Raw genomic sequence first — 53,797 nt, forward strand, 5'->3', positions numbered from 1 at the left:
CCTATGTCCCCCCAACTGACCCCAGTGTGTAGTGCTCCCCTCCCTTTGTCCATGTGCTCTCATCGTTCAACACCCGCCTATGAGTGAACCCTGGTTTTCTGAATGACTGAAATGCAGGGCAGGTGAGCCCCAAATTGGGGCTTAGACGGGGAACGTTCTTGGCTTTGCTCAGGAAAGAATTGGAAAGCAAGCAGTGGTAGAAGAAAACAGCTTTCTTGAGGCAGCTCCATGGCTGCATCTGCAGAGCAGGGCTACCGCCTAAGCAGTGTGTGGAGAGTAGCTCAGGGGTAGTTCTGCAGTCATGTTTATACCCACTTTTGATCATATGCAAATTAAAGGATGGAATATGTAGAAATTTCTAGAAAAAGTGTATTTCTGGGACATTGGGCCATTGCCATGGAAAAGGGCAATGACTTCTGGGTGTTGCCATAGAAATGGTAAACTGTCATGGCACTAGGGGGCAAGTCTTATGGAGAGGTGCTTTTGCCTCTTGCCTGTTTTTGCTAGTCCTCAATCTGGTCTGAGTCAGAGCTCTGCATCCAGAGTCTGCCTCCTCCTTCAACTGTAGGCAGCAGGCCCTTCCTCCCTCCCCTGCCTCCTCCGTTCCCACTCATGTCAACTGATTTGGAACTACTGTGAATTGTTATGTGAGCGAGAAACAGTCTTCTGTGTGTTTACCCACTGTGCATTTGGTTTAATTTCCTACTGCAGCCCAATATAGCCTAATGCAATGTATTATGAATTTTGGAAGGGGATAATACTGGTTAGAAATCACAAACCGCTGCACAAGTTTGGCCACAGTGTGTTGATTTTCTTTTGATTCAATTGATTGCCAATTGATTTTATTTCATATCCAGATTTCCAGCTTCCCTTAAAAAGTTAGAACTTGGCAAATCTTTGGCAAAATTAGAATTGGCAATATTGAGATTTTATTCCTTATGAAGGCAATTTTCTGGAGCTTGGTAGCAGTTCTGTGGATGGGGCCCATGTTTTCAAGTTGTCCACAGTTTCCATAATTGCCTTTAACACTCCTGGATGTTTCTGGCTTCACTCACTTACTTTTCTGACCTCTGTAGGTGTTCTAGTTTACATCCCTCGTCTAAAGGGCAAACCACCAAGTGTTCAGAGGCAGCCGCTGGAACAGCAGCCACCATGAGTACAAAAGTTCAGGAACTTACCTAGCTCAGGAATAAATTTGACTGCAGTATTTTAAAAGTTGTATATGTAAAATATGGTGCTAAGAAAACTTTTAGTGCTTAGAAGAAATGACATTTAAAAATTTGGCCTGAGTCCTTTTCTAGAACTTACTATGTCAGAAAATGGGATGTGCATGTGATTGTTTAAAAGTTTAACAAGCTAAATCTGAGTTTGCCTCACACGGCAGGCATGACAAAAGTCTGGGTGTGTGTGAGGTCTTTACTGAGAGGGAATTTCCATCAGTGTGATTACTCAGGAAGGACAAGTGCCAAGCAGCATCCGCTAACTTCTGTGTTTTCCTGTGTGAAGGAAAATCATACTCTTTCCTGCTGATCTTGGCATACTGAGCTTCAGTTCTTCTTAATTTAAATTCCCTTACATGTTTGGAGAAAACACTGGAAAACAATGATTTGCCATCAAGGACATGAAGATGATAGGGAAGCCTAGAAGGAGAATGATCCCTTGGGTGCACCACCTTCCTACCCAATTACCTGCAAGAAGCATTGACTTTTTCTTAAGCTGGGGAATCATCTAAATAGTAGTGGTCATGAGGTGTTATTCAGAAGAGGCAGACAGAAGAAAATAGCCCTGTGTGTGTTCTATCATGTTTTAGATAGAGCATCCTGGGCAGAAAGCTTTTCTAAAGCCGGAGAGCACTCAGAATTCCACCTGCGCCCAGCTTCTCTCTCACCTGTCTTCTTGTATGGACCTCTCCTCAGTACAACTTTGAATCCTGGTCTTTCTGGTTTGGCCGTGGGGCTGTTCGCTTGTGCTGTACAGCCAAGTCTCTTGCCAAACCTGCGGTGTTGGCATTCCTATTGCAGGTCGTGCTTACGTGTGCTTCTCACTTATTACATCTCTTAAATTCAATTAGTGCCTTCATGCTGTGGGAGGCCAGAGCACTCTCAGAGAGCAGGGAAACAACAACAACAAAAACCAGAGCTTTTCTGTGGTCCTTTTTAGGTGTTTTCATGAAGCCCTTACCTCATCACAAGTTAAATTCAGTCCACAGCAAGGATCACAAATCAGCAGTTGTTGGAATGTATTATGAAGAAATAAACATTTATCAAATTGTTTTTCAAGGAGGTGAGTAATTTAGCAAAAGAAAAAAACTACCACCACTGTTACCATAAAATTGTGCTTCTGACTGACAATTTATTTTATTCCCCTGAGAGGTGAGGAGCTGGTACATGCTGAGTGCATATTGATTAGCTGGATGTGGAGAAATGGAATTTTTACATTCTTGGGTTACTAACTTGTTGCCAATTAGGAACCAAAGACATTTAAATGCCCCCATAGTATTAGTAAAGACCCCAGGGTTTGCTGCTGACTAAGGCTGCCGGTTTGTTATTGCCAAGTTATTGCTTAATTATGAGTTATTGCAGCAGTACTGGAGAGAAGCCTTATTTCTTGGTCTACCTGTGTAAAGCTGGATTTCTTTCTAGAGAATATTTTTCTGAACATCTATTGATTTCATCTTTACTAGTATGTACTAAGTACTTAAATTGTATTAGGTATTATACGATGTTTTTTATATAACTGATCTAATTTATTCCTAACAACCTGTCTGATAGGTCCTATTATTTTAATTTTACCCACAGGGATATGAATGCTCAGAGAGGTATATTCACTTTCTCCAAGGTCACACAGCTTGTGAGTTTCAAAGCAATGTGTCCAGTTCAGTCTAATTCTAAAGGCTTTGCTCATAAACACAACTGTATCGTATATTATTTCAGACATGAGCCCCTTATGACTGACTTCAAGTCATCCTTCATCAGGGTTCATCATTTTGGGAGTCCATGATGGTATCTTTTTATTTTCAAACAAATGGGGTAATAGAAATTTTTCTAAGCTGAAAATTGACACACTCTGGAAACTCACATAGGGAGTCCTTAACCTGTGAACAGAACCAGGGATGCTTGTTTGGCATTTCATCCAGCTCACTGGTCACACATAAGCACCTACTGTGTATTCATGGGTGAGGAGGAAGACAAAACAGAGCAGTGAGAGAGTATTTGTGGGCACTGGATTGGATTGGATGGCAGTGAGAGATTATGGGCAACAGAATCCACTGTACCATGTTGAAGTTGAAATGCAGGATTGGTCCTGTAGTAGTCTGTTATTACATTGCTATAAGGAAATACCTAAGACTGGGTAATTTATAAAGAAAAGAGATTTAATTGGCCTATAGCTCTGCACCCTGTACAGGAAGCATGATGCTGGCATCTGCTTGGCTTCTGGGGAGGCCTCAGGAGACTTAACAATCATGGTGGAAAATGAAGGAGGAGCAGGAATGTCACTTGGCCAGAACAAAAGCAAGAGAGAGAGGTGCCACACTTTAAACAGCCAGATCTCCTGTGAGGTCACTCACTATTGCAAGGGTAGCACCAAGGAGATAGTGCTAAACCATTCATGAGAAATGTATTCCCCTGATCCAATCACCTTCCACCAGTTCCCAATTCCTATACTGGGGAGTACAATTCAATGCAAGATTTGGGTGGGGATGCACATCCAAACTATATCAGGTTCGGGGGTGGGTAAAAAATAAAAACAACTATATCAGGTTCTTTATTAGAGATTTCACTTTTGGTAAGTATGTCAAGTTTCAGCCTAAGTTCCCTAAACTGATAAAGTTGATGGTACTTCATGTGTAGGATATTTGTCCCTTTGCTCTCAGAGTCACTCTTAACCCTTCCTCAACTCTGAATCACAGTGGAGTCTGATACCTGCAATCTCCCTTCTTAGTTGGAGTATCCTAGGTTTGGCCCACAGAAGGCACTGGCGGGAGAGAGTAAAAGTGAAGAAAGGGAGAAGTGAGAGTATTTCTTTCTCTTTGGGCTCTGTGCAGCCCCTCTGGCAGTAGCTGCCTTTCCTGCACTGTACCAGCTCCCACAGGACAAGCTGACTACTGCTTCAGCTTACTTCACAGATGGCCCTGGTGACATGCCTTCTCCATGGTTTCTCCAGCTCTGAGCTAAGAGTTTATATTCTGAATAGCTTTGCCATTCCTGTTAGGCTTCTCAACTCCCACACCTGTGTATTGGATTTCATACATTCAGTTTGTTTTGTTTGAAATATCTAGAGTGGTTTCTGTTTTTCTAACTGGAGTTCGACTGATAAATGTTCTTTTCAGGTGTGCTAGGATTAAGTGGAGAAATGCATTTACAGCACCTAGCATAGAAGAGGTGCCCAGTAAGCCTCAAAATGCTTCAGGATACAGGGATAGTGAGGAAGATAAAAATCTAAAGAATAATGATAAAGTAGATTGTAACTGAGGTAGTAGAAAGTGCTTCAGGTGGGAGTCTGAAACCTCGTGTTTAATTTCTGGCTCTGAGTTTAGCCATCTATGAGAAATTAAGTGAATACCTTAAGTGCAAATGGACTCAGTTTACTTACCTATTAAATAAGACATTTGGAAAATGAAGTCTTCCTCAGCTACAAAGAGACACATATTAATTTGGTTTAGGATAAATGGTGGTGCTCAGGAAGAACTTCATTAAGAAAAAAATTTGGCTGAGTCTTGAGAAATGATTTAACCCAGAGGCTATAAATGTCACAGCCAGCCTGGACAGCTGGTCAGGGTATGAACACTCTGGTTAAGGGCATGTGAAAAGATTATGTCAGGAAGCCAGACAGCTCTATACAAAGCCCAAGGAGAACCACGTTTGTTGAGGATGCTTAGGAGTCTTCAATCAGGAGAAAAGGAATACGATTTGATGACATTCCCAAATTCCTCCCACTCCTTATTTTATCTTCCTCTTGCCACAAACTCTAATCTTAGAAATCCTGCTGAGAAATAACAATGGAGACTTCTAGGAAGTTGTGATATTCTATTTCTTTGTGAGGAATTTTGCCCTGTGCTTCTGCCTCTTACTGGATAATTTGGGATCCAAATGACTTCTCAAGAGAGATCATCCTTTGTATCCTGAAACAAATAGGGGTATTGGTGGAGTATCTGCTACTCAGACTTTTACATAGTTTTTGAAACCTGACGGTAACCTATGATACAACCTCTGCAGAAATTCCAGAACCTTTTGTTTCCTAGGTAAGTAAAGAACTGTAAGCAGATAAGTCAGGATTCCTGGGACAAGAACCTTGCTACCGTGTTGTGATTTATTTTAACGTCCTGAGATATATTTCAGTAAAGCCCTCCAAACAACTCATTAGTTGGAGATTGGTCTAGGAAAGTTTGGAAAACTCTCCCTTTTAGAATTTTGGATGCATTAAACATTTTGGCATTTTCAGTGGCTGGAGGCTAAGAAAATATTTATTGGACGCAGAACATCTTTTCATCTGGGAGTGAAACCTGTCCGTTTTTTGTAGTTAGTGTTTTTCCCTGCCGGCTTTCTCACATGATGCTAATGAGGAAGTAGTTAAGTTGGAGTGAGTGGGACTGAAGGAACGGGAATATACGTTTACAAAGATCTGTTTCACTTTTCTATCCGAGTTGCTACTGCCAGATAACTTGGCAGGCACCAGAAACAGCTACTGCAGAACTAGAAATTTACATGAATACCAGAGGGAAAAGACTGATTTGCTCACTAGGAGGCTCTATTAAGTGAACATCTGTTAACTGTAAAAATCCCATGCACCAAATGGGAAAATATAATGAAATTCAGAGCTTTCGAGCAAATTAAAATCATAAAATACCAGTGGGCAGGAATCGCTGTGTGTTTCACCATTCTGAAATTTACATGGAAACTTAGAGCGAGGCAAAACAAAGCAAAAACACTTAACGCTTATTTACTGTAGTTGTGGAATAGATCTATCCTGTGCTTTGGAAGAAAGCTAGGAGTTGGGGGGAAATGTGCTCTGTTAGGAAGTTCATGTGTAAAACTCCCCAGCTGATAAATATTGACACAATGAAAGATTGTGACTCTGCAGTAGGAGGGCTGTAGTCAGAATAAGGAATGTCTGGGACTTGGCTCTATCCTTTGAAGAGTTGGGGACTGTTACAGATTTGTGCTGTCCAGATGCTACTGAATTCCTAAAGGAGGGAAGGCAGAAGCAGGGAATATGTGGTTTTTCCATATGGTGTGTGCCTGAGAAAAATGCCTTAGCAATGTGGCGTGTGGAGGGAATTGTATTTAAAATGCTCATCCCATTTGGTGCGTTGAATACAAAGGACAATGCCAGATTGGGATTTGTGCATGCTCACAGTTGTGGAAATTCCATTAGCTGTTTCTTGGTTGTTTTGAATTGTAACCATTCTAGACTGGGCAGCAAGAGGAAAACACAGGTTAACTAGGAAGAACAGATCTATGTCGAAGATAAGGTGAGGTCAGTTTAATTTCAATACTACATAAATCCCTGTGGCTCTGTGGGCATTTGTTATATTAATGGCTTTGAACATTTTAGCAGTGGCATTAGAGTTATTTAATCTTGTGATTATCTGCACTGATTTCCTATGGGAGCAAAGGAGGGGTGGGGAGTTAACAAGGGAATGTGAAGCATAACAAAGGGGTCAAAGGTACCTAGCACATGAGAAAAATTTTGATTATTGTCAGGTGCATATAAATGGAAGTGGCTTTTGGAAAGATGTGCTCTGCCCCATGTTTTGCTGAGCTTTAATTGGAGACCTAGCTTCCCTAATTGTGTGGTGAGGTCCAGCTGCCGCAGTTAAGAGGGAAGCTGTATATCGGGGGCAGAGGGTAAAGCTTTTAAATAAGGCTTCTTTCCCAAATGCCTAAGCAAGAAATTGGAACAGAAATATACTGTAGAGCTAAAAAGTCTTAAAGTGCCTCTTAAATCTTTACTACAATTACCATAATGTAGAATAATAGAGCCGATACTATTTTTAAAAGCTTTTGAAGGTTGCAAGTAGCAGCCATAAATTGTGGGTTGCAGAAAATCTGTAACTGTAGTTTTTCAGAGGCTTTTTATTTTAATGAAAGAGAAAAGGTTTTAATAAAACCAGAGAGAACTAATAGGGGACATTATGAGGTAATGGGAATGTCTCCTTAGCTCTAGAAGTGCAGAGGAGTCTAAATGATTGGTCAGTGTGTACTTATTAAAAAAAGAATCAGACTCTCCTTCCTGGCCACATTTGGGGACATTCAGGTAAGTTTGATTTATTAAGTCAACACATGAAGATAGCCAAGCATGACAGTGAGAGCAAAAAATAATCTGACACTGGCCAAGATGTAAATTGTTTGGAGAAAATGAAATAGATATTCTGGCTTCCTTGGTGAAAAACAACAACAAAAACAAAATGCCATTAGGATGCCCTTGATGTAAAGAGAAACTCAGTATCAATGACTTGATTGTCCTGGTGAAAATTGTTCCCATGTCTATTGAGATTTGTTGTGGGTGGAGTTCTGAAAGGGAAATGTGCTAGTTCGGAAGGGATGCTTACAGATGCCTTCCCTTCGCCACCCCTCCATCCTCCTCTCCTGCACATTCTTTCAAACAGAAGAAAAGTAAATATCTTTTCAGTGTCTACAATTAGATACTAATCAAGGACACCTTTCCCATTCCCAGTTGAGACCAGTGATTAATACATCATGCATCCGCAAAAAGTCAATAATAATTTGATAATTGAGCGGAACATTGTTATTAACAGCAAGTGGGTCTGGTAGGAAAGTTTGGCAGATGGAGTCCCAAGTGGTTTCAACTACAAAACACTTCTCAGCTCTACTGGCTGTGGTGACGACCAGGTGAATAATGGAGAGACAGAATCACACATTGTGTTGAGAAGGGTTTTTTTCTTTATGTCCTTCTTGCCTTCTTTTACTCCCTTCTTCCCCACATGTTGAGCAAAAACTCTTTGAAGGCGAGGACTGTCACTGTGTCAGGGAGGAAACGCATACAGGCAGTTAGAGTGTAACGCGAAACAGCAATACAACGGGGATGGGGCACAATGGTGGGTGCACACCCCCCCCCACAGCACTGGGGAGAGAGGAAGAAGGTAATTTGCCTGAAAATGTGACTTCTAAAAGGAACTTTGATGGATGAGTTGGATGGGGATAAAAGGGAGGTGGGAGAGAGGAGTGAGGAAGGAACAAAGAAGACTAAGCCATTGCATGTGTGCTCGGGGAAACAACTGTTTACTGGTGAACAGGTGAACACAGGGTCGTAATGGTGATGGACATGGTGCCTCATGCTCATGATGTTTTCATAAACATTTACTGGAAAAAATTTATGAATATCTGGCCAGTTGTTGGATTTTCCTTAGTAGACATCGTAGTTAAAAGGCTAGTCAGTTTTCTGCCTTTTTTGTTTTTAGTGACAATGCCAAAGTATGTGTATGTCTATATATTTTCACTCATGTGATTTTTTGTCCATGTGTTTTTTACCAGGCATTTTCCAAGACAGTACCAACACTGTCTTCTCAGAATTTTTCCTCTATGATCTGTGGGATGTAAATATTCTTTACTCTTCCATGACAGACTTTTGTATCACTTATGCCTCCATTTCTCCTATGATGTTACTGCAATTATTTATGAATCTCTCTTTTTCCTTATGTGCTATAGAATTGAAAATGGGAGCAAGAAGAATAAGGATATAAAAGTGCATGTTGTGTGATCCCAGTAAGTTTTTTAATGTATTGTACTATTTTCATATACATATAAATGAGAGGAAGAGAAGGTAGAGGCAGAAACAAGCAAGCATGTAAAAATGTTAGCTGGAATTATTTCTAAGAATTGAATTATGAGTAATTTTAACTTCATGAAAAATTTTTCTCTAAGTTTTCCACATGATTTATGACTATAATTAAAAAAACTATAAATTGTTTAAAATACAGACCAAAACAAATGTGTCCAAAATCAAACTTATAAAGTAGAATTTTAAGTTTGTCCTTTACTTTGGAGCTCATGAATAAAGTGATAATTTAAAAATAGTCACAATACCCATACATCTGCTATGATATCTTCCTGAGGCACATTTAGTACTTTCCTTCTTTGCTTTCTGAAAGCACATGGTATATATCTCTTTTTCTAGTGCTTATCTATTCTATTATACTATCATTTTTAAGTGCCTCTCACTCTTCTCTTGCCTAAATGTAAAATCTTAGAGATATCTTACTCTCCTTTGTAACTCAGCACTGACAGCAGCAGTATCAATGACAAGATGATCGGAGGACTTACTAATGTGCTGTCAAAAAAATAATAGCATAAAATTAAAAGAAGCTGGAGAAAACAGGATTAAAACAGAGATTCTCTTTACACAAGGAAAAGGAGAGATTCATAAATAACTGCAATAACATCATAGGAGAAATGGAGGCATACGTGGTACAAAAGTCTGTCATGGAAGAGTAAGGAATATTTACATCCCACAGATCATAGAGGAAAAACTCTGAGAAGACAGCATTGGGTTTTTTTTCTTAACTGATTTTTCTCCTAGTTTTGGGTAACATCATTGCTGGGGCAGAATAAGCTGCTCCTTTTATTTTATTTTCAATAGGGATATAAACTCCATGAAGATAGGGCCTTGTCTGTCTTATTCCCTGCTAAATCCCCAGCTCCTGGAATAGGGATTAACTAAGTTTATCTGCTCTGTCAGTGACAGAGCTGGAGCTGAAAATCCAGGTAGAGTTCTGTGGATGGGTAAAACCTGAGAAGTGCATATACTAAACAAGGACTAACAGTACTCATTCTGGTCTGAGAAAATCTCTCTTATTTCATAGCCCTTTAATTTTGCTCTCTCCCTACCTTTCCATGCCCACCATTATCTCTTGTATGGTCTAACATTTATAGAAAAAACTCTAGATATGCCTCTTTTGGTTTTTGTCCTAGAAAATAAGTTGAAGAAACAAACAGCAGTTTGGCCATTAGCTTGTTACTTGGGGAGGGTGAGGAAATATAGAAAGAACAAAGCAAGTGAACATTTGTAGAAATTTATCTGACCTATACACACATACAAATGTCTGGTTCTATAGTATAGAGTCCTAGAAATACCAAATTGCTAGCTAGTATATAGAGAATATTTGGGTTGAACATTAGCCAGATTTTCCAGATAAGAAGTAAAATGGAGAGCTCTATGGCACAGTGACGGTTCATTTTAGTTCCTTCCTTAAGTCTATAATCATTCAACAGCAAGTGCTCTGTCAGCATCTAAAAACCCTAGGTGTTGCCGCATTATCTAATCCAAAGTTGTACTTGCTTGTTGAGTTCCAGTAGCATCCAGTCTTCACCTATCCTCTGATCAGTCCATGGTTGGAGGAGTAGTTCAGAAGACATGACATGAAAAGCAGAAAAAGGGAATCTGTTGTACATTTACTAGACGAATCCATTTCATCCCTCTTGATAATGTCTGGTTTCTCTTCTAAAGCAATATCTTAATGAGTGTATTAGATTTAGGTGCAGAGGCACTTTACCATTTATAGACACAGAACAAACACATCATAAACAGGAGAAAAATGAACCCAAGACAAAAATAATAAAAAAAAGTTAGCACTGTGTTTTCTTTCCATGACACTAAAATTATATTTACTATGGGTTTCAGTGTAGAATAATATTTTATCACTGGTCAAGCATATGTTTTCTTTCTTTTACATCTTTCCCAATTTTAATAATTTAATATTTAATTACAAAAATGTACTATGACATCACTTAAAGTTTCACTGAAGTGGTGAACCTTTAAAATTATAACTGATTAATATGTATTAAGCATATTAATATGGACTAAATGTGTCCCCCAATATTTATATGCTGAAATCTTGACCCCTTTTATATGAGGTCATGTATTTGTACATTTTCATGCTGCTGATAAAGACATACCTGAGACTGGAAAGAAAAAGAGGTTTAATTGGACTTACAGTTCCACATAGCTGAGGAGACCTCAGAATCATGGCAGGAAGTGAACAGCACCTCTTACATGGTGGTGGCAAGAGAAAATGAGGAAGAAGCAAAAGCAGAAACCCCAGATAAACCCATCAGATCTCATGAGACTTATTCACTATCATGAGAACCATATGGGTGAAACTGCCCCAATCATTCAAATTATCATCCATTGGATCCTTCCCACAACACATGGGAATTATGGGAGTGCAATTCAGGATGAGGTTTGAGTGGGAACATAGAACCAAACCATAACATCCTGTCCCTGGCCCCTCCAAATCTCATGTCCTCACATTTCAAAACAAATCATGCATTTCCAACAGTCCTCCAAAATCTTAACTCATTTCAGCATTAACCCAAAAGTCCCCAGTCCAAGGTCTCATCTGAAACAAGGCAAGTCCCTTTTGCCTATGAGCCTGTAAAATCAAAAGCATGCTAGTTACTTCCTAGACATAATGAGGGTACAGGTATTGGATAAATACACCCATTCCAAACGGGAGAAATTGGCCAAAGCAAAGGGATTACAGGCCCCATGCAAGTCCAAAATCCAGTGGGGCAGTCAAATTTTAAAGCTCCAAAATAATCTTCTTTGACTCCATGTCTCACATCTAGGTCATGCTGATGCAAGAGGTAGGTTCCCATAGTCTTGGCTTTGCAGGATATAGCCCCCATTCCTGGCTGCTTTCATAGGCTGGCATTGAGTGCCTGCAGCTTTTCCAGGGAAGTGGTGCAAGCTGTCAGTGGATCTGTATTCCGGGGCCTAGAGGACAGTGCTCCTCTTCTCACAGCTCTACTAGGCAGTGCCCCAATAGGGTCTCTGTATGGGTACTCCAGTGCCACATTTCCTTCTGCACTGCCCCAGCAGAGGTTCTCCATGAGGGCCTCACACCTGCAGTAAACTTTTGCCTGGGCATCCAGGCCTTTCCATACATCATCCGAAATCTAGGTGGAGGTTCCCAAACCTCAGTTCTTGACTTCTGTGCACCTGCAGGCTCAACACTACATGGAAGCTGCCAAGGCTTGGGGCTTCCACCCTCTGAAGCCACAGCCTAAGCTGTTTATTGGCCCCTTTCAACCATGGCTGGAGCAGCTGGGACACAGGTCACCAAGTCCCTAGGCTGCACACAGCTTGGGGACCCTAGGCCCAGCCCATAAAACCAATTTTTCCTTCTGGGCCTCCAGGTCTGTGATGGGAGGGGCTGCTGTGAAGGTCTCTGAAATGGCCTGGAGACATTTTCCCCATGGTCTTAGGGATTAACATTAGGCTTCTTGCTACTTAGGCAAATTTTTGTAGCTGGCTTGAATTTCTCCTCAAAAAATGGGTTTTTCTTTTCCACTGCATTGTCAGACTGAAAATTTTCTGAACTTTTATGTTCTGTTTCCCTTTTAAAATGAAATGCTTTTAACAGCACCCAAGTCACCTTTTGAATATTTGGCTGCTTAGAAATTTCTTCCGCCAGATACCCTAAATCACTTCTGTTGAGTTCAATGTTCCACAAACCTTTAGGGCAGTGGCAAAATGCTACCAGTCTCTTTGCTAAAACATAGCAAGAGTCACCTTTGATCCAGTTCCTGAAAAGTTCCTCATCTCCAGCTGAGACCTTCTCAGCCTGGACCTTATTGTTCATATTACTATTAGCATTTTTGTCAAAGTCATTCAACAAATCTCTAGGAAGTTCCAAACCTTCCCACATTTTCCTTTTTCTCAGCCCTCCAAACTGTTTCAACCTCTGCCTGTTACCCAGTTCCAAAGTTGCTTCCACATTTTGGGGTGTCTTTTCAGCAATGCCACACTCTACTGATAAGAAATTACTGTGTTAGTCCATTTTCACACTGCTGATAAAGACGTACTGAGACTGGGGAGAGAAAGAGGTTTAATTGGACTTACAGTTCCACATTCCTGGGGAGGCCTCAGAATCATGGCAGGAGGGGACATGCACTCTTACATGTTGGCAGCAAGAGAAAATGAGGAAGAAACAAAAGTGGAAACCCCAGATAAACCCATCAGATCTTGTGAGACTTATTTACTATCACAAGAACAGTATGGAGGAAACTGCCCCCATGATTCAAATTATGTCCCTCCGAGTCCCTCCCACGACACATGAGAACTATGGGAGTACAATTCAAGATGAGGTTTGGGCGGGAACGTAGAGCCAAACCATATCAGGTAATGAGGGTGCTGTCCTCATAATGGGATTAGTGTCTTTAGAAAAAGAGAAAGATACTAAAGCTTCCTCTCTCTCTGTCTTGGGAAGATAGAATGAGATGATAGCATCTACATAACGGAAAGAACACCCTCATTCTAGACACCAGATCTGTTACCACCTTGATTTTGGACTTCTCAGCTTCCAAAACTATGAGAAATAAACATTGGTTGCTCAAGTCATCCAGTCTGTAGTCTTTTGTTAGAGTAGCCCAATCTAAGACATGTAGACATGTATAACATATAGCTAGATGGTTTTACAGTATTACTTTTAGCATAGTGCCTATGTCTGTTTTTTCTCCTTTCTTCTCTGATTCTATAATTGTTAAATCCAATCTTTAATCTCCTAAGCTTTAAAACTCCAAGTCATATTCAATTTTTCACTCTTCCCCCTAACTGCCATGCATTGCATTTCTTCCATAATGTCTGCATTAATTTTCTTTTGCTACGGTAACAAATTACTGTAAACCTGGTGGCTCGATACAGTGCAAACTTAGTGTCCTATAGTTATGTAATCAAGGTATTGCCAGGGCTGCGTTTCTTCTTGAGGCTGTGAAAGAATTCATTTCCTTGCCTGTTTTCTCTCCTAGAAGTTACCTGCATTCCTTGGCTCATGGCCCCCTTCCATCTTCAAAGCCAGTAATGCAAGATTGATTCTTTTTCACTTTGCATCACTCTACCACAGACCCTTCTGCCCTCCTCTTCCACATTTAAGGAGCCCTGTCATTACACTGGGCCCAACAAGATAATCCAGGATAATTTTTTAATTTTAATGTCATCTTATAATAGCAACCTTAATTTCATCTGCAACACTGTTTCTTCACAGATTCCAGGATTTAGGACATGGATCTCTTTTGGGGACCATTATTCTGCCTACCACAATACCTGTCATATGTATTTCCTCTTTTATTATAACCATGTGACTCCTTTATTTCAGACCCACTTAGTAAGATCATCACAGTAGCTTTTGACTTTCTTCTCTGTCTTTAGTTTATTATCTCTCTAAACATTCTAATCTCTGGTGGCTGAGTCTATAAAGACAAGTATAGATTGTTAAATCTCTTCTCAAAAAACTTCATTAGCAGCTTCTTCAGAATGGCAGTGCTCACCAAGCTCTTTTAATGGTGTGACCCATCAGTATAAATTTGTATGTGCACTAATATGTTTTTATTTAGTTATTTATGTTCATATACCATTGTACTAATATATTTTAAACTTAAAAACCTACATAAAACAAATTCAAACAGATGTGCAAAAGATGAAACAAGATATTAAGAGATTAAAAACATGTATTTATAATTCAATTAATATTTTCCATGATAGTATGATGAGGTTACGCATAATTATAAAAATCCTAGCTTAATATTTTGATTTAATAAATTGAATATTTTGGAGTTAAGTCCAAATTATTTTGATACTTGCTATGTTATAATTTTAGAAATTCCCTCAGAAAATACATATGAGAGTATATATTGTTATTGCAAAAAATCACGACACTCAGTTTTGAATGTTTTGCCAGTTATGTGAAAGTTTTTTCTTTTTCGGCTGAAATTTGACACCCAAATTTCTTCCTTCTTTAACATTAATTAGGTTTTCTTGCAAATTAATTGTTCAAGTGTTAAATATTGGTAAACAACTTCAAACTCTCTGAAACTCTTCATTTAGAAGAATTCTATAGACTGGAAAAATTCATTTCTAAATTTAAGTGTGGTGACATATTTTTTGAATATATGATATACTTAAGTCATTTTTAGTAACAATTTTTTAAAAAATGGTAGAAGCTTTCCAAACATTGGTATTCTAGATTTTCTCTCCATAGCATTTTTCTATCCCAAAAGCTCACTTTTCCTTCCCTCCCACCCACCCTCCCTCCCTCCTTCCTTCCTTCCTTCCTTCCTTCCTTCCTTCTCTTTCTTTTTTTCTTTCTTAGGTATAAAAATGTTTACATTTACCAGGAAGGGGCAGATAAGGCATATGTGAGAATAATCTATTGTTGTTATAGAAAATATCCACAAATTTGAAATATTTTTTCTATAAAAGAAAAACACGTAACTCATTTTTAATTTGACAGCTGTATAACTCCTTTAAGTATGCTCCCTTAAGATAAAACAAACATCTGGGTAATGCATAAGATGTTCTTGATAAATCTTCATCTTATTAAAAGTATACGATAACTCTACTAATTAACATTACCTACGTCAATAACATCTCAAGGTGGCTAGCTATATATGTGCTGAAAGTAAAAGCCAGGTTGAGAGAAACGGCCCTCTCTCTCAAGATTCCTTGTATCTATCCCTTGGTGATTCGTGTCCATCTGACATATATATCAAATAAGAAAGCCATTTCAATGTTTATATTTAAAAAACTTAGGTAATGAAGTACTGTCATTTTCAGCAACATGGATGAAACCAGATGTTATTAGGTTAAGAGAAATAATCCAGGCACAGAAGGACAAATATTGTATTTTCTCACTCATATGTAGGAGCTGAAAGGATTGATCTCATGAGGTAGGGAGTAGAATGATAATTACCAGAGTCTGGGAAGTGCTGGCGGTGAGGGGGTTGAAGAGAGGGTGGTTAATGGGTACGAACATTCAGTTAGATAAAAGGAATTAGCTCTAGTGTTCGATAGCACAGTAAGATGACTAGAATTAACAAAATATTACATATTTCAAAATAGAAGATGTGAAACATTTAAATCACAAAGAAATGGCAAATGTTCAAGATGATACATGTCTTAAATACCCTGATTTGACCCTTACACATGTATGCATGTATCAAAATATCACAGGTACCTCCAAAATATGTACTAATATTTTGTATCAATGAAAAAAATGTAACTAGATGGTTTTTAATGTGTTCTTCTTATGTCAATAGATTGATTATTTTTTAACCCCCAAGTTTTGGAACTGTGTGCTAGCATATAAAACCCGGGCTATTGTGTAGAATTCAAATCTCATTTCAATTTGATGGCTCACCTATGATTTTTATATCCTGTAGATTTTCTTGTGTTATTCACTTTACATAGACTGCCATTGTCTTCTTTATTTAATTTTACTTTATCTGGTTCTCAAAATTCCATGCATCTTTCAAGCCACAGGACCTGACTTACTGCAGTTGCACAGCAAATGCTGGCTGAATGAAAGCACTTCTGTTCATCTTTTAGTGTACTTTTCCTAACTTGTAATTACATAGCCATTTGTTTGCTGACCTGCTTGTCTCTCTGACAAAAATTCACAAAGATACACAGGGACTGTGGCAGCTTTACTTACCATCAAATAAATATTTGCACCTTAGTCAGTTACTTGTACAAAGTAGGTGCTTTATAACTATGTATCAGTGAACAAAGGTTATATAATTATGAAGCCTTCACTGACATTTCATACCAACTACCCATAATTAATATTTTCTTTTTCTGTTTTTTTTAGGATTTGTACTTTGTGTAAACTAGTTACTCGGTAACTATTGAGTTAGAAAAAGATGCAATAGGTGACTCAGGCTTTTTTATTGTTTGGTTTTTGTTTTGTGGTTAGATCCAACTCAGCAGTAAAGGTACAAGTGGAATGTTGATTGCTAGAGTGTTGTATAGTTGAGATGGAAATTTATTTGGAACTGTGCCTGATGCTGGGTATCAAATCTTTAGTTGTTCACTTACCGAAGTCATGTCTGTATATGCTATTTCACAGCATTGTGAAAATTGCTCATGACTGTACCCAGTAGAATGATATTCAACCTGAGCTCAATTAAAAACAAGCTCCAGAGCCCAATATCACAATTGTTTTCTTCCTTTTTGATCTTACCTCATTAGGGGGGCAGGGTAAGAATGGTATAATGTGCTGAAATCTGTCAATACTTTGTGTTTCTCACTCATTAAAACCTTCAGATCTGTTTTCCTAGTGGCTCCATTTACCAGGGAGGGCGAAGAGGAAAACAATAAACAGGTGTTCTTGACTTGAAAAACAGCAATTTCAAACAACTCACAAAGGGAGAAATCGGAAATTTTCAGATTTGGAAGTTGTCACGGGGAGATAAATTTGGGTTACATATTCATCTCTTGTAAACACACTTTCTTTAATGTAAATTTGTGCAGTGCATGAGACACCTGATTTCTCTGGGGGCAGACATGCTTCATGGAACAATTGTGCTGCATATAGATAGTGAATATTTTCCCAGTCTTCTTCCAAATGCACAAGTATGAGCTGAAGGAGCAGTTCAGCATACTGCTCCTTCAGCTCATACTTGCGCATAGGAAGAAAAATATCTACAGGAAAAGAATATGGTAAATAAAAAGAATAATTGATGGGAAGTGCCTGAATTTAGAGTAGTCTAAATCAACTTTAAATGTTTTTATAATACCATACGATTATTTGTCAGATAAACAATCATGTGCATTAAGTATCTTATGCAAAAGGACTGGGCAGTACTGTGTTCTTCTCCAAAGCAGCATCTATCTGAGGTAAGGAGAAAGTTCAAAGAGCGATTTTTTATAAAAATTCTTCTCAAAATGTGGTCCACAGGGCAGTAACATTAGCATCACTTAATAGCTTGTTAGAAATGCATATCCTAGGGATGAAGCTGACTTGATCGTGATGAATAAGCTTTTTAATGTGCTGTTGGATTTGGTTTGCCAGAATTTTGTTGAAGATTTTTGCATCAATGTTCATCATGGATATTGCCCTGAAATTTTTTTTTAGTTGCATCTCTGCCAGGTTTTGGTATCAGGGTGATGCTGGTCTCATAAAATGAGTTAGGAAGGATTCCCTCTTTTAGTATTGTTTGGAATAGTTTCAGAAGGAATGGTACCAGCTCCTCTTTGTACGTCGGGTAGAATTCGGCTGTGAACCCGTCTGGTCCTGGACTTTTTTTGGTTGGTACTCTATTAATTGCTGTCTCAACTTCAGCCCTTATTATTGATTTATTCAGGGATTCAACTTCTTCTTGGTTTAGTCTTGGGATGGTGTAAGTGTCCAGTAATTTATCCATTTCTTCCAGATTTACTGAATGTGAAAAAAATTTTGCAATCTACCCATCTGACAAAGGGCTAATATCCAGAATCTACGAAGAACTTAAACAAATTTACAAAAAAAAAACCAAACAAACCCCAAAATCAAAAAGCCCCACCAAAAAGCGGGCAAAGTATATGAACAGACACTTTTCAAAAGAAGACATTTATGCAGCCAACAAAGAGGAAAAAATGCTCATCATCACTGGTCATTAGAGAAATGCAAATCAAAACCACATTGAGATACCATCTCACGCCAGTTAGAATGGTGATCATTAAAAAAGTCTGGAGACAACAGATGCTGGAATGGATGTGGAGAAATAGGAACACTTTTACACTGTTGGTTGGAGTATAACTTAGTTCAACCATTGTGGAAGACAGATTATAAATATACCCATGCACATGTATGTTCATTGCAGTACTGTTTACAATAGCAAAGACTTGGAACCAGCCCAAATGCCCATCAAGTATAGACTGGATAAAGAAAATGTGGCACATATATACCATGGAATACTATGCAGCCATGAAAAGGAGTTCATGTCCTTTGCAGGGGTATGGATGAAGCTGGAAACCATCATTCTCAGCAAATTGACACAAGAACAGAAAATCAAACACCGCATGTTCTCACTCATAAGTGGGTGTTGAACAATGAGAACACATGGACATGGGGAGAGGAACATCACACACCGGGGCCTGTTGGGAGGTGGGGGAGCTAGGGGAGGGATAGCGGGGGGGGGGGATTGGGGAAGGATAACATTAGGAGAAATACCAATGTAGATGATGGGGGGTTGGATGCAGAAAATCACCATGGCATGTGTATACCTATTTAACAATCCTGCACGATCTGCACATGTACCCCAGAACTTAAAGTATAATAATAAAAAAGAAAAAAAATGCATATCCTTGGGCTCCACCCCAGAAATACTGAATCAGAATCTCTGAGAGTGGGGTCCAGCAATCGATGGTTTTACAGGTGTTCCAGGTGATTCTGATATACGCTAAAGTGGGAAAATCATTGTTCTACAGAAATTCATTTCATTACTTCATTCAATAAATATTTACTGAGTATTTAATAAGTTATAGGCATTGATAATACAGCAATATAAACACTCAAACTGTCGCTCTCTTACAGCTTACATTCTCGTGGACAATGTGGAAAAGTCAAAGGAAACAAGAAATTAATTAGTTGGAATGTACCATTTTTGGCCCTGCAAGATGCTGTTTGTAGTTACCACAATATTAGAGGCAGGCCCTTGTCAAAGATTCAAGGTAAGCCTTTGGAACTGAACCCGATTTATTTCATTTGAAAATACAAATTATGTTCCCTGTCATGGTCATCTCTCCTGGGACTATTTTCAACATTTCTACTTTATACTCAGGATCCATGATTTACACAAATGGATAGTTGATCTACATATATATGTTTTCCAAAACAATTTATTGATCATCTTTCTGTGATTGACACTGTAGAAGAGGCATTGGAAATGCACTAATCGACATGATCTTTGGTATCTGGGCTGTTATTCTGGGAAGGAATAGCATTGAACCACATGATATAAAGGACATACAACTAACAGTCACCAATAGATGGCTTATATTGTTAATTAAGTATAAATAAACATTCTTATCATAAAGTATTGGAGGAAGAGTGGGTCCTGAGCATTGGGTATTAGGTAGGCTGGAATCAATAGGAAATAACCATCTTTCTTGTAGCTAGTCATTCATTCAAATGCTATTTTTTCAACTTTGAAAATATTTATAATAAAACATGCAAATAAGTCAGAAGACAAGTACAGTAAACACCATATAATTTTTTTTTTTGTAGAAAGTGATTTATTTAGAGAGAGAGAGAGAAACAGGAGAAGGAGAGAGAAAGAAACAGCTAACTCTCACACTGAGTGAGAGAATCCAGAAAGATGGAATGCAGGAGAGGAAAGCAGCTTCCACACTGAGTGGAAGGGAATAGAGAGAGTTGGAGTTTAGGAGGGGAAGACAGGCTTCCACGAAGGGAGTGTTCATGGAAGGGGAAATTTTTCTTTTACACACACACACACACACACACACACACACACACACACACACACACATTATTTTCCAGTCCACTTGAAAGCCTAGGTTGCAGATGTTAATAATTCAGCATAGATCTCTTAAGATTAAGGACATTTGTCTAAATTATCACAATACCATTATGATTTCTAACAAAATAACAGTAATTCCAGAAACCATGAAATATCCAAATCCTGCTTCAATATCTGCATTTTTCTTAAAAATGTGTTTTTCCCTCCCTATGATTATCCAGTCAAGGATTCATACCAATCATTTTACGTTTCTGTTTCCCTGGTTTCTTTTGATTTAGAATAATTTTTCTATTTTATTTTCTCCATGATGTTGACTTTTTAAATATTTCAGGTCAATGATCATGTAGGATCACTCACATTCTTCATTTGTCTGATTATTTCCTTTTGGTGTCATTTAATGTGTACCTCTATGCCTTCAATTTACTGTACACTGGAATGTAGGTATAGAGGGTTGATTGGATTTCATTCAATAAATGTTTGACTACCTATAATGTGACAGATACAGTGTGGTAAGCAAAATGGATGAAGCTTTACTCTTATGAAGTTCAAATAGTATTGGGAAAAACTTTAAATAAACATATAAACCTATAGAAAGAAAATTCTCCTATGGTAAGTGCTATAATTAAAATTAAACAATATGATGTGACAGTGAGTTAGTGACAGTTAATGGTATAGGAGGTGACCAAGCAAGACCTTATTGTGGAAGTGATATTTGAGCTTTGACCTAAATGAAAATGGCAGGAATTGGGTGTTGGGGATGAAGAAAATCAATTTGCTAAACCCATTGACTAATGCAAACACTTCTTAGAAATTGTTGAATTTCTCACGAGTTTTTGAATGAAAGAAGGGAGAGCTTGGAAAGTACTAACTTAGGAATTTTAGAGAATCATCATGTCAGCCAATAGACAGGGGTTGGTGGGAACAGTTTTGACCAATCAGGTAAGAATTCCAGTGAGTTGTGAAGCCCTTCCCTTTGGTTACTAGCTGCATACATATCCATCTACATACAAAATACACATCTAACAGAAGGGATCTGGTCCATGAGTAATTTCTCAGCCAGTGTTTGACGTATCCCACAGGAGAGGTTTTTGACCTGTCAGAAAGATCTGGGTGGGTGCAGTGACATTAACACAATGGCCAAAAAGGATAAATTAAAAAAAAAAGTAATCAAGAGGTATAGTTAAAAATTTACCCAGTTTAATTGATCAGTTTTATCCACATAAGTTGTTAAAATATCATACAAACTTTTTTGGGAGTTGCCTGCCAAAATATCCAGTTTCACACTGTGGGAAGTTGGGGAAGTAGAATTAATCTCAATTCTTCTGCCATATTTATCATCTTTGTTATCTCTTCAAAATGCATGGCCTCCTATTATTCAGGTCTATTTTTATGAGTTGCAGAAATTCACTTTGGATGCGTGCATGGATGTGACGTTCTTAAGCACATGCAAATAAAAGTCAGTAGGGACATGTGTTGTGAACAGAGAGGGGAACTGAAGAAGATTCCTTTTAAGAGAATTTTCATTTGGTTCCTTGGCAGAAAAACAGTAAAAAACTAGATATTCGAGGGCACCTGTATGCTATAATAGTGTGGTAGATAATGGTGACACATGAAATACCCACCTACACACATGGTACACATCTAATAGAAGGTATCTGGTCCATGGGTAATTACTCAGCCTGCATTTAACATAGCCCTTGGGAGAGGTTTTAAACACCTGTCAGAAAGATCAAAGGAAATGCTGTTTCTGTAAGTAGATGGTGAGGAAGCCGACTGAATTCTGGCTATTGAGAAGAGCATCTTCAGGAAGAGAAATACACTGGAGCACCTGACGTTCCTCATAACTGTTTTCAATAACTGCTCTTCACATTAGGCCTCAGTCTGCCCATCTGTGAAACCCATCTGTGAAATGCATTTAGTGAAAATGCTTGTCATATTGGTATGTCAAGAAAAACAACTAAAAAAAAGACATTTATCAGTTATGTAGTATTTCTAGGGATTGGTAATCAATTCTTATGGTTCTGTGCAGGTTGGGTTCTGTTTTTCATTTATGTGTTTCATGGGAAAATGGCGTGTGTGTGTGCGTGTGCGTGTGCGCGTGTATGTATGTGTGTGTATGCATGCATGTTGCTTGCGCAAGAGAAGTAAAAGGATAAATAAATTTTTCCATTATAGTACAAAGAATTTTCAGGAAAATTAGTAGTTAACTTGCATACTTTCAAAAGACTATGGTTTAGAGCAATGCTGTCTATCAGAACTTTCTGAGATCAGAGAAATGCTAACACTGCGTTATTCAACATGATAGCCACTGGCCATGTGTGGCTGTGAAGCTCATGGAATGTAGCTGGCATGAATGAAGAAGTGAATTTAATTTAATTTAAAATTAGTCACATGTGGTTGGTGGCTACCATTTTGGGTAGAGCAGGTTTAAAGAGATGTTGAAAAATGCTTTATTTATTTCTTTCTTCTTCTTTTTTTTTTTTTTTTNGAAAACTACAAAAATTAGCTGGGCACAGTGGTGCCCACCTGTACCCCAGCTACTCAGAATGCTGAGGCAGAAGAATCGCTTGAACCCAGGTGGCAGAGGTTGCAATTAGCCAAGATAGCGCCACTGCACTCCAGCCTGGGTGACAGAGTGAGACTTTGTCTCAAAGAAAAAAAAAGAAAACATTGATTAAGCATTAAAACAAAAATACAATTTTATAATAAGGTTTATTTATTTATTTTGTGAGAAGGGCAGCTGACTCTTTATTGCTTTGGGAGCAGGGGGCTCAGGAGCTCTTGGTGGGGCAGGTCCACTTCCTCTTCACCATCACAGGCTTCTGGCTGCTCAAGATGGCACTGGCCCTGCGGACAGCTGCCATGCGCAGGTCGGGCCGATACTTGTTCTTGCGTACCACGTGTCTGATGCTGCTGAGCGTGGCGCGAGCATTCTTGCTGATGGTGGTCTGCACATAGGAGATGGCAGGCTTCAGCTGGCCGGATCTCCGCTTCATGACCACCGTGACAGCTTTGCCGTCAGCTGCCAGCTCCATGCCCACAGTCTTGCGGTGAATCAGCCCGCTGCAGTGGAAGGAGTTGCGGGCCTTCAAGTTATTGGGCTCGGTGCCCTAGGTCTGCCTGTTGCCCTTGATCAGGAAGCTGGAGCAGTTCCGCGCTACCATCCATTGCAGATGCACAGACATGGCGGCGGCATCTCTCGCGGCGGCGGCCTGAGGTGGAAAGAGCGAAAAATACTTTTTAAAAAAGGTCAATATCTAGTTATACAGTCTACACATTAGGTTATTATAGTCTTAGAGCCTGATTATTAGTATATTTTTATTATTTTCATGCCTGAATTACATTCTCAAATGTAATCAATGTATGCCACGGTGCTCAGATTTATGGGTGCTCATGCCTTCTCCTTCATTGTCTTGTAGTATTTGCAATGTTATCTGCCTCTCCTTTAAGATGGCACATTAGCCACCTTAATGCTGTAGCCTCGTGAGTTTCTTCCTTATTCTCTCCTCTGTCTTTTCCTCTTCTTTCCTGTGTCCTTCAATATACAGCATGGTTATTCACTACAACTCAGACTTACTCTTTTGGATTCAGCACAAAGATCTGACTAACGTGTTCTGTGAGAAAATATGTCTATTTCTGATCTTCCAGTGGTCTATCTTAGCATCTCACACTTTCTTCGTGAAATTTCCTATTTGATGCTTAAAAATCTAGGTTTAAAAATTAAAATCTAACTCATAATTTCTCTCCCAAAATTAACTCCTCATAGGAATGTTAAAAGGCACCGTTTTATTTTCTATTATCTAAACTTGAAGGCTTGGCCATCATTGACTTTTCACACTTCTTTGTACTCCCTCTCAACTCAGTCAATACATCCTAGCTGTTCTTCCTTCATCCCCCCACCCCCCCTGCCCCGCCATGGACACTCCATGAATTTGTATCTCCTCCTTGTGCAAGGGCTATGCTAATCTCTGATTTATTCTAATTTTAGTATATGTGCTGCCAAAATGAGAACAATTCTTTCTTTTTAATAAGTATTAGGTTATAATTTGTTTCTTTTCCCTCTGTCCATACCCAGGCTTAGGTCTTCTTTAGCTGACATGCATTATTTTTAGTCCCAAAATTGGTGTTATTACCTTCAATCTCAACTGGGGTTGTACTACCCACTTCAATTCTCTTTCATCCGAATGTCCTTTATGCATCTTATCCTTCAGATACATTGGACTACTCATTCTTGCTGATTCAGTCTTGCTTTTCCAACCATGTGCTTTTGCTTAAAACAGCTAGTTCTGACAAAATTGAGTTGCCTTAGTTGTATATTCAAATCCTACATGCTAAGTCTTTAAGGTTTATTCTAATATTCATACATTATTCATCAATTATTTAGTGAGTGTATGCTCTATGCAGCCATTGAGCTGGGCACTAAAGACAAAATGGGAACATGATCTCTGCTTTCAAGGAATTGACATTTTAGTAGGAGAACCTGACAAGTAAATAGGAAGTTATGATAGAGTGTAATAAACTTTCATCTCACCATCATCTGGAAATCATCTTAAGCCATGTTGGCTCCTCAGAACTAAGAGATTACTCTTAATTACACTTAATTATATTACTAATTTTTATCTCTCTATCATTGATACATTTTAATTTGTTAATCTTATTTAGTTGATTAGACTATAAACTCCTTAAGGGCAGAGAGTAAATTTTGTACAGCTGAATATATCCCATGGCCTCTAGCCAACAATATTTTATATAAAAAGTACATATTCAATATCCAGCAATTTATAAGAGAACCATTTTTTAACCTTTGGGAATCTTGCCTATACACTGCATAATAATTTATCTGCCCATATGAAATAGAGGAATATAGTGAGAGAAAGTTTTGTTTGTCCATATTCAGTTTATATTGAATGCCACATTTTTTTTTTCCAGTTCTGCTGTTGAGCCCATCCACTGGGCTTTTTATTTTGTTTTTATTTCCATAGGCTTTTGGGGAACAGGTGGTTGGTTGGTTACATGAATAAGTTCTTTAGTGGTGATTTCTGAGATTTTGGTACACCCATCACTTGAGCAGTGTACATTATACCCAATGTGTAGTCTTTGAGCCCTCACCCCCTCCCACCCTTTCCCCTGAGTCCCCAAAGTTCATTGTATCATTCACATGTCTTTTTGTCATCATAGCTTAGCTCCCACTTCTGAGTGAGAACATGCAATGATTGGTTTTCTATTCCTGAGTTACTTCTCTTAGAATTATGGTCTCCAGTTCTATGCAGGTTGCTGCAAATGCTATCACTTTGTTCTTTTTTATGTCTGAGTAGTGTGTGTGTGTGTGTGTGTGTGTGTGTGTGTGTGTGTGTGAATATATATATATGGCGAGAGAGAGAGAGACCATGGAATTATATATATATATATATATATATAATGTGGTGTATAGACCACATTTTCTTTATTTACTCATTGATTAATGGATATTAGGGCTGATTCCCTATTTTTGCAATTGCCAATTGTGCTGCTATAAACATGTGTGTGCAAGTGTCTTTTTCATATGACTACTTTTTCTCTAGATACCCAGGAGTGAGATAGCTGGATCAAATGGTAGATCTACTTTTTTTTTTTTTTTATTGCCCTTTAGGTTCTGGGGTACATGGGAAGAACATGCAGGATTATTGCATAGGTACAAACATGGCAATGTGGTTTGCTGCCTCCATCCCCATCACCTATATCTGGCATTACTCCCCATATTATCCTTCGCCAACACCCTACCCTCAATGTCCCTTGCCTAGTGCCCCCAACAGACCTCAGTGTGTGATGTACCCCTCCCTGTGTCCATGTGTTCTCATTGTTCAACACCCACCTATGAGTGAGAACATGCAGTGTTTGATTTTCTGTTCCTGTGTCAGTTTGCTGAATATGATGGTTTTCAGGTTCATCTGTGTCCCTACAAAGGACACAAACTCATTTTTTATGGCTGTATAGTATTCCATGGTGTATATGTGCCACATTTTCCCTGTCCAGTCTATCATCAATGGGCATTTGGGTTGGTTCCAGGTCTTTGCTATTGTAAACAGTGCTGCAGTGAACATATGTGTGCATGTGGCTTTATAATAGAGCAATTTATAATCCTTTGGATATATACCCACTAATGCGATTGCTGGGTCAAATGGAATTTCTATTTCTAGGTCCTTGAGGAATTGCCACACTGTCTTCCACAATAGTTGAACTAATTTACACTCCCCCTAACAGTGTAAAAGTGTTCCTATTACTCCACATCCTCTCCAGCACCTGTTGTCCCCAGATTTTTTAATGATCACCATTCTAACTGGTGCGATTTGGTATCTCAATGTGGTTTTGATTTGTATTTCTCTAATGACCAGTGATGATGAGCTTTTTTTCATATGTTTGTTGGCTGCATGTCTTCTTTTGAGAAGTGTCTCTTCATATCCCTTGCCCACTTCTGGATGGGGTTGTTTGTTTTTTTTTTTCCTGTAAATTTGTTTAAGTTCTTTGTAAATTCTGGATATTAGTGCTTTGTCAGATGGGTAGATTAAAAAAACTTTTTTCCATTGTGTTGATTGCTGGTTCTCTCTATTGATAGTTTCTTTTACTGTGCGGAAGCTCTTAAGTTTAATTAGATCCCGTTTGTCTATTTTGGAGCTTTTGTTGCCATTGCTTTTGGTATTTTAGTCATAAAGTCCTTGCCTATGCCTATGTCCTGAATGGTTTTGCCTAGGTTTTCTTCTAGGGTTTTTATGGTGTTAGGTCTTATGTTTAAGTCTTTAATCCATCTGGAGTTAATTTTAGTGTAAGGTGTCAGGAAGGGGTCCAGTTTCTGCCTTCTGTACATGGCTAGCCAGTTTTCCCAACACCATTTATTAAACAGGGAATCCTTTCCCCATTGCTTGTTTTTGTCAGGCTTGTCAAAGATCAGATGGTTTTAGATGTGTGGCTTTGCCTCTGAGGCCTCTTTTCTGTTCCATTGGTCTATATCTCTGTTTTGATATCAGTACCATGCTGTTTTGATTACTGTAGCCTTGTAGTATAGTTTGAAGTCAGGTAGCATGATGCCTCCAGCTTTGTTCTTTTTGCTTAGAATTGACTTGGCTCTGTGGGCTCTCTTTTGGTTCCATATGACGTTTAAGGTGTTTTTTTCCAGTTCTGTGAAGAAGGTCATTGGTAGTTGATGGGGGTAGTGTTGAATCTATAAATTACTTTGGTCATTATGGCTATTTTCATGATATTGATTATTCCTAACCATGAGCATGGAATGTTTTTCCATTTGTTTGTGTCCTCTCTTCTTTCTTTGAGCAGTGGTTTGTAGTTCTCTTTGAAGACTTCCTTTACATCCTTTGTTAGTTGTATTCCTAGGTATTTTATTCTCTTTGTAGCAATTGGTAATGGCAGTTCATTCTTGCTTTGGCTCTCTTTAAGTCTGTTATTGGTGTACAGGAATGCTTGTGATTTTTGCACATTGATTTGTATCCTGAGACTTTGCTGAACTTGCTTCTCAGTTTCAGGAGAATTTGTGCTGAGATGATGGGGTCTTCTAAATATACAGTCATATGGTCCGCAAATAGAGACAGTGTGACTTCCTCCTTTCCTAACTGAATACCCTTTATTACTATTTTTTGCCTGATTGCTCTGGCCAGAACTTCCGATACTATATTGAATAGCAGTGGTGATAGAGGGCATCCTTGTCTAGTGCCAGATTTCAAAGGGAATGCTTCTAGTTTTTGCCCATTTAGTATGATATAGGCTGTGGGTTTGTCATAAATAGCTTTTATTATTTTGAGATATGTTCCATTGGTACCTAGTTTATTGAGAGTTTTTAGCATAAAAGGCTGTTGAATTTTGTTGAAGAACTTCTCTGCATCTATTGAGAGAATAATGGGCATTTTGTCTTTGGTTCTGTTTATGTGGTGAATTACATTTACAGACTTCGTATGTTGAACCAGCCTTGCATCCCTGGTATGAAGCCTACTTGATTGTGTTGGATGAGCTTCTTGATGTGTTGTTGCAATTGGTTTGCCAGTATCCTATTGAAGATTTTTGCATCTATGTTCATCAGGGATATTGGCTTGAAGTTTTCTTTTCTTGTTGAGTCTCTGCCAGGTTTTGATATCAGGATGATGTTTGTCTCATAAAATGATTTGGGAAGTATTCCCTCTTTTTGGTTTGTTTGTAATAGTTTCAGAAAGATTGGTACCAGCTCCTCTTTGTAGGTCTGGTGTAATTCAGCTGTGAACCCATCTGGACCTGGGCTTTTTTTGTTTGGTAGGCTATTAATTGCTGCCTCAAATTCAGCCCTTCTTATTGGTCTGTTCAGGGTTTCAGCTTCTTCCTGGTTTAGGCTTGGGAGGGTGTAAGTGTCCAGGAATTTATCCATTTCTTCCAGGCTTACTGGTTTATGTGCATAGAGTTCTTTGTAGTAATCTCTGATGACGGTTTGTATTTCTGTGGAATCTGTGGTGATATCCCCTTTTCAATTTTTATTGCATCTATTTGATTCTTCTCTCTTTTCTTTTTTATTAATCTGGCTAATCGTCTGTCTATTTTGTTGATTGTTTCAAAAAACCAGCTCCTGAATTTATTGATTTTTTGAAGGGTTTTTTGTGTCTCTCCTTCAGTTCTGCTCTGATCTTACTTATTTCTTGTCTTCTGCTAGCTTTGAGTGTTTTTGATTTTATTCCTCTAGCTCTTTCAATTTTGACTGTAGGGTGTCGATTTTAGATCTTCCCTTGCTTCCCATGTGGGCATTTATTGCTATAAATTTTCCTCTAGACTCTGTTTTAAATGTGTCCCAGAGATTCTGGTATGTTGTATCTTTGTTCTCATTGGTTTTGAAGAACATCTGTGTTTCTGCCTTCATTTCATTATTTATCCAGACAACAGTCAAGAGCCAGTTGTTCAGTTTCCATGAAGTTTTGTGGCTCTGAGTTAGTTTCTAAATGCTGAGTTCTAATTTGATTGCACTGTGGTCTGAGAGACTGTTTGTTATGATTTCCATTCTTTTGCATTTGCTGAGGAGTGATTTACTTCCAATTATGTGGTCAATTTAGAGTAGGTGTGATGTGGTGCTGAGAAGAATGTATATTCTGTGGATTTAGGGTAGAGAGTTCTGTAAATGTCTATTAGGTTTGCTTGGTCCAGGTCTGAGTTCAAGTCCTGGATATCTTTGTTAATTTTCTGTCTCATTGATCTGTCTAATATTGACAGTGGAGTGTTAAAGTCTCCCACTATTATTATGTGGGAGTCTAAGTCTCTTTGTAGGTCACTATGAACTTGTTTTATGTATCTGGGTCCTCCTATATTGGCTGTGTATATATTTAGGATCATTAGCTCTTCTTGTTGCATTGATCCCTTTACCATTATGTAATGCCCTTTTTGTCTTTTTTGATCTTTGTTGGTTTAAAGTCTATTTTATCAGAGCCTAGGATTGCAACTCCTGCCTTTTTTGCTCTCCATTTGCTTGGTAAATTTTCCTCCATCTCTTTACTTTGAGCCCATGTATATCCTTGCATGTGAGATGGGTTTCCTGGATACAGCACACCGATGGGTTTTGACTTTTTATCCAATTTGTCAGTCTGTGTCTTTTGATTGGGGTATTTAGCCCATTTACATTTAAGGTTAATATTGTTATGTGTGAAATCGATTCTGCCATTTTGATGTTAGCTAGTTGTTTTGCCCATTAGTTGACACAGTTTCATCATGCGTCGATGCTCTTTACCATTTGTTATGTTTTTGGAGTGGCTGGTACTGGTTGTTCCTTTCTATGTTTAGTGCTTCTTTCAGGAGCACTTGTAAAGCAGGTCTGGTGGTGATGAAATCTCTGAGCAATTGCTTGTTTGTAAAAGATTTTATTTCTCCTTCACTTATGAAGCTTAGTTTGGCTGAATATGAAATTCTAGGTTCAAAGTTCTTTTCTTTAAGGATGTCGAATGTTGGACCCCACTCTCTTCTGGCTTGTAGGATTTCTGCTGAGAGATCTGCTGTGAGTCTGGTGGGCTTCCCTTTGTGGGTAACCTGACCTTTCTCTCTGGCTGCCTTTAGCATTTCTTCCTTCATTTCAACCCTGGTGAATCTGATGATTAAGTGCCTTGGGGTTGCTCTTCTTGAGGAATATCTCTGTGGCATTCTCTGTATTTCCTGGACTTGAATATTGGCCTGCCTTGATAGGTTGGGGAAGTTCTCCTAGATAATAACCTGAAGAGTGTTTTCCAGCTTGGATTCATTCTCTCCATCACATTCAGGTACACCTATCAAGCATAGATTAGGTCTTTTCACATAATCCCATAGTTCTTGGATGCTTTGTTCATTTTATTTTACTCTTTTTCCTCTAATCTTGCATTCTCATTTTATTTCATTGAGTTGATCTTCAGTCTCTGATATCCGTTCTTCTACTTGGTCGATTTGGGTATTGAAACTTGTGTATGCTTCATGAAGTTCTTGCGTTGTGTTTTTCAGCTCCATCAGGTCATTTATATTCCTCTCTAAGCTGTTTATTCTCATTAGCATTTTGTCAAACCTTTTTTCAAGGTTCTTAGTTTCTTTGCATTGGGTTAGAACATGTTGTTTTAGCTCAGATAAGATTGTTATTACCCACCTCCTGAAGCCTGTTTCTGTCAATTCACCAGACTCATTCTCCACCCAGCCTTGTTCCCTTGCTGGTGAGGAGTTGTGACCCCTTGGAGGAGGAGAGGTGTTCTGGTTTTGGGTGTTTTCATCCCTTTTGTGCTGATTTCTTCCCATCTTTGTGGATTTATCTGCCTGTGGTCTTTGTAGTTGGTGACTTTCAGATAGGGTCTCTGAGTGGATGTCCTTTTTGTTGATGATGAAGCTATTTTTTTCTGTTTTTTAGTTTTCCTCCTAACCATCAGGCCCCTCTGCTGTAGGACTGCTGGAGGTATACTCTAGACCCTGCTTGCCTGGGAATCACCTGCAGCAGCTGTACAACAGTAAGGATTGCTCCCAGTTTCTTCTTCTGTTACCTTTGTCCTAGAAGGATACCTGCCAGATGTCAGCCCAAGCTCTCCTTTATGAGGTGTCTCTTTGGATATATGGGGTCAGGAAGCTGCTTGAGGAGCCATTCTGTCCCTTATAGGAGCTCAGGTGCTGATTTGTGAGCTGCATTGTTCCGTTTAGAGTTGCTGGGCAGGTACGTTTAAGTCTGCTGCAGTGGAACTCATAATCGCCTTTTTTTCCCAGGTGCTCTGTACCGGGAAGGTAGGGCTTTATGTATAAGTTCCTGTCATGCTCCTGACTTTTTTCAGAGATGCTCTGCCGAGTCAAGAGGTAGCCTAGTCACAGTCTGCCAGCAGAGGCGTTGCTGAGGTGCTGTGGGCTCTGCCCAGCTGCTGTGTGAACATCTTTGCAGTTTTGTTTATAGGGGTATAGTTAGAACTTCCTGGGTAATGGCGATGTGCCTCAGTAATGGCGGACTGCCTTGGTAATGGTGGACTGCCTTGGTAATGGCGGACTGTCTCGGTAATGGTGAAATGCCTCAGTAATGGCAGACTGCCTTGGTATCGTGGTAGACTGCCTTAGTAATGTTGGTTGCCCTTCCCCCCACAGAGCTGGATCATCCAGGGTCCAGCTGTGTTTGCTGTGAAACTCTGTATCCAGAGCATTTCAGATTGCTGGTCTTTGTGGGGGTGGGACTGGCTGAGCCAGATCACCTGGCTCCCTGTTTCAGCCCTGCTTTTTTTCAGTTGAACGGCAGCTCTGTCTCTCAGGCATTCTAGTCCCCAGTTGAAACGATGCCCGGATTTGTGTGAGTTTTTGTGTGGAGACTCACTGCGCTGGCTGAAACAGCTGTGCTGGAGACTCATGGTGCTTTTTTGCCTGGGAATCTCCTGGTCTGTGGGCAGTAAAAATTCGTTTGGGGCCGGGCATGGTGGCTCAAGCCTGTAATCCCAGCACTTTGGGAGGCCGAGGCGGGTGGATCACGAGGTCAAGAGATCAAGACCATCCTGGTCAACATGGTGAAACCCCATCTCTACTAAAAATACAAAAAATCAGCTGGGCATGGTGGCGCATGCCTGTAATCCCAGCTACTCAGGAGGCTGAGGCAGGAGAATTGCCTGAACCCAGGAGGCGGAGGTTGCGGTGAGCCGAGATCGCACCATTGCACTCCAGCCTGGGTAACAAGAATGAAACTCCGTCTCGGGGAAAAAAAAAAAAAATTCGCTTGGAAATGCGGTGGTCACTCACCCTCTGCGTTTTCACTGTGAACTGCAATCCAGAGCTGTTCCTATTTGGCCATCTTGGATCGTCCCTCTACTTTTAGTTCTTCAAGGAAACTTCATACTGTTTTTCATAGTGGTTGTACTAGTTTACATTCCCACCAGCAGTGTAAAAGTAGTTCCTTTTCACTACATCTATGTTAGCATCTATTATGTCTTGATTTTGTTGATTATAGTCATTTTTGCAGAAATAAGGTATTATTGTGTGGTGGTTTTGATGTGCATTTCCCTGATAGCGATGTTGAGCATTTTTTCATATGTATTTTGGCCATTTATATATTGTCTTTTGAAAATTGTCTATTCATGTCCTTAGCCTCAGTAAAAATTCCACTTTTTTGATGGTATTTTTTTTTTTTTTTTGCCGATTTGTTTGAGTTCTTTGTTGATTCTGGTTACTAGACCTTTGTTGGATGTATAGATTGCTAAGATTTTCTCCCACTCTGTGTGTTGTCTATTTACTCTGCTGATTATATTTTTGCTGGGCAGAAGCTTTTTAGTTTAATTAAGTCTCATCTATTTATCTTTCCTTTTGTTATTTTTGCTTTTGGGTTCTTGGTCATTAAGTATTTGCCTAAGCCAATGTCTAGAGGGTTTTTTCAATGTTATCTTCTAAAGTTTTTATGGTTTCAGGTCTTAGATGTAAGTCTTTGATCCATTTAGTTGATTTTTGTATAAGGTGAAGGATGAGGATCTAGTTTCATACTGACTGCCAATTTTGAACACATGAATTAAATTATTTATTTAAAGTATAATAAGTATTACAAAATGTTAGATGCATGTGCTTCAGATCACCTCAAAACAAAATACTCAATAAATCTTAAAAATGCAGAAAATAAGTTGGAATTGTAACTAGAAACAATGAAATTTCTGAAATATATGCTAATAATAAGAAGCCGAGAATAAAATAATTGTAAGGTTGTGTAAATGGATGTTGACATTTTTAAAAAGTACATCTTTTGTTAATACAGTTGAACATATGAAACTCTAACTGGAAGAAGCAGATCTTTAAATAGAGTAATTTTTAAAAGTACATATAAATATGCACTTGACATCTGAGCAAAAAAAGTGAAAATTATTCTGATTCTCTTTCCATATAAACTTATTTCCCTTTGCTTTTGTTTTAATTTTTTAAAAGCAGTTTATTAAGGTATACTTGTCCATAAAATAAACTACACATTTTCAGTGTGAAATTTGATATATTTTGACATATGTATGGACCAGTGAAGCTATTACCGCAATCAATATAATGAAAATTTCTATCACTCTCAAAAATTTCCTCATTTTTTTTGGTAATTCTTCCCAACACCCCTCCTCATCACTGCTGTCAAAGGCAATCCCTCATCTCTCTTCTGTCATTATAGATTTGTATTTTTTGTAACTTTATGTAAATGGAATAATATACTTTCTTATTTGGCTGCTTTCACTTAGTACCATTGTTTTGAAACTCATCCACATTATAGCATATAACATTAGTTCACTACTTTTCGTTGCTGAGCAGTATTCCATTGTGTGTGTATACCACAGTTTTTCTGTTTACTAGTTGCTGGATATTTGTGTTGTTTCCAATTTGGGGCTATTAAAAATATATGTACATATGCTTTAGACTATTGTAGACAAATACCTAGGACTGGAAGGACTAGGTTGTAAAATAAGATGTTGGAAAGCCATTTTTCAAAGTTGTTGTGTTATTTTACATTTACAGTTACAGTAGATGAAAATTCCAGTTACACATTCATGTCTACATTTGGCATTATGACCCTTAAAATTTGGGCTGCTCTAATGTGTATATAGATACATTGCATTATAATTTTAATTCATATTTTCCCAATGACTAACAGTGTTGAGTAACTTTTTATGTGTTTTTCAGCCAATTAAATGTTTTTGTGACTATCTGTTCAAATATATTGTCTTTTGTTTGTTTGTTTGTTTTTCTTCTTCTTATTGAATTGTAAGTGATATACTCTGGCTACAAGTCCTTCATCTGATATGTTTTGTTACTGTTTTCTCTGAGTTTGTCACTTGCCTTATTTTTTAATGTTTGAAAAGAAGAACAATTAAATATAATGATGTCTAATTTATTTTTTAAATTCTTAAAATTTTAAAAATTATGAAACATATTCTATCAAAAAAAAAAGCAAAAAAAACTTTGCTTCCCTCAAAGTTACAAAGATTTTTTTTTTTCCTTTTAGAAGTTTTGTGGTTTCAGGTATGGCATTTGGCACAGATTTCATATATGGTATAAATTATGATTTAAAGTTCATTTTATTGCATGGGTGTTTTAGCATCATTTGTAAAAAAGATGGAGCCTTTCTCCACTGAATTACCTTCATGATTTTGATGCCTTAAACAATCGCTAATCTACTTTCTATCTCTACAGACTTGCCTGTTCTGGTTATTTCACATAGATAGAGTAATAAAATATGTGATATTTTGTGACTGGCTCATTTCACTTAGAATACTGTTTTCATGTTGTAGCATATATGAGTGCTTTATTCATTTATGTGGTTGAAAAATATTTCATTGTATGGATCTGCTATGTTTTATTTAACTGTTCATCATTTGATGAGTATTTGGGTTGTTTTCATTTTTTTCTATTATGAGTAATGCTGCTTATGGACATTTATGTCATATGTTTTTATTTCTTTTGAGCATTTACCTAAGAGTGGAATTGCTGGGTTATATTTTAACTCTGTTTCACTTTTTGGAAAACAAAGTTTTCTCTAGTAAAATGGCCACACCATTTTACATTCCCACAAGTGATGTATAATGGTTCCAATTCACCAACATTTGTTATTTATTGTCTGTTATAAGTAGGTGTAAAGTGTTATCTCACTGTAGTTTTGATTTGCATTTCCCTAGTGGTTAATGGTGTCTAGCATCTTTGGATATATATATTGGCCATTTGTATATCATTTTTAAATAGATGGCAATTCAAATTGTTTGCATATTTTTACATTGGGTTTTAGTCTTTTTATTGTTGCAATATAAAAATTCTTTATATATTCTAATGCAAGTCCCTTATTAGATCCATAATAGTCAAATATTTTCTCCAGTTGTGTGGGTTGTCTTTTCAAATTTTCATGGTTTTATTTCTGCTGTTATTTTAAAGGTTGTTTTAGGATTTATGGCATATGTTTTTGATTTATCACAGTCTACCTTCAAGTGATAGTGTATTTCACATATTGTATAGAAACCCAGGATATTTATAACAGGGAATTTTCATTTTCTTACTCCTGACCTTTGTAATATTGTCATACTTCTAAGTATGCTATGAATCACATTACATTGATTATTATTTTTGTTTAAGCAATCAATTATCTTTCATGTAGATTTCAGTAATAAAAAATTTTATTTTTGTTGAGAGTTAAAATCTATGGTGTTTTTAATTCTATAGATCTATATTTTTATCTGGTAGCACTTACCAATATTTCTAGCTGAATAATTTTTTTCAACATTTCTTCTAGTTCAAATTTACTGATGATTAATTATTTCAACTACTGTATGTCTGAGAACATCTTTATTTTAATGTTATTTCTGAAAGGTATTTTTGCTGGGTATGGAATTCTAGGTAAAGAGTTTTAGTTTTTCCTTACTTCAGTATTTAAAGTTTTTACTTCACTGTTTTCTTGTTTATGTTGTTTCTGATGAGCAATCTGCTGTTGTTCTTACTTCTGTTCCTTTATACATAAAATGTCTTGTTTCTCTAATTGCTATTATGATTTTCTCTCTATCATGATTTTAAAAATATTTATTATTGTTTTCCCTAATACAGTTTTAAAAATATTTTTTGGACTTGGTGCTTGTTGAGCTTCTTGGAGCTGAGGGATTATATTATTTTTGTTTTGTTTTGTTTTGTTTTGAGATGGAGTCTCACTCTGTCACCCAAGTTGGAGTATAGTGGCTCACTGTGGCCTTGACCTCTCCAGGCTCAGGTGTTCCTCCCACCTCAGCCTCCTGGGTAGCTGGGACTACAGGCATGTGGCACAACACTTGCCTAATTTCTTGTATTTTTGTAGAGATGGGGTTTCTCCATGTTGCTGAGGCTGGTGTTGGATTCCTGGGCCCAAGTGATCCACCCATCTTGGCCTTCCAAAGTGCTGGGATAACAGGCATGAGCCACCAGCCCAGTTTATATTTTTTCATTAAATTTTAGAATATTTTTGTTTATTATTGGTTCAAATATATTTTTTTCCTCCCCGTTTTGGGGACTCCAGTTACTTTTATGCTTAAAGTTATTCCATGATTCACTGATGCTCTGTTATTATTTTTTTAAATTAAATTCTGGGGTACATGTGCAGAATGTGCAGGCTTGTTACATAGGTATATATGTACCATGGTTGTTTGCTGCATGTATCACACCATCATCTACATTAGGTATTTCTATTAATGCTATCCCTCCCCAATCTCCCCTCCCCTACTATCCCTCCTCTAGTCCTCCATCCCCTGATAGGCCATAGTGTGTGATGTTCGCCTCCCTGTGTCCATGTGTTCTCATTGTTCAACACCCACTTATGAGAGAGAACATGTGGTCTTTGGTTTCCTGTTTTTGTGTCAGTTTGCTGAGAATGATGGTTTCTAGCTTTATCCAAGTCCCTGCAAAGGACATGAACTCATCCTTCTTTAGGGCTGCATAGTATTCCATGGTGTATATGTGCCATGTTTTCTTTATCCAGTCTATCATTGATGGGCATTTGGGTTGGTTCCAAGTCTTTGCTATTGTGAACAGTGCTGCAATGAACGTTATATGTCTATGTGTCTTTATAATAGATTGATTTGTAATCCTTTGGGTATATACCCAGTAATGGGATTGCTGGGTCAAATGGTATTTCTATTTCTAGATCCTTGAGAAATTGCCACACTGTCTTCCACAAAGGTTGAACTAACTTATACTCCCACCAACAGTGTAAAAGTGTTCCTATTTCTCCACATCTTCTCCAGCATCTGTTGTCTCCTGATTTTTTAATGATCACCTTTCTAATTGGCATGAAGTGGCATCTCAATGTGGTTTTGATTTGTATTTCTCTAATGACCAGTGATGACGAGATTTTTTTTGTATGTTTATTGGCTGCATAAATGTCTTCTTTTGAGAAGTGTCTGTTCATATCCTTTGCCTACCTTTTGATTTTTTTTTTTAATTTGTTTCCTTGTCGATTCTGGATATTAGCCCTTTGTCAGATCTGTAGATTGCAAACATTTTTTCACATTCTGTTGGTTGCTGATTCACTCTAATGATAATTTCTTTTGCTGTTCAGAAGTTCTCGAGTTTCGTTAGATCCCATTTGCCTATTTTGGCTTTTGTTGCCACTGCTTTTGGTGTTTTAGTCATGAAGGCCTTGCCCATGCCTATGTCCTGAATGGTACTGCCTAGGTGTTCTTCTAGGGTTTTTATGGTGTTAGGTCTTATGTTTAAATCTCTAATCTATCTTGAGTTATTTTTTGTATAAGGTGTAAGGAAGGGAACCAGTTTCAGCTTTCTGCACATGGCTAGCCAGTTTTCCCAGCAACATTTATTAAATCTGCAAATAAAGACAATTTGACTTCCTCCTTTTTTAATCGTATTCCTATATTTCTTTGTCTTGCCTGATTGCCCTTGCCAGAACTTCCAATACTGTGTTGAATAGGAGTGGTGAGAGAGGACATCCTTGTCTAGTGCCAGTTTTCAAAGGGAATGTTTCCAGTTTTTGCCCACTCAGTATGATATTGGCTGTGGGTTTGTCATAAATATCCCTTATTATTTTGAGATACATTCCATCGATACCCAGTTTATTGAGAGTTTTTAGCATAAAGGGCTGTTAAATTTTGTTGAAGGCCTTCTCTGCATCTGTTTAGATAATCGTGGTTTTTCCTTTGGTTCTATTTATGTGATGGAGTATGTTTATAGATTTGCAGATATGGAACCGGCCTTGCTTTCCAGGGATGAAGCTGACTTCATCATGATGGATAAGCTTTTTGACATGCAGTTGGATTCAATTTGCCAGTATTTTATTGATTATTTTCACATCTTCTATTATTATTCTTTTCTTTCCTTATGTTTCATTTCAGTTAGATTATAATGATATGTGTCAATTTCAATATTTTCTTCTGTTACATGTTTCCTGCTGTTAACTTATAATATTTATTTAAATATTCTTGTTTGTATTCTAACATCCATATCGATTTTGGTTTAGTTTTTGTGTATCTGGTAATTTTTAATAAAATGGCAGACATTATGAATTTTATCTTACTAGGGGCTGGATATTTTTGTATTTCTACAAATGTTATTAAGTTTTCTTTCTGGGATGTAATTAAATTATTGGAAAACAGGTTTTTCCTTTTGTGCCTTTCTTTAAAGACATTGTTGAGAGCGACGCAGTGTTAATCTAAGACTAATTACTCTAATTGCTCTCTACTAGTCAGTCTAGGCATTTCTGATCACTCTATCTGGTTTCCCATAATTATGATGCTTTTAAGTCAGGCTGGTCAGAGTATGCATCATTCCTGGTCCTGTGTGATGACTGTGACGTTCAAGTTCTCCTTTTCTGGACCCCTTGGAAACTTAGCATCATCTTCTTATCTTAAAGAGTGGAATAAGAGTGGGGCCTCTCTGAGCAGCGGCCTGGAAATTCTTTCAAGGCTGTACATTGGGAAAGTTGTAGGACTCACTTTGTTTTCTCTCTCAGAGATTATTGTACTTTGTTTTCAGTTGTCCAGTGCCTTGAAAATCATTTCATATTTTTTCCATCAGTTTGGCTAATTTAGGCAGCAGCGCAAATCTAGTCCCTGTTACTATGGAGGCTGTGAAAGGCAGAAGTTTAAAAATGAGCTCCCAACATTCATCACCCTAATTCCCAAGACTGTAAATATGATAGGATATTAAGCATGTGAATATATTGCATTACATTTGAAAAGCATTTTTTGCTTATGTAGTTAAAGTTACCAATCAACTGATTTGAAGATCGGGAGATTATCCTACATTATTCAAATAGACTTAATTAATTACATGAACCCTTGGAAAGCAATAGGTTTTGCTAAACAACAACAGAAGATGATGTTCCAGCTGTGAGAGATTCCAGACATAGGTAGGGTTTGTTGTATCATTTAAACTCATCTTCTAAAATATCTGAGAAGGAATGCTGGTGGCCTATAATAACAGAAGGAAGCTCCCAGTTGACATTCAGCAAGGAAATAGGGTTGACCCACCTAAAGCCACAATGAAGTGGATTCTGCCAATACTCTGAATACGCTTGGAAGTGACTCTTCCCCATTGCTTCCACACAAGAGCTCAGTCCAGCTGACACCTGCATTTTGGTATAATGAAACCCACTGCTGAGTTCTCAACTGACCTACACAACTGTAGTATGACAAATGGATCTTGTTTTAAACTATTAAGTTGATGGTTATTTGTACATAGCAGTATAATGCTAATACAGAAACATATAGTCTTTACATTTTCCCTGTTAGCAAAAGGTCTGGCTACTTTGTACAGCTCTATGCATTAGCTCAGACTTGTGGTTCATACTTCTCTAGCCTACTGCTAGTATAATCCTTCTGCTTTACTGGGAGTCCCCCTTTTTTTTTCTTTTCATTTTCCTGGTGGTCACTTTTTACTTCTAGCTCAGTGTTGCTACTCTGGGCTTCTCCATCATTTATCCTGGTAATGAGAGGTGTCCTCTACTTAGCTGCTGTTCTCTCTCTCTCTCTCTCCCTTTTTTTTCTTTTTTTTTTTTTTTTTCTGAGACAGAGTCTCGTTGTATTGCCTAGGCTGGAGTGCAGTGGTGCAATCTCAGCTCACTGCAACATCCACCCCTTGGGTTCAAGCAATTCTCTTCCCTCTGCCTCCCACGTAGCTGGGATTACAGGTATGTGCCACCATGCCCAGCTAAATTTCATATTTTTAGTAGAGAGGGGGTTTCACCATGTTGGCCAGGCCGGTCTGGAGCTCCTGACCTCAGGTGATCCTTCTGCGTCGGCCTCCCAAAGCGTTGGGAGTATAGGTGTGAGCCACCATGCCTGGCCTTGTTCTCTCTTGTATTATTTGCTACATTCAGTTTTAGTAGCCTCTGTCTATATTCCCATAAGACTTACTTAAAAGGCTGCCTGAAGGAAACAGGAATGTAGAAAATGAGTAAAATGTAACTGCGCTTCAAGTTCATAGGCCGTGCTCGTTACAGGAGATCCTTCAACTTGTACCGTTAATCTGTGTTGTCCCCTCCTAGCCTGCTACCTTGATCATAGGGCTCACTCTCTTGATTATCCTGCTGTCACATTTCCAATGTTGATATTTATTAAATACTATTTAATGCCATTGTTAAGCTTAATTCATCTTCTCTTTGCATTGTGGAATACAATTTTTGAACTGTAAGATACATTTTAAAAAATGCCTCTAATACCTAGGTACCATTACCATGGCTTAAAAAGTCAATTTGTTTTAATGTTTTACATTGACCTTTTGGTACTTTTACAGCTCATCGGGTATTGAAAATGGGAAATAATTTTAATTAAATGCATCTTTTGGTTTCCTTAAGAAATATTACTATGACTTTGCATTTATTAATGTTTTAAAATCCCTGAAATATGTTTATTCTATTTGCCTAATTCTGTATTTGCCAAATAAAAACTAAAATATGAAAAACTAAATAATGTATTAAGTATCAAACATTGGATTGTACCAAATTCCTTTTTCTGAACTAGACTTCTTAATTTATAGCCTGAGTAATAGGGCTTTAGTTATTGCGTACAATAAAATGTGATGATTATAATTTAGGCTAATTTTGCTAATTATTCTAAATATTCACATAGCAGGAATTGCATGATAACAGCAACAGAAAGTTTTGAGAGTAGATCATTGTTCACCAGTATAGGAGAAGTTCTGTAGACTGATATCATAGAATGTACAGCTGGATAAAATGGTAGTAGAAAAGGTCTTCACCTAAATAGAAACTGTAGCCATAGCATATAGAGTTGATAATCATATTACTTTCCATTATTATAAGTCTTCAGGTGTCTGAAAAAGTCTATGGAAAATCCAGATTTTACCACCTGTTAATTTTGATGGTCAGGATCGATTATTAGTGATTTTTATCTTTTTGTTTTATTGCTTTGCTGTATTTGTCTACAATGCATATTTGGTTTTTTATGTAGGTCTTTGAAAACGTAAATTTCAAAACCTCTTTGGCATACCATAGTCTTTTTTCTAAATTTGTAATTGATAAATTAGGATCGTTCAAGTGACTTTGTAGACTTTTGTAATAGAAAATTTTAAATGCAACTATTTTATTAATCAAAGGATTATTTGATGGAGGTTAGCATATGGTCAGAGTGAGGGAAATGGATAGAAATGTAAACATGAAATACTTTGAAAATTACTAGCTGTGGCATTCTTGTCTTTGCCATCACCAAGAGTTACTGCATAGGGCACTTTGGATTGCCATATCTCTCAAGGGAATTAGTTTCTATAGGGCTAATCAAGGGCTTTGTGACGGTAGTTTATTTTGCCATCAGCAAGATAAGTATCTCAGCATTCTAGACCCCATAGAATTCCTAGAGCCATTTCAGAAGGCTGACCATATTGACATCTTATGACTTGGTAATTACAATGTTAGCGTGAGAAGTACTGTTCAAGGTGATTGGTATTTCTTACACATTCTAAATATCAGGAATACCAGGATTACTGGGGCTGATCCAGAGCTTCTCTCAAATTCTCCAGACTGCTGACATCTGACCATTGATCAGTAGCTTCACGTTAACATTTTCACTGTATCCCAAACTTTAAAAATCCTGAAACTGGAGAGGTAGCCTAGGATTTGAGGAAAAGGCTTACTATATCTTATTGCTAAGTCTGAAAGTTGAGTGGTTTAAAAATTATTGCTCTATGAAAGAAAATTGTCAATTTTTCTGATTCTATAGTCTTTGTCCCCAAGAAAACTGAATAAAGAAAGGCTCTTGTTAAATTCATACATAGGTATATTTCTTTCCTTTTTTTTTCTGTAAACATTGGGAGTGACTAACTGGAGTTTTCCATCGTATTCTACAAAGTCAAAAATATAAAAGATGGCTGATTACTTATTAGCTTGGAGTATAATTATCTCATGGAATGGAAAATTCCTTGGGCAATTGACAACATTGAGATGAATGACTTCATGACGTATACTAATTGTAATTTACAATCATGCTTTTCAATACTGTCATATACATCTCATGTATTAAAGAGTCACAACAGATTTGTTTATGTAAATAAAAGGCAATATTAATGAAAATTGATTTCATTAATATTGTCTTAGGGGTAGAGACTTTTATTCAATGAATAAAAATTAAGGAACAAAAAGAAGAATTTACCAGAAAATAGGTTTATCTTAAAAAGTGGAGTGAGCTTTACTATAGGTGGTGAATTCCCTCTTTCTGAAAAGGACAGTTAGTATTGGGACAGGTATCCTCAGATGTTACTTCTTTACTGAATTTTTGCTATATATTAACACTGTAGACAAACTCAAAGGCCTCTCAGTACAGATAAACCCAGTTTCAGACAACTGGAGAGTGGAGCCTATGGCAAATTGAAGTGAATGGCTGCTCTGCCTAAAGTAATTCAAATTCACATCATAAATAAACTGCATTATGCTGGCAAAACAGAATTTGTTATCTGGCTAACCATCAGATCCACAGTGGTAGGCATATTCATATGTAAGATTTTTATCTTATTATTAAAATCTATATTATTATGATTTTACCCTTAAATAATATGAGATAAAGGAAACTGAGCAATTTGTCTAAGGTCAAACAGCTATTCAGTGGAAGAGCTAGGATCAAAATCCAAGTACATCATATCATTTAATCTTCCTCGTAACACAGACATTGAGAAGTTAAATCACTTATCTAATATACCCAACCTGTTTTTTAAAAGCCCCAAACTGGTATATCGGCCACTTTATTCCAAGTCACTTTGAGTTCTTTCATTGACATCTGTTGGTGCTTATGCCATTTTATAGATGACATCATGGGTCCTTGAGAAGGGTGATCCACATTGAATTTCAGGCACAGTTCCATAAGGAAAATGAGAGAGTGATACACAGACAGAGTCACACCTTTATTTAAACAAAACAGTTGATCACAAATAAGACATGTTGAGTGTAGTGAGATGAAATAATGTCTCCCTTCCAAACTAATGTCCACCTAGAACCTCAGAATGTGATTGGATTTGGATATAGGGTATTTGTGGATGGAATTAATTAAAGTTCTAGAAATGAAATCATCCCAGAATTTAGGTGGGCCCTAAGTTCATGTCTTGTGTCATTTTAATAGAAGAAACAGAGAGGTCAATAAACAAAGAAGAGCTAGCAACACAGAGAAGACAGCCATATCAAGACAGAGGCAGATATTTTAGTCACATGTTGCCACAGGCAAGTAACGCCAAGGATTGCCAGAAACCACTAGAAGCTAGGATAGAGGCATGGGACAGATTTTTCCCTAAAGTCTCCAGGAGGAACCAACCCTGTTGACACCTTGATTTCAGGCTGTTAGCCTTCATAACTATGAAACAATACATTTCTGTTGTTTCAAGCCACACCATTTTTGATACTTTGTAACAGAGTCCTCCAGAAATGAATATGGTCAGAAATTCTAAAAATTTACCCACCTTTCAGCCACATCTTCCCTCCCACCCACTCCTATACATATATGCTTTCTAGCTTTGTGGCCTTGAAAATGTCACAAGTAAAATTCTATTAAAGCATATTCTTAATAGACTTTTATCAAAATAAAAATATGTTACCTGGGAAGTATAGCATATCGAGCTATTAAGTATTAACATAACAGCAGAGTTCTTTAAAAAATGATGATTGTTTCTGAAATCCCACTATAGAAGCTCTTACGCTGATTCAGTATTTTAACTGGATTTGAGTGAGAATATTTGATGGTAAAAGTCAAGTGCTTCTGGCTATTAGTTTCTGAGAGTTGCAATTATTATAAATCATGAATATGTCTTTAAAGTTTAATTTATATCATATTAATGTACTAAAACTCATGGTGTTATAGAATATATGATTATAGTTTGCAGCTCAAGGAAAGTATTTTTAAAGTAGTAGATTTAAATTTAGTATTAAACTTGTTCTCTATTATCCAAGTATAGTAGGACTACAAATTCAGGTGGTAGCTGAAAATCTGAGAAGATAATTAAGCCTATATTTCTTACCACTTTAGGTTACTTGGAAAGGTAAATATTTTAATGGGTATGTTTTCTATCTACTTTCTCTTCAGATGCTGTGTGCGGCTTTATTAAGCATAAAGAAATGAATCCAGACTAAATTTATGACAAGTCTTTTATTCATAATAGAATAAAGCATAATTTTTTACTTCCTCTGCATAAAATACACATACATCTCCCATATAAATTTGAATTATTTTTCTCATTTTCTTAGAGATGATGATTTCTTAAGAATTCTAGCAAAACTTCTGAAGTGCTATTTAAAGAAAAACCAGGGACCATTAATGAATTTAGATATTATTTCATTCTTTTAAGCTTGTCTTTACAAACCATTCTTTTGTCCTATCAGCAGAATGCTCTGTAATTTTTGGCATATTCTTGTCTTGCCATCATTGGTTTCTGTAAATACTGCTGTGTCATTGTAGATCATCATTTCTCAGACTTGTTCTATCAACATTTGTGCTGGGTAATTATTTGGGGGAGGTGGGCTGTTTGTGCTTTGCAGCATATCTGGTTTTACTCAGTAGATGTCAGTAGTGTCTCCTAGTTGCGATAACAACAACAACAAAAAGTCTCCAGACTTTGCCAAACAGCCCTTGGGGTGAAAAATCATCCCTGGATGAGAAGCACTGAAATGTACATGCTTTTTCTTCTTGACGTTAAATCTGTTAAAGGACTTCCTGAGGATTTTGGGATTGTTGCATTCTTTGATTTCCCCCGTATCACTGACATTACAACTGCTAAAGTTTTATAATTAATTTCAAAGCCTTTTACAGAACTTTAAAATTTGAGATTCAGAAAGCCTTGACTTACTTTACCCAGCAAGAGAATTATAAAAATTAGCCTAGACTCTAATACTCTTTACATTTTATAATCTTTGTTTACCTTCCTCTGATTTTGGATTCTCTAATGTTATTTTGCATTTTATTTTTTCCTTATTCTTCCATCTAAAAATCAACTCTTTTCAATATTTCCTCCTTCATTGTCTAGAGTTCCAGTCTCTGTACTCTACTCCATGGATATTTCTAGTTCTGTGCAGCAGAAAAATTTGCACCACGCATTGTTTATTTTTCTTTCCGTTTAATCATTTTATTCATCCAGCAAGTACTTATTGAGTGTTTTTCTAGAGTCAGATCCTGTGCAAGATTATGGGTATACAATAATAAATAAGACTGTAGATATTGAATCGAAGGTATGTTTCGACATGAACAAATTAGAATTATTTTTGTAGAGTATTGATCAGACTTCTCTTGGCGTAATCTTCCATGCATCTCTCATCAGCTAAAATCTGGTTATGTAGCCATTAGCAGATCTGGCATTTTTCTTCTTTCTGCTTCTCTAGTTTTATTTGCCTAGCACTTTAATTGTGTTTATCACATGGCCCGTGGAAGCCTCTCCCTCCACACCCAATGAACATCCAGCTATAATCCTTTTCCCACCTCTTCAGAGGATCCACGTATTGTTCCCTTCTAAAAAGCACAGCTTTATTTTTGTCTATTCTTTTACTTAACGATCTGGTCTGCTGAGGATTTGCTCGGTCATCATGGCTGGCAATAGTAAAATTGTTGAGTGAGTCACTTGACCTCTTTACCAAATTAATTATCAATATTCTGGGTTGTTATCATTCTTTCCAAAATCCTAAGGACTTACCCATGAAGGTATATTTGGTGTGCCCCTGGGTTTACCCAACTCCCATCCCCTGAGACCTATTTTTTAGGGTTAAAAGACTTCTCTTTCAAAATGCCTGGTAGAGAACTATGATGGATAATAGACAGATTATGTGAGCCCCATATGTACTTTAAAAATATCTAGTTGCCTTATAACAAAGATAAAAAGAAATGGTTGAAATTAATTTTAACCATATATTTTGCTTAATGCTATATATCCTATTACCATTTCAGCAAACAATATAAAAATAATTAATGAGATACTTTACATTCTTAGTGATGTACTAGGTGAAATCCAGTGTTTATTTTACACTTATAGCACATCTCAATTTGGACTAATCATATTGTAAGTATTTAATAGTCCCATGTGGCTAGCAGATATCCTGTTGGACGGCAAAGATATAGAATATTTATTTGATAGGTCGACCATACCCAAGGTACAGAAAGTCCCAGCAAAAGGGTTATGGTGACTTCAAGACTGATATATCTTCCCAGTATAGAGATCTTTATCTTTAAAATATTTCATTTTCTAATTAAAAAATCTATTTGAGTTTGCTTTCTATGGAAATGAAAGGGTTATTCCTGTTGGATTCTTCACTGCAGTGAAGGTAATAGTTTGGGGTTTACACTATTATGTCCCTATAAAGCATGCTGTACATCTTCTAACAAGACTGCCATTCATTTTTTCAATAAATCCTGCACAAGGGTATTAGGGTCTGTGAACTGACAATTGATTTACTGCCTGGAAAATTATTATTTATTGATTTATATTACATGGAGGCGACTGCAAATCTATAGTGTCTCTAATCAGAGAGAAAATACTAAAGTTGGTGTCATTCTTACTTAGACAGGCAATTCCAAGTAGGAGAATTGGTTTAGCACCCACAGGTGACATCTATATATTATTCAATTATGAATTCCAGTAATCCATAAATTATAATAGATAAAGCAAGTGAGAGCAGGATAACTGATTTTTTTTTTAAGTGACTTTTGTGCAAACAAGTACTTTAAATGTCAACCTAGCATTCTCTTTTGGTGTGGAATTGGACACCTTTACTTGATTTTTTCCTCAAAATTCTGCATCATATCTGGCTGGTTATTTACACATTGAAAATGCAAAAGTGTTTTTAAGTGAGTAAAACCTTTTAAATAGAAAAGTGCCATAAGTTATTAATCAGGTTAGGGAAAGTTTCTAAATACTATGTTAAAATGATTTACTAATTTCTGTGAGCTACTTCAGGAAGTTCTCTAAAATTGGGAAGGGCCTGAGTGAGATCACCTGCTGTCTTTCCTCCCTTTGCAGACTTCCTTTTCCATCATATTCTAATCAAGAGATTTCTGTCCAGAAAATAACCTGAATTTAATTGAAATGCAAAGAGAGGAAACACAGCAGCATGTAGATCACTGCTTGGGCAGAAGGCAATGGAAGCTGTAGGATTTAAATATATATATATTTGATTTGGTTTTGTGTCAAGTAATTTCACTGAAAGAAAACTTGGATACAGTTTGTTACCTTGATCTCTTTTGAACTAAGTGCATTTTAAATGGTAAAAGCTATCTTTTGGCAGTTATGGACTTATTTTGGGACCTGGAGTGACATGCAAATATATATTTCTGTGTGTATATACATACATACACACACACACAAACACATACATACACACACACACACACATATAGAAATCCTACAGCTTCCATTATTTAACAATTAATATTCCAATTAATTTAACAATATCCAGCTGTAGGATTTTGGGAGGATCTACAACCTCTCTGTATGCACAACATGTACATGTTTAAATGTCCAATCCCCTGGGGAGAGGGCCTATTTAACAGATTGTCAGATTTATCCATGACCTCAAAAACATCTCAGATATACATTGTACGTTCATATTTGAATCCATAGCACCAAGCGCAGTGGTTAGCAAATAGCAAGTTTTAGTAAATATTTGTTGGATAAATGAATGTTCTCAACTTGTGTCAGCATGATAAGTGGGTTTCCTAGAATACTCGTTTGTCCAAAAAATATTTTTCACTTTGCCTACTTTCTTACAATCCACACAAAATGTAACCATTGTTCAATCAATGGTACAGCTATATGTATTTACAGGCAAGCAAAATTTGCCATTTGGAGCTCAGGATTTTGATCTGATTGTCCCAGATGGCATTTTTTGTTTCCTCTAGCATTCCTTCCTACTACTCTGATTTTTTTTTTTTGTCTTGGCCCCCAAAGCTCTTTATCTTCTTTTAATGTGCCCCAAATAGGAGAAAAAGTAGAAGCTTGGAAAGTTTTCTACTATAAAAAGTTAATGATGAAAGATATCATTGTGACATCCATTCAAAGACACTTTTTGTTTGATTCAGTGAGAAATTAAAATCAACGTGTTTATTCAAAAGTCATACATTGATTATGGGCTTGGACCTGGTGAAATACATGGGGACCTTGTCTTTATGGTGCTCACAGTTTAATGTGGAAATAGCTAAATACATATTTTTAGTCAGTGGTGCAGTGGTTTGGTTTTGTATCAAGTAATTTAATCATAAGGAAACTTGGATGCAGTTTGTTACCTTGAACTCTTTTGAACCAAGTGCATTTTAAATGATAAAAGCTTTCTTTTGGCAGTTATATACTTATTGCAGGGCCTAGAGTGACATGCAAAGTCCTAGGGAGCAGGAACTTTGCAGTTGAGTTTATTCTTGCTTGGTGGGTCCTGCTTTGAGGCTCAGGGCAGTGGATTAAGTTTGTGTGTGTGTGTGTGTGTGTGTGCGCGTGCGTGCGTGTGTGTGTGTGTGAACAAAGCCAGGCTACTCCTCTCTCCCTTTATTTTCCTGCCTTCCAACCTAATACAGCAATAACAAAAGCATTCCTATAAAAATGTCTAATTCTATACTTCTCTATAAGGAGGCACACATCTAGATTTTATATTTACCATACAGTGCACCATTAGGTTTAGTATTTTTCCTTATTCGATTACTTTTTGTTAAAAAAAAAAAATTCAAACGACAGAGATACTGGGTCTTTAAAAACTGAAAACTAGATTTTTTTTTTTTTAGTCATTGTAGACAAGCAGTTTAATGAAAATGCTACTGAAATGCTTTTTCCTCTATGAAAACTAGTAAATCAATTACAAAAGCAATTTCCTTACACAGTATGATTTTATTGTGTTTGACCAGGGCATTTGATAGGTATTAGTTCTTGCTGAGAGCAAAGAGTAAATTTTATTTCAAGCTTTTCTTTCATGCAAACAGCGAGAGGAACCCTACAAGGACAGTTGGACGCAATCTTACCTTGGTTATATGTGCACAGAGGATGAGGGAATCCATGGGTTGGCCCAACTGCTTTGACGTCTACACTGAGAAAAGCAAGAGAGATACTTTTCCTAATAAAATTGGGGAAAGTGATGGCAAATTCTCATTTCTGGGATTATTTAATATAGAAGCAAGTGTTATGGTATTCTTTTTTATTTGAGAAGTTGTTCCCATTAGACAAACACATGTTCAAACTCTAATCAAGCAAATTTATGGTATTCTTTCTTTCTTATTTGAGAGGTTATTTCCTATTATACAAACAAATGTCCAAACTCTAACCAAGGAAAACAATGTATGACAATAAAAAAAAAATCTAAGTTTTATGTGCGAACATATTGGAGTGGAGGATTAGCAGCTATGAATTTCATTTCTGCTTCTGAGAGTGATATACAGATTGTCCTTGGGCCTAATGTATTTCATGTCACCCACCAATGACTGAGGCAGTGCAGCATAGTGGTTAAGACCATGCCTCAGTCATTGGTGGGTGACATGAAATACACTGGGGACAAAGAGAGTTGGGCATGTAAGTCACATGAATCCTAGGACAGTACTAGGCACACAGAAAATTGCCAGAATTTTTCTGCTTTTATATCTTTAGGCCCAAGGACAATCTGTATATCACACTCAGTGTCTCTGTTTCCCAGCTCTAAATTGCTGATCATGATAGTATCTATGCCATTCTATCTCATACAGTTGTAATAAGAGTGAAATGAGTTAATGGGTATGCTCAACACATGTTACCCACAGAAAGTGCTGGAATGAATAAGACATGCTGTTTTATAACAGGAATATAGACAAATGAGGTATAATAATTTTCTTAATGACTTCTCTTATTCATTTTCCTCCTATGTTCCATCAGAGGGTGCTCCCTTTTCCCTGCTCCAGCACCATGTGTGTACCTTATCACATATTAATTACATGAAATTCAAGGTCAGGCACAATGGCTCATGCCTGTAATCCTCACGCTTTGGGAGGCCAAGGCAGCAGATCACTTGAGGTCCTCAAGTGGCTCTCTAACCCCCCATGTATCCTAACTGGGAGACATGTATCTCATACAGGAGAGCTCTGGGTGACATCTGGCAGGTACCATTTGGGGATGAAGCTACCATAGGAAGGAACAGGCAGCAATCTTTGCTGTTCTGCAGCTCCTGCAGGTGAATCCAAGGCAAGCAGGGTCTGGAGTGGACCTCAAGCAAACTCCAGCAGACCTGTAGCAGCGGGGCCTGACTGTTAGAGGGAAAACTAACAAACAGAAAGAAATAGCTTCAACATAAACAGAAAGGATGTCCACTCAGAAACCCCACCCAAAAGTCACCAACTTCAAAGACCAAAGGTAGATAAATCCACGAAGATGGGAAGGAAGCAGTGCAAAAGGGCTGAAACTGCTAAAAGCCAGGATGCCTCTTTTCCTCCAAGGGACCACAACCCCTCACCATCAAGGAAACAAAACTGGGTGGAGAATGAATGTGATGAATTGACAGAAGCAGGATTCAGAAGGTAGGTGATAACAAACTTCTCCGAGCTAAAGGAGCATGTTCTAACTCAATTCAAGGAAAATAAGAACCTTGATAAAAAGTTAGACAAAATGCTAATGAGAATAACCAGAGTGGGAAGATCATAAATGACATGATGGAGCAGAAAAACATAGCATGAGAACTTCGTGAACCATATACAAATTTCAATAGCTGAATCGATCAAGCAGAAGAAAGGATATTAGAGATTGAAGATCAGCTGAATGAAATAAAGTGAGAAGGCAAGATTAGAGAAAAAAGAGTGAAAAGAAATGAACAAAGCATCCAAGAAATATGAGATTATGTGAAAAGACCAAATCTACATTTGATTGGTGTACCTGAAAGTGATGGAGAGAATGAATCCAAGCTGGAAAACACTCTTCAGGATATTATCCAGAAGAACTTCCCCAACCTAGCAAGACAAGCCAACATTCAAATTCAGGAAATAGAGAAAACACCACAAAGGTGTTCCTTGAGAAGAGCAACCCCAAGGCACATAATAATCAGGTTCACCAGGATCAAAATGAAGGAGAAAATACTAAGGGCAGCCAGAGAGAAAGGTCGAGTTACCCACAAAGGGAAGCCCATCAGTCTCACAGCACCTCTCTCGACAGAAACCCTTCAAGGCAGAAGAGATTGAGGGCCAATATTCAACATGCTGAACGAAAAGAATTTTCAAACCAGAATTTCATATCCAGCCAAACTAACCTTCATTAGTGAAGGAGAAATAAAATCCTTTATGGAAAAGCAACTGCTGAGAGATTTCATCACCACCAGGACTGCCCTACAGGAGCTCCTGAAGGAAGCACTAAACATGGAAAAGAACAACCAGTACCAGCCACTGCAAAAACATACCAAACTGTAAAGACCGTCGATGATATGAAGAAACTGCATCAACTAATGGGCAAAACAACCAGTTAGCATCAAAATGGCGGGATCAAATTCACACATAACAGTATTAACCTTAAATGTAAATGGGCTAACTGCCCCAATCAAAAGACAAACACTGGTAAAATGGATAAAAAAGTTAAGACTCATTGGTGTGCAGTATTTAGGAAACCATGCAAAGACATGTGCAAAGACACACATAGGCCCAAAATAAAGGGATGGAGAAAGATTTACCAAGCAAATTGAGAACAAAAATAAGCAGGGGTTGCCATCCTAGCCTCTGATAAAACAGACTTTAAACCAACAAATATCAAATGAGACAGAGTAGAGCATTACATAATGGTAAAGGAATTAATGCAACAAGAAGAGATAACTATCCTAAATATAAATGCAACAAATACAGGAACACCCAGATACATAAAACAAGTTCTTAATGATGTGCAAAGAGACTCAGACACCCAAGCAATAATAGCGGGAGACTTTAACACCCCGGTGTCAATACTAGATAGATCAACAAGACAGAAAGTTAACAATGCTATCCAGGACTTGAACTCACATTTGGACCAAGCAGACCTAATAGACATCTATAGATCTCTCCACACCAACACCAGAGAATACACATTCTTCTCAGCACTGTATTGCACTTATTCTAAAATTGACCACATAATTGGAAGTAAAAAACTCCTCAGCAAATGCAAAAGAATGGAACTTATGACAAATAGCCTCTCAGACCACAGTGCAATCAAATTGGAACTCAGGATTAAGAAACTCAGACAGATAGCAGAGGGTGGGGGTCTGGGGAGGGACAACACTAGGTGAAATACCTAATGTAGATGATGGGGGGATGGATGCAGTTAACCACCATGGCGTGGGTATACCTATGTAACGATCCTGCATGATCTGCATATGTACCCCATAACTTAAAATATAATAATAAAAAAAAAAAAGAAACTCATGCAAAACCGCCTAACTATGTAAAACCTAAACAACCTGTTCCTGAATGACTACTGGAGAAATAATGAAATGAAGGCAGAAATAAAGATGTTCTTTGAAACCAAGGAGAACAAAGACACAATGTACCAGAATCTTGGGACACATTTAAAGCAGTGTCTAGAGGAAAATTTATAGCACTAAATGCCCACCAGAGAAGCAAGGAAAGATATAAAATCGACAGACTAACATCATGATTAAAAGGACTAGAGGAGCACCATCAAACAAATTCAAAAGCTAGAAGGCAAGAAAAACCATAATCAAAGTGGAACTGAAGGAGACAGAGACAAAAAACAAAAAACAAAAAACAAAAAAAAACCCTTAAAAAAATCAATAAATCCAGGAGCTGGTTTTTAAAAAAGGTCAACAAAATATACAGACTGCTAACCAGACTAATAAAAAAGAAAAGAGAGAAGTTTCAAATACATGCAATAAGAAATCATAAAGGGGAGATCACAACCGATCCCACAGAAATACAAACTACCATCAGAGATTATTACTAACACTTCTATGCACATAAACCAGTAAATCTAGAAGAAATGGATAAATTTCTGGACACTTACACCCTCCTAAGACTAAACCAGGAAGAAGATGAATCACTGAATAGATCAATAACAAGGTCTGAAGTTGAGGCAGCAATTAAGTCTACCAACCAAAAAAAGTCCAGGATCAGATGGGTTCACAGCTGAATTCTACCAGAGGCATAAAGAGGAGATGGCACCATTCCTTCTGAAACTGTACCAAACGATACAAAAGAGGGAATCCT

General features: G+C 37.5%; 2 pseudogenes; both read right to left on the reverse strand.

The window, feature by feature from the left end:
- Positions 1-22,986: 22,986 nt before the first annotated feature.
- LOC108308589 lies at positions 22,987-23,443 on the reverse strand (annotated as a pseudogene).
- A 730-nt stretch (positions 23,444-24,173) lies between these two features.
- LOC119472126 lies at positions 24,174-24,270 on the reverse strand (annotated as a pseudogene).
- Positions 24,271-53,797: the final 29,527 nt, after the last annotated feature.

The sequence above is a fragment of the Cebus imitator genome, unplaced genomic scaffold (genome assembly GCF_001604975.1).
Source record: "Cebus imitator isolate Cc_AM_T3 unplaced genomic scaffold, Cebus_imitator-1.0 Scaffold86, whole genome shotgun sequence".
Lineage (NCBI taxonomy): Eukaryota > Metazoa > Chordata > Mammalia > Primates > Cebidae > Cebus > Cebus imitator.